The sequence below is a fragment of the Symphalangus syndactylus genome, chromosome 15 (genome assembly GCF_028878055.3).
Source record: "Symphalangus syndactylus isolate Jambi chromosome 15, NHGRI_mSymSyn1-v2.1_pri, whole genome shotgun sequence".
Classification (NCBI taxonomy): Eukaryota; Metazoa; Chordata; class Mammalia; order Primates; family Hylobatidae; genus Symphalangus; species Symphalangus syndactylus.
In genome coordinates this window covers 32,279,592-32,351,680 of record NC_072437.2, presented here as the reverse complement: position 1 = coordinate 32,351,680, position 72,089 = coordinate 32,279,592, and the positions used below count along the sequence as shown (strand labels likewise).

At 34.7% G+C, this 72,089-nt stretch overlaps 1 pseudogene; it reads right to left on the bottom strand.

The window, feature by feature from the left end:
- Nucleotides 1-34,993: 34,993 nt before the first annotated feature.
- Nucleotides 34,994-37,203, bottom strand: LOC129463725 (transcription factor Sp3-like; annotated as a pseudogene).
- Between the last annotated feature and the right edge of the window lie 34,886 nt (nucleotides 37,204-72,089).

Sequence of the window (72,089 nt, the reverse complement as noted above, 5' to 3'; positions counted from 1 at the left end):
TAGCTGGCCCATCATGAGATAAACTCAGGCAAATATTTCAATTATCATCTTAGTGAAAAATCCTCATTTTGGTTGGTGCACTATTGTGGTGTTTTGGGTCCCTAAGCATCAGCATCTCTTTGAGATAACATGTACATGCTTTTTTTTTTTTCAATGCTTTTCCACTGTGAAAATATCTGAAGTTTATTTGGAAAAGGCTATCTGCAATATTACTTTTGCAATTTCCACTGAGTTCTTTCTTAAGAAAATTCAGCCTTCTCTTTATTTAAAAGGGCCTATGGAATGGCTCTGGTTTCAAATTGGAAGAGGATCTGGGATTCCACTGTAGTCCTCAATTTAGGATTCTTTGGACCTGGCCATTAAAATTTTGCCTGCTCATGTACTTCAGTACTATGGAAACCATAAATAAGTTGTTACCAACTAACTTATTGTCTCTTGTGAGTGAAACAATTATGATTGTTCCATTTTTTTTTTCCTGTTCATTAGGGTAGCCGTATTAGTAAGGGTTCTCTAGAGAAGAAAACCAGTAAGAGATTATACACATATATATAGTGTGTGTGTGCATCTGTGTGTATGGATGTACTCAAGGAATTATGGAGACTAAGAAGTCATGTATTCTGCCATCTGTAACTTGGAGACCTGGGAAAGCTGGTGGTTTAGTTTGACTGCTTAAGAGCCAGAGACCCAATGGCGTAGTTTCCAGTTCAAGTCTGAAGGACTGAGAACTGAGAAGCAGAATCCCTGAGGTTTAGAGAAGATTGATGTCCTAGCTTAAAGAATCATGCAGAGTTTATTTGAACATATGCCCCATTTCTGGCCTCTTCAGGCCCTCCCCAGATTGAATGACGTCCACTCACATCAAAGAGGGCATGTCCTTTACTCAGTACATCAACTCACGTGTTAATCTATTCTGGAAACACACAGAGACAGGATGAAATAATGTTCAACCAGACATCTGGTTTCCCATGGCCAAGTCAAGTTGGCAGATAAGATTAACCATTATAAGTCCACCCTTTGTCAATTTGGCACCTATACATATCTCTTTATACCCTGCCTAATCTTCACATAAAGCCAAGAACAAGATCACAGTTCTTCCTAACATAATCAAAATATTCTTCATATAACAAAAAGGCACTAGTCCTTCCCCAGAAGAGGAGATAAATTTCCTGATTTTCTTTGATATCCATAACTTAAATTCTGTGATGTAAAATTAACAATATTTAATTACTGTGGCATAAAGTCAATACATCTTAAATCATCTGATAAAGGATTAAGAGAGGAAATAAAATACATATACATACACATCTACATATATACATACACACACATATTCATAACAAAATAAGGAAAAAGTACTCATGAGATTTAAAGTCCTCATTTCTCTAACTAGTCACATAGTCATACCTGGTGTTTTTAACTACTTTTTTCTGCTAAACATTCTGTATTCCCTTCTCCTTCAGCAACACTTTAGCTGGTCACAGTTCTTTACCTAGTGGGGTGACCAAAACTTCATTCTTGAGAGTCTGTGCCATTAGTCGTCCTGCCTGGATAATATTGCTCTAGTTTTCCATTGATGTTAATCATAAGGCAAGGTAATACTAATAGACACGATAAAAAAAAATCCTGCATTCCGGCCGGGTGTGGTGGCTCACGCCTGTAATCCCAGCACTTTAGGAGGCCGAGGCGGGTGGATCAGGAGGTCAGGAGATCGAGACCATCCTGACTAACACAGTGAAACTCCATCTCTACTAAAAATACAAAAAAAATCTTTGTAAATTTTGTAAGTTCCTGCATTCTGGCCGGGCGTAGTGGCGGGCGCCTATAGTCCCAGCTACTCAGGAGGCTGAGGCAGGAGAATGATGTGAACCCAGGAGGCGGAGCTTGCAGTGAGCCGAGATGTCGCCACTGCACTCCAGCCTGAGTGGCAGAGCAGGACTCCGTCTCAAAAATAAAAATAAAAAAAAAAAAAAAAAAAAAAAAATTCCTGTATTCCAGACATACACTTCTTTCCTCCTTTGTTCAGTAAGTCTAATTTACCATTGGCAGTGAGGATCAGTCACTTCAGTCAGCACCATAACTCCCTTCCTTGCCTGTTGATTCAGAGGCATGAAGAGCCCAAAGCGTCTACATATAGCCCTTGCTTTTAATTTAATGGAATTATTTTTGTGTTTCCTGGTGAAATCATTTCTCCCTTTGGAACTGAGACCTCTACTCCAGCAGAACATAAAATTGCACAAGAAGCAAAACTTTTGATAGTTGGTCACTGGGTAAAATACTGAGTAGTGCCACTCCCATTTCTAGCCCTCGTTTCATGGACCAGTGAATCTTGGCTATGGGGAAGAAAAGTACTATATGTTGGATGTAGATTTAGAGCATATAAGCCTTTTGGATAACTTTATCCTAGCCCTCCAAGATATTGCCAGCTAGCTCACATTGTAACTTAGTATTGAAAAGCCATGCCACTTTTCTATCAAATACTATCAGGATTGTGGGGAACATAGTAAAATGAATAAACTCAACAACCATGGGGTTATTTATGTTCCTTGATCACAGGCAATGCCTAAAATATGACGACCTGAGGATTTATGAAATACCATAATATATTATGTTTGTTTTGGCAGAAGCGTTAACATGAAGGGAAGGTAAGTCCATATTGAGAGTAAGTGTCTATTCTGATAAAAACAAAATGTTGCTTCTTCCATGATTAATTAGTCTAATGTAATCAGCCTGCCATGGAATGGTGCTATATCAGGAACTCAGTGTTGGTCTCTGCTGCTGGCAACCGGGGCACTCAGCAGTGGCTGCACCACATCAGCCTTAGTGAGTAGAAGTCCATGTTGCTTAGCCCACACGTAACTACCCTCCTTGCTACGATGATCACCATGTTCATGAGCTCACTGGGCGATGAGAGGGGTGGCTGGTGAAAGAGGATGACTGGTATCCACAGAGCAGGTCATTCTATCCATTTGATTATTAAAACTCCCTCTACTGAGGTCACCCTATAGAAAACGTAAATAATATATATTACCAATAGCATAAATATTTTTAAAAGATTATTAATATAGTCAAATATTACCAAAAACAAATGAAAGAAAACAAAATTATCACATTTTTAAGGAGTAGGAGACATGCATAAGATTGAGAGGAGGATTAAAATGATTTGTGAATGTATATATGAATCTTTAACAATCAATTTGAAATCCAGTGAAATTAAGAATTTCCATGGAGAATTCACTTACTGAAAGAGAATTCAAAACAAGCAACTTGAGCATAGATGTAGTCAAGGTATGAATTTAAATAGAATAAAAATAATCACATAAAAATGACTCAGGCTGAGAAGTCAAAGAGAGTATTTATCAAACCAAGAAGGATTGATTGTTTGGGAATTATTTGTTTCAGACTAAAGAAAAATAGTGGTATGTTTTCCACATCATTTGTTTAGGTGGAGAATTCTTTGTATCGAAAACAAAGGAAGCAAGCATAAAAATAGAAAATATAAAGATAATATGATGACCTGAGTATTTATGAAAAAACAAAATACAATTATTTTTAAAATTAGTCTTTGGGATTGTGTATGTGCACACATACATATGCACATAACTGTAATTAACATCCTATTCAATAAAATAAGAAAAAAATCAAATATATGAACACACACATATATGTGTGTGTGTGTGTGTGTGTGTGTGTGTATATATATATATATGGAAAAGAAACCATCAGTATTGGATACCTATGCGATACTCAACCTAGAAATTATCTTTAACTTGAGTTTTAAAGTTGGATATAGTATTAGTCTGTTCTTTCATTGCTATAAATAAATATTTGAGTCTGGGTAACTTATAAGAAAAGAGGTTTAATTGGCTCATGGTTCTGCAGGTTCTACAGGAAGCATGGCAGCATCTGCTTCTAGTGAGGCCTCAGGGAGCTTTTACTCACAATGTAAGGCAAAACAGGAGCAAGCATCTTACATGGCAGGAGCAGCAGCAAGAGACAGAAGGAGGTGGGAGGTGCTACACACTTTAAAACAACCAGATCTCATGAAAACTCACTCACTGTCTCAAGGACAGCCATCAAGGGATGGTGCTAAACCATTCATGAGAACCCTGTCCCCATGATCAAATCATCTTCCTTCAGGCCTCACCTCCAACACTAGGGATTAAAATTGAACATGAGATTTGGGTGGGAACACAGATCCAAACCATATCATATATATGTGTGTGTATATATATACACACACATATATATGATATGTATATATATTATATATGTATGTGATATATATGTATGCGATATATATATCATATGTATCACAGATATATGATATACATATATGATATGTATATATATACACACACAGACACATACACTGCATGGATATATGTATACATATTCATTGCCTTTTATAAATTTATATTTTGCATTGCATTTTGCTTTGCATTTTAGAATAATTCTAAGTTATTTAAATATTCTTGTTGCTATTATAAATATGTTTCTCATTATATTTTGTAATAGAAAAATCTTGGAATATAGATATTTAGATGACCAGTTTCAGAAATGCTATTTTCTCACTCTTGTCAATCAAAAGCACTGTAGGTCTGAACGTGATGTCTCATGTCTGTAATCCTACCACTTTGGGAGGTCAAGGCGGGAGAATCCCATGAACCCAGGAGTTCAAGGTTACAGTGAGTTATGATTGTGCCACTGCACTCCAGCCTGGGTAACAGAGTGAGACCCTGTCTCTAAAAAGAAAAAAGAAAAAAAAAAGCATGATATATTGTTGATTGATGTCTGGATGGCTTTCAGTGAATCATGCCTCTCAGTATTTAATTTGTAACATCAACTCTAATTTTGGCCATGTGACTTGCTTTCACCAAAACAAGTGCTCTAAAATGCTCATAGTACTACTACTATAGTAACCCAAACTTTAAAATGACCCAAATACACATCAACAGTAGAATGGATAAGTTGTGATATATTTTCATAATGGGATTCAATGAAAATGTAAATTACAACTACATGATTAGAAACATAATATTGAGCACAAAAGGGACACACAAAACTGTACATAGCATGTGGCTCTGTTTATGTAAAGCATAAACAAGGAAACAAAAGTCTAGTCTATGTCAGCAATATAAAGTTAACCCTTGGATGTAATGCCAGGTTCCTTCAATGCTAATTATGTCTTGTTTTTTATCTAGGTACTGGATGTGTTCAGTTTGAAACAATCAGGCTCTACATATATATGCTCATGTTTATATAAATATACTGCCTCAAAATGCAAAATACAAAAAAAGTCATCCTGTATCTTCTCCTAGAGTCTTTAAAAAGTCAGTTCACTGGGCAAAGAAGGAATGTGCTTGAGAATCTAGATGAAGACAATATTAATCAACCTTGTTTATTTATTTCCCCAAAGAGCTATATGCCTTCTATATTTAAGTATATAAAAGGTGGATTTAATCAGAGGAAACCATGAATGTTTTAATTAAGGGAAAGAAGGAGAATGCTATTATTTAAAAATAACAATATATCTCCAATGACTAAGTCACCAAAAATATGCAGATATTTTAATTATTAGATGATATTAAGAGCAAAAATTATAACTATTATACAACCCTTTTATAATAAATATTAATTTTGATAATAGACTTTAAAATATTGACAAATGTTTAGTTGAAAAAGTAACTATAATTTCATATATATGAATCACTAGATAATATATATTATTTGTTCCAAAATATCTAATCTGAATAAAACATATAAAGCTGTGCATAATGATTTTTTCATTAGGTATTTCCATTGATGCTGTTGTAATGTATGCCAATATTTTGATAGAAAGTCACCAAAACAACATTTAATTTGAGTAGATAACAAAAATGTTGAATGAGTCTCCTAATAAGAACCCAACTTTAGCAACAACACATTATCAGTCATAAAATATAAATAAGAATATTTTAAAGGGGATGCTAAAAGAAATATGAGAAAGTAAAAGTCACACTATTAAAAAGAGATTAAATATAATTTATATATGGAGTACCATGAAGTTTCATGGCATTTATCACATAACCAAGAATTCTGATTAAAATAGATTTTTTTTAGTATTTTGTATCAAGAAATAGCTACATTCCATATTAGCTTATAACAGATTCTGTGTAGATACAGAATCAAAGTGTCTGGGTTTTGTTTTTATGTATAAATGTTTTGGCAGCCCTTCAATGTGGGCTTTTCATTTTCTAAACCAAAGCTAAGGAGACAGTGAATTCTTTACTGTATAAAATTATGCTTTTGGAAACTACACTTTTCAGCTTCTCCTTCATTCATCAGTTAGCAATCCCTGATGACTTGGGGTGTGGTGATTAATATATTATTGAATTAGGCATCAATCCAGGAAGCAATGGAATGTGTGAACTGAATAAGACTGTACAATTATCTGGTTCAGTATTTTTTTATTATAAAATAGTTGTGAAAATATGTGGCCCAGAAAAATGAAATGACTGACCCAAATGAAAACTACTCAGGTATAAACACTGTCAGTATAAATAATAGAACTTTTAGATTCTTTTCTTGCATGTTTCAGTCTATGCATTCAGGATCCTATTGACAATATTTTCAGAGTATAGGTATTCTCCATTATCAAACTTGGGTAAACTGTTGACTTAACTTCTAATCCAATACATTTGTTTAATATAAATACAAACTAGAAATGTTTGTTATAATAAATGTTATTTATAGAAACAAATACCATGCGTGAAATTCCCAGATTCTAAACAGCAGCGAAGAATTTTATATGGAATCAGACCATTTTAAATAATGCTTTCAAACGAAAGAAGAAGACAATTAACTGACAGTAGATTTGTCTTTTTAAGTTGGATGTCATTTTAATATTGACTAGTTGATCAATCTTCCCCTTCTGAATGTTTCTATCAAGTTTTTTTCTTTCATGTTATAATTAGACCATTTTCTTCGACGTAGATAAAAAGCCTGTATTTTAATTTTATTCCCATCAATATTCTCTTTTTTCCCTTCCAGTATACAAAAGATAACACAAGAAATTTATAACTCAGATACTTCTGAGTGAACCCTGATCAGCTTTATCCAAAAGTATTTCACCTGAAGTAGGTCTTGTGTATCACCTTTCCCCAGAAATCAGAGATGGATGGTGGGGGGAGAAAACAGAATCAATTCTTTAAAAAAGAAAATTATGCTTATTTCATATCAATATTTCTTTGAGAAATAAACTGAAGACCAGCAGCATAAATATCTATTTGAATGCACCAGAGAGTAAACAGGGCAACCAAAGATTTCAGAAAAAAATAAAAGTCATTTGAGAGTAGGTGTCATCTTTGGTGATTTATTCTTTGAAATGTTTGCAGTTTGTTTGCTTGTTTGTTTCACTAATGGGAGACAGAACTGTAAGAATGCAAAGAGAAAATAGGGAAAATAAGAAGTTAGAAATCCTATATAATATTGCAACGGCGTTACGATGTGGGAGGACAAGAATGAGCATACAGTGCCTATCAATGAGGTAGAGTCTTAATAGAAAGCTCAGGCTAAACAGTTGAGGCTCTCAGTGAAATAGAATACTAGAAATGTGTGACCACTTAAGAACAAATGATAGGTAACATCAAACAAGCTCATTATCAAGTTTGAATAAAACGGCCTAAGTATATTGTAGAGAGTAAAAATAAATTTTCTCTGGAGAAAGAACATACCAGACAAAACCTTAAATTACCAGTTTTTCAAACACACCATCTAGTCTAAGCAATTGTTACTTGACACACCTAGAATTGGAAATTAATGAACAGAAAGTAATAAGTCATATGGACTACAGAAAAAGATGGACAGGTGGTCCAGATATTGAATTGATCACACAATGGAATAATCTGTATACAAAACCCACTAGACATGAGTTTACCTATATAACATGCACATGTACCCCTGAACCCCAAATAGCGCTTTAAAACAAAGAAAAAGAAGACCATGACACCAGTGTGGATGATATAAGAATGTCACACCACTACTGGGGGATCGTCTTTGACCACAAATTAAACAAGATACTACAGCACACATATTAGAACAGCTAAAATCCAGAACGCTGACACTTCAGGCTGACAAGGATGCAGAGCAACAGAAACTCTCGTTCATTGCTGGTGAGAACGCAATATGGTACAGCCACTTTGGAAGACAGTTTCATATTTTCTCATAAAACTAAACATACACTTACTACAGAATGCAGCAGTCAGCCAGGCGCGGTGGCTCACACCTGTAATCCCAGCACTTTGGGAGGCAGAGGTGGGTGGATCACAAGGTCAGAAGAGGGAGGCCATCCTGGCTAACAAGGTGAAACCCCATCTGTACTAAAAATACAAAAAAATTAGCCGGGCGTGGTAACGGGCGCCTGTAATCCCAGCTACTTTGGAGGCTGAGGCAGGAGAATCGCTTCAACCCAGGAGGCAGAGGTTGCAGTGAGCCAAGATGGTGCCACTGCACTCCAGCCTGGGGGACAGAGAGAGACTCTGTAGAAAAACAAATAAAAAAAAAGAAAATGCAGCAGTCATGCTCCTTAGCACTTACCCAGAGAAGTCAAAAACTTATGTCTACTTAAAAACTTGCACATAGAAGTTTATAGCACCTTTGTTCACAATTGCCAAACTTGGAAGAAAATATGTTTTTCTATTTTCAGTAGACGAATGGTACAAATGGACAGTGGAATATTATTTGGTGCTGAAAAGAATGAGCTAAAAGCCATGAAAAGACATGGAAGGAAATTAAATGTACATTACTAAGGGAAAGAAGCCAGTCTGAAAAGAGTACATAGTGTGATTCCAACTATATCACATCCTGGAAAAAGGACAGCAAAGCAGACAGTGAAAGATCAATGGTTGCAGATGTTGGGTTGCAGGTGCTGGTAGAGGGCGGAATAGGTGAATAAGAAGAGCATGGGGGATTTTTAGACCAAGAAAACTATTTTGTAGGATACTGTGATGGTGACATATGTCATTATGCATTTGTCAAAACCCACAGAATGTACATCTCCAAGAGTGAGTCCTAATGTGAACTACAGACTTTGGGTAATAATGATGTGTCAAGGTAGGCTCATCAATAGTAAAAAGTGTACCACTGTGGTATGGGTTATTGATAGTGGGGGAGGTTGTATTTGTCTATAAGGACAGGCGTTGTAACTTTACAAAATAAAGTTTAGCTATTAAAAGAAAAAAGAAATTATAGGATATAAACTTTCATAGACAATTTTTTAATACATAAATTTATTATGAATTTATTTTAAAACATAAATGAAAAGTAAAATGAGTAAAATAACAAATAGGTTGAACAGTAGACTAGGCATGCAGAAGAGAGAGTGAATTTGTAGATAAGTTCAAAACAAAAGGTGGAAAGTAAAAAGCAAAAATGAATATAAGTGGGAAAAGGGTCAAAGCAAAAATAGCATTTGTTGACCAGGCGCAGTGGCTCACACCTCTAATCCTAGCACTTTGGGAGGCCGAGGCGGGTGGATCCCTAGGTCAGGAGATCGTGACCTTCCTGGCTAACACAGTGAAACCCCATCTCTACTAAAAATACAAAAAATTAGCCGGGCATGGTGGTGGGCACCTGTAGTCCCAGCTAGTCGGGAGGCTGAGGCAGGAGAATGGCGTGAACCCTGGAGGCAGAGCTTGCAGTGAGCCGAGATGGCGCCACTGTACTCCAGCCTGGGCGACAGAGCGAGCGAGACTCCGTCTAAAAAAAAAAAAAAAATATAGCATTTGTTTAATTATTTTTGCCGTAGAAGAAAAGAAAGGAAGAATGATGCAGAGGCAATATTGAGAGGGATTTGGGGCAGGAATTTTTCAAAATTCATTAGAGTTATTAAAGAACAGTTTAAAACTAATAATTCCAAGAAGGAGGGATAGATTGTTGAAAAAAAAAAAAGCTAATAATTTCAAGAAAGAGGGGAGGGAAGGATCTTAAAAGGAGCCAGAGAAAACACATAGGTACCTTTAAAGGAGAAGCAGGAAGACTGGGAGCTGTCAACAGATATGTTGGAAAAAATAAGAGTGGAATAACATTTTAAAAGTATTGACAGAGAATATATCAAATGACAATTCATTATATAGAAAATAAATATATTTTCAAAGTGAAGGTAAAAAAATGTATTCCATTCAAACAATATTAGAATATGTTAACAGAAAAAAAATACTAATAAGTACTAGTAAATAAGAACCTATCCTAAGAAATCTGATACTGAACAAATAATAGAAAGGCAGAAATGATTGAAGACTAAGATAATGCTTAAAGATTTGGAAATATCTAAATGAATGCTAATTGGTGAAATAAAAATAATAATTATAGCTATTGTATTTAAAATATATACAGAATTACAATGCATGTCAACAGTGGCATACAGACAAAAGGATGCGGAATGCAGTTACTGTTTTAAGAGCTTAGCATTATCAAGGGAATAGTAAAGAATGTTATCAATATCAGTTTAAAAATGCATACTATCATCTCTTGAGTAATCACTAAAAAAGAATAAAGAACTTACAATGGAAATTACACACAGTTTTAATTACATGAACAAACCTGTAGGATTTATCTAAATCAAGTGTTTAGAAGCAAACAATTCATTATCACTTGATCTTTATTAGTCTTCTATATTGCTGTGTAATAAACTTACACAAAATTAGTGCTGTAAAAGCCATTTATTAGTTCGCAGTTCTCTATGTCAGAAGTCTAAGCACAGTGGCAGAACTCAGTGGCTCACGCCTGTAATCCCAGCACTTTGGGAGGCCAAGGCAGGCGATCACTTGAGGTCAGGAGTTCAAGACAAGCCTGGCCAACATGGCGAAACCCTGTCTCTACTAAAAATACAAAAGTTAGCCAGGCATGGTGGCGGGCGCCTGTAATCCCAGCTACAAAGGAGGCTGAGGCAGGATAATCGTTTGAACCCGGGAGGCACAGGTTGCAGTGAGCTGAGATTGCGCCACTGCCTGCACTCCGGCCTAGGCGACAGAGCAATACCTCGTCTCAAAAAAAAAAAAAAAAAAAAAACAAGTCTAAGCACAGCACGACTGGGTTATCTACGATAGGTTTCCCAAGGCTAAAATCAATGTATTGGCCAGGCCTGTGTTCTCTAGAGTTCAGTGTGTTCTTCCAGTGTCCCTGAGGTTGTTGGCAGAGCTCAGCTCCTTGTGGTTGCAGACTGAACTCCTGATTTTCTTGGGGCCACAAGACAATGGTCAGTCAGTCTTAGCTCCCAGAGGCTACTTCAGGTCCTTGCCATGTGAGGCCTCTTCCATTTTCAAAACCAGCAGTGGAGAATCTCACATCAAATCTCTCTCAGCATTCATATCTTTTTCTGGGAAAAATAGGGTACTCTTAAAATGATCACTGACTAGATCAGAGAGACTGAGGATAACCTCTCTGTCTTACATCAACTGACTTTGGACTTTACTTACAATTGCAAAATTCCTTCACAACAGCAGAAAATTAGTGTTTCACTGAATGCTTGGGAAAGGTGTGTATATACCAGGAAGCAAAGAATAAAAGTTAACTAAGCCCAAATTTTGAGGAAGACTTAGAATGTGAGAAAGTAGAAATTACTGATATTAGGAATAAAAAAGGAGAAAATAGTGACTGCAATTACTATTCAATGTTGACATTTTTCCAGAGATTTTAGCTATTTCAATAATACATTAAAGTAAATATAATTTATAAGAAGTTAAAAGTAACAAAACTGCTATGATTTGCAGGCATAATTTTGTACATAAAAAAGAAGAATTAAAAGTGAGATCAGCAACATCCATTGGTTAAAGTTCAATATACAGAAATCCATTGTATATAACAAACAATTCAAAAATTAAATTCAATTAAGTTGAAATGACAACATAAAATATAAAATGCTTGAAAATAAATCCAATAAAAATGTATAAGACTTCTACATGGAAAACTTATATTATTAAAACTATTAAAAGGGCAAAACAATTGAGAGATATATAAAAATTATGGATTATAAGACATCATATTATAATGTTAATTCTCTATGATTTGATCCATATATTGAATATAATCTCAATCCAAATCTCAATAGTTTTATGTATGTGAAAACTGAGAGGGTGAGTCCAAAATTTATTTAAGAATTAAAAGGCCTAGAAAATTTAACACAAAGAAATTAAGCAGGAGGAATTAAAGTTCCAGATAACAAGACCCATGAAAACCTACTTTAATTAACAAATCACTTTTTGCAGAAATATAAAAAAATAGGCCAACACAATATAATATAGGATCAATAACAAGCCCAGACATACAGAGTCTTGACTTAGAACAAATGGATATTGAACAGTCACGGGAATAAACAAGCCTTCAGTGAATACAGCCAGGTCAATAGGACCATGAGTGAAAATTAGTCTTATTTCCGTCAACCTCAGATGCAATATTATCTAGTTGTAAAATATAAAACATTAAAGTTTCTATAGGAAAACATGGAATATTGTCAGGACACTGGCATCATAAAACACTTAAATGGGGTACAAATGAACCTATCCTAAAAAAACAGATTGATAATGTGGGTTATCATAAAATTAAGAACATTTGATATTCATCAAAAGACACTCCCAAGTGTACCTGTGACATCTTGGTATATTAATAATATGGAATAAAACATAGCAGAGAAAATTTGTGCAGTAGCAGTTTATTTTTCACTGCTATATTTTATTCTTCATTACTAATATATTATACCTAACTATATGTATTTATTCATCTATTGGTGGATGGGTTTTTTCCTAATTTGAGACTTTTATAATTAATGCATATATGGAAATTCTTATAAATGTCATTTATTATATACAGATATGCATGCCTGCTGAGTATCTTTGAGGAGAATATTGCAGGAATATGCATATATACAAATTCAATAAATGTTGCCAAGAAGCTTGCCACAGTGTTTGTACCAATTTAGCCTCTTCTCAGCAATGTTACAAGACTTGTGTGTCTTCTGAGACAATTTTTTTCTGTTTAGCACATGTCCACAAATGACCATGAAAACACTGCAAGTATTGATTTTGGGATTACAGATAAATTTTACTACATAGGCAAATTCACTAATACAGAATTCATGAATAATGAGGTTAAACTACACATGCACACACACACACACATACAATATACATATATACGTATATTTTATACATGCAAATTCATATTTTCATATTGCTTATATGGAATTGTTTCTCAAACATGAACATTTCTGAACAAGCTTAACTGATACATTTACTTCTGAAATGGAGCATATTCCATCTATTGCTCATCAATTTCATCCCTGAAGAAGGGTAATGGAGTGCATATTCAATTACTTTGTCATCTCATTGAGACCAGAAGGGAAGAATTTGGGGCAGCTAAACAATCTTAACCAGCAGGGATTACTATAGTTCTGAATACTGTGCCAATTTACAGGCCACAAGTTTTATTTTTCTTATTCTAAAACTTAAGAAAAACAGAAAAATATTCTCCTTCAAAAAGATAATATTGCCGTTTTTATTTGCCTCTGTTGCTGATCATGACATGCTATAAATTCATGTTTTCTACCTGATAATTTCATGTCCATCACATAGAGTTCTAAAATCTTAATATCACAATCCTCCAATGAGAAGTGCTGGAACCAGCCTCAGACGTTTTACGTTTCCCTGTGTCTGCAATCACCTCTGTTTAAAAAGCTCTAAAAGCAAAACCTATGGCATTGAAAGTTTGTTCCCTTTTTTATTTTCTATGTAAGCAAAATTAGATTTGTTTTGTAAGCCAATGGTCTCAAAAAGATCAAAAAAAGATGATTTATTTTCTCAAAAATGTTCCCAAGTTTAATTATTAGTAATCAATAATGTTTCTGTATACTGTTAAGTTTACAAAGTAAATCTAAGAAATTTAGAAATGTGTTATATTCTAGTTGTCAATTTTTTAAAATTATGCTACCAAAACAATGGAGTAATTTCAAACAAATTCACTTATTTAATAGAGATTTATATTTCATTTCTCTATAAATGTACATTGAAAAACTGTCAAAGTTTATGTAAGTAATTGATATATCTACTTTATGAGAATTCAATATGAAGACCAATTATTTTAGGAACATTGTCTTCTTCAGAAGACTTATTATATTTTTGCTACCCTTGCAATTGTTTTGCTGACTGAAATCTCAGTTTATCATTTCTACAATAATATCTTAAACATAATTCTCCAAATGTCACATTACTATTTTTTGGAGAACTTTTCAGAAGAAAGAATTTGCCTAAAGTATAAAATTAATGATTTGAAAGTTTTGACCTAACATCTATTAATTCCTTGTCAATATTCAATGTATCTTACACCCAGAAGCATTTTTAAAATTATGAATTTGCCTTATATCACACATATTTAACTCTTTTTATTCATTTCTTTCAAATTCTTATTGGATAATAATGTCTTTTTCTTTTATATTTTACAATCAAGATTACACCAAAGCGTCTAATTTCTTTCCATTTCTATTCTGGGACACCTCATTGTCTTTGGCTCTCCTACTCTCAATTACACAGTCTCCCTGTCTCTGCTTACACAGACCTTTGGAGCAATCTATAGTCTGTGAAGTAGAACTGGAGTTTTTTGACCAATAATTATTTAAAGAAATCTACCAAGATAACTGACATTTGCCTATGTCCCTTCCATAACTGCATTATTGAACCTCCTATTTTTCATCTCCAGAAGAGAGTTGTTCCAGAGTGATGAAGCTCTCTCTATCATAGACTGACGGAACTCCATTCACACCTCGTATATTAGCATACGAAGTAATTTTCCAGAGTGGCCTTCTCTGACTTCCACACTGAATTGGTCCCCTTCAATATTTTCTCTGCATCACTTTATATTTTTCTTGAAATTGACACCAGTGAGAGTGAGTGTGGATATGCAAGAGAGAAACAGAGACAGAGAGAGATTACTTTTAATATCGATTTCCCTCACTTGACTATAAATCCCTAAAGGCACGGTTTTCTTTTCTATAGTGTATCCATGTCTATCACAGAGCTGAATTATACACAGTGTTCAAAGACAATTACTGAAAATAATTAATACAAACAATTGAACAAATGTTTTCTTTCTTTTTGAAGAACATATTCCGAAAACAAGCATGCCTAAACTCAAATATTATTGAGGAAATAATCTGTAACTCTTTTCTTTTGTACCCTAAAATTCTTCAAGTTTGGCAAAGATCTTTATAATTTAGTCACACGTATCTAATATTTTAACAATGTAAATGGTTTACAAATATTTATACCACAAATGCATTGGAGTATATTATTTGTACACATGCACGTGCCATTGGGATTTCATATTTTGTGCTCAAAAATGCCTGAATGCAGAACGTCCAGTTTGTCAGTGTTATATACACCCAAACTTCTACTTCTCTACCAAATAATTTACTAGGGCCAACTATTAATTAATTTGTTTTGATTTCAGTAATATGGACTTCACCAAAAAAAAAAGTTTATGAAATAATTCCAGATGTCCAAATATGCTACTCAGGATGCTCTAATTTGTAAGCTGCTTTTTCCCTCCCACAACCTCATCTGTGCCCACTGCCAGTGAATTTCCAAGCCACTACAGCAGAGGTCACAACAGCATCTATAGTTTCATATCCACAAGATTTTGAAAAAACACCCAGGCAGGGCAGGCACAACCACCTGTGGAATAAACAGAGTGTGTGCTTAGAGTCTCTGTGTGTGTGTGTGTGTGTGTGTGTGTGTCTGTGTACATGTGTGTGTCTGTGTATCTCTGTGTGTGTGGTGTGTGTGTCTAGCTTTGGATGATACAGTGAACGAATCAGGCAAATTCCACAGGGATCCAGGCCAAAGCCCCCAGCCAAATGTCAAAAGACACAATTAAATGGGAGTAGGAATAGCAGAAAAAGGCACTTCTGATGTCTTGTATGAGCTGGGATTAGGATTTAGTCTTGGCTTTCATCAAAAGCACATGATGGCCCCAATGTAGGATGCAAGGATGAAATGATATTCTGTGGCAGGAGATGCCTCATTCTGCCCAGGTCAGCTGGCCAAGGTCAGCTCTGCTCTGTTCTATTGGCTGAAGGACTGCTGCATATTTAAGCTGTATATCTTGGAGAAAGTTTATCATAACCCTCTCTTTATCTAAATTCCCTCTCCGCCTTATTGATGGCATGAAATTTTACCATGAACATATATTCCTCATTCCTCACTTTTTTAATTTTTCACTGGTGTCTTTCTGACTTAGCATTTCTTTCTCCATTTTGACTTACCTGATTGTTGAGTTTGGAAACGAAAAGGTGTGTGTTTGGCATAGAATATATTGGTTCACCCTTTGTGTCAATTTCACCTTGGTGACTCTCCCTCGCAAGGGCATTGTGTATGTCCAGCTGTGTCAGCAACCCTTTGAGAGAAGGGATGGAAATATTAGCCATCTCTATATCCAAAGCTATGACTCTAATCTGCTCAATTAGTATTAAAACTTATCTTCTCTCTTCTGTATCTTTTTCACGTGTTTGTTCTCTGATATTTGTGAATGACAGAAAGAAATTAAAGAGTGATAGTTACTGGCCATTCAGAACCCCATTGTGTAAAATCCAGGAGAAATAAAAAATAATGTGGCAGTAAAATCTATCTGGGATTTAAATAAAATATAAAGAGGGCTGCCCTTGAGCATAATATTAAACCATGAGTAGATATGCACTAGACAAAAAAGTAGGTGGGGAACACCAAAACTATGAGTAATAACAAAGTTATCTGTCATGTTCTGAGAACTGAAGTCAATTTATTCATAACAGATATCTGTTTCAAGATGATCAAAGAATGCAGTGGGAGATGCAGATACCTGATACCTGAAACACTGATATCATTAATATATTGTAAAATAATATATACCACATATTATAGTAACAAATATTGCAAGAGTGCTAGCCTTGTGGTATTATTAAATGAGGGCCTTTTTTTCATTATCCCTTCATTAGAACACATGGATTTCATGTCACTAAATAAAACTACACAGTTTTTATAATTACAAGGAGACATTATTTAGAAGGACTGAGATCTACTGGTATAGGAGGTATAAAGCAGAGGTTTTTTTAAAAAAAAAAACTGTTGGAGCTGAAATTATCTATAAAATAGTCTCTGTTGAGCATATAATAACGGAAGTCCTGAAGACAAAATTAGTCAGTTGGTGCTCATTGTTCTATATAGGTTGATCAAAACATTATGAAAATAGTACAGTTTTATTTAAGAAACAAAAGATGAAATCAAATCATAAGGCAAAGCCTGTTATTTTCAGCTGCTAAAAATATCACTTTCTTTTCAGGGTAAAGCCTAGCAATTTTTTTGTAGAAAGGACTTATAAATGTTATGTGAATAGGACCAGGGTCAAAAAGGGTCTGTAGCGTGTATATTTCATAAAATAACTTTAATATTGATTTGAGTGATGAGAATATACGTTATTTTAAGATGTTTGCTAGGTAAGAAGAAGAAAAGTTAGGCTAAAGTAGCCAGTCTAATATGCTTCTTAACAAATATCAATAAAACAAAATGAACAAGGAAAAGCAAGAAGCAACACAAGCACAATTTCAAAACTTAAACACTAAAAAAAATTAGAAATTAGATCTCAGAATAATAACATATAATCCCTAAGGAAAAATATCTTTATGTCAGTGTTGTTGGATATTAATACTGTATTAATAAGCACTCTTAGTTCACGCATGGAATTTATTTTTAAAACAAATCATAACAGATTTTTTGAAATGACTACTAAGTTAAATATAAATACAGAAATGCATTTTGTTTTTATTTGTATTGAATTAATTTTCTCTAGTTTTCTTTCATAATCTACACAACAAAGAAAAGTCTAACGTATTTATATTTAAAAAAATAATAAGACTGCAGAAATAATGGGCTAGTTATAGAATTGACCTGTGGAAATCTAGAATTCCACTACTTATTAAGATTAAGACAGAGGCACTTTGCAATGTGTCTCCATCTGTTGAGAATTCATTATGCAGGACATGATATTAATACTTGTACAAGTAATTTATTCAACTATTCCTATCTCCTTACACAAAGTTTTAAACATAATACAAAATATACTTATTCCTTCAGTCTAATTTACATATTCTTCTCATGTGTAACCTAATCTTCCCTATATCAAATTGATTATTTTATACTTGTCTATTACTCCCACTATATTGAAAGCTATATAGTCCAGAAAAAAAATGTTCTCTATTAGGCCAGGCATCATTGCCTACACCAGTAATCCCAGCACTTTGGGAGGCCAAGGCGAGGTGATTGTTTGAGCCCAGGAGTTTGAGACCAGTCTGGGCAACATGGCAAAACTCAGTTTCTATAAAAATTAGCTGGGCATGGTGGCATGCAACTGTGGTCCCAACTATACAAGAGGCTGAGGTGGGAGGATTGCTTGGCAGGTTGAGGCTGCAGTGAGCTGTAATCACACCACTGCCTCCAGCCTGGTCGACACAGCTAGATTCCATTTTAAAAAAATAATTCTCTATTAGGGTTTTATTTTTTAACACTCAGCCAAGAAAACTGCTGCTAGACAAATATGATTTAGTTTAATTAAAAGTTTGATTAATTTAAACTTGATTTTCAACTTCTGCTACTTGCAGTTAACTTGACTTTTTATTGTATAATAATGTATATAAAAATTATATCAATGTGCTACTGTCAGAAAATAGTCATTCGTATATCCAATTTTGTTACAATGCTGTTATATTATAAAATCTTGATTCACTATTATGTGGACAATTAAAGATAATAAATAAAATATTCATAAAGGTTAATAAAAGGATTAAAATAATTAAATATAGGCAAGTAAAATACTCCCAAATAAAGAATATAATTTTAGAAACACACTATTAACAGAAGAAAAGAATGCTACTCCAAATATATAATAATATTACTTTGAAATCAATTTATATTTTAATTGGATAGTTTTTACATTTTTACTCATATATTACTAGCTTGCTATAAATCACAAAACTGCATATCCATGTATAAAAATAAGTCAATATATTACAGAAAAATTTGTTATCCCCCTTCAAATAACACACCCATTCTTGAAAAACGTATAGATCTATAGCTATGTTTCTAAATATATGAGTAAAATTTAAAAAATTATATAATTAAAATAGAAATTGATTTCAAAGTAAAATTATATGTTTGGAGTAGCATTTTTTCTTCTGTTAATAATGTGTTTATGATTATAATCTATATATATCTATATCTATAGAGATTTATAGATATATACGTTTTTCAAGAATGGATGTGTTACTTGAAGGGGGAAATAAATTATATATAGATAGATATATCTATAGATACATCTATAAACCCACGATAGGGGCTAAAACCACAATGTTATTGTCATGTTAATGACATTATAGTAAGCTGGGTTAAGTTAAGGACACTTAGGTTCATCTATAAGTAGATGTATCTATAGATATCCATAGATAGGTGTATATGTATATATCTATATATGTATCTATATAGGTGTATCTGTAGATATCTATATCAATAAGATACAGATCTACATAGACCTATGTATCTATATAAGTATATATATACTTATACATAGATATACTTATGTGTATCTCTTATGTGTATATATATTGAGAGAGAGAGAATGTATATACATCATATGCATGTGTTTGATTGTGTGTATTTCATTTGCTCCCTTTTTTAAAAGTTGTACAATATGAACCCCAATTAAAATGTGAAAAGTAATGGTTGTATGATACAAATTCCAGACTAAATATTAAAAACAATGCAAAGACAAATAGATTGAAAGCTAATAAAAAATTTTAAAGGAATTTCTGATGACATAGGAAAAGAGATATGTAAGAATAAAAACATAAGGGACAAAACGATTTTTTAAGTATAACTAAATCCAATTATATGAATAAATACAGTAAATATCACTGTTATAGTCTACTTAGTCCCTAGTTTACCTAGGTCCAAGTTCTTGTCCCACAACCAAGAAAAATACAGCACGTGGACACTGGAGAGTGAGTAGAGTAGGATTTATTAAGCAAAAGGAAAATTCTCAGCAAATAGAAGGGGCCTGAAGGCAGGTTGCCAGAAATGGGACTGATTTCTGGGTCTTTTATATGGCAAAAGCCAGTTAGTTTTCTGTGGGTTTTGCCAGAATGAGAGGGACAAATTCCCTCCTTGGGGTGTTGTATTTGTGCAAGCCAGGAGTTGGCCAGAATGATTACATCTTGGTTATTTTGCCTAAGCAAAACCCATGGTGGGGGCTAAAACCACAATGTTATTGTCATGTTAATGACATAATAAGCTGGGTTAATTTAAGGACATTTAGGTTCATTTATTGTGCCTGTGGCTAAGTTGGGACAATCTCTTCTGAGGAACGTCCTGGCACAAGAGGAAGGTAGGTACTGTAGGTACTGTCCCATGGTTGTTCCTGTGAACATTGCCCATCTCTGTCTTTTCCCGAGACCCTCCTTCTCAATCTACCTAACCAGCCCCCAATTGCCTCCTGTCTCATTACTACATTATACACTGGAATAAAAAGTTTGATGTTATCTGAATGGATAAAATAGTGAAACTCAACTATACGCTGTCAATGAAAGATGCTATTTAATATAAAGAGACATTTGAAAAATAACTAGTTAGAAAAAGATAAAACATGCAAACAATAAATATTAGAAAGGTAGAGTAGAATATTAATATCAAAAAAGTATTATCAGAAATAAAGAAGGACATTTTACAATGATACCAAAGTAAATTTAAGAAAAAGACAACTATAAATGAGTATGCTCCTAATAATAATGTTTCAAAATATATTAAGCAAAAATTGACTGAAAAACTAGTTAGTCATCAAGTCAAAGAGAAACTGCAAAAAAGTAGAGGTAGATGATTTGAGTGATAAATAGAACTATATTGAAATAAATGCTAATTGAAATATAACATAAAAATTGTGGTATGCAACAAGAGAATTGTATAAAGGAAAAAGTACAGCTTTAAATGCCTGTTTTAGAAATAATGATATATCTAAATTTCGATGATCCTAGCTTTCACTTTAAAAGGTATGAAAAGAAACAGCAAAGTAAGTTAAAGAAAGGTAAAGTATAACATAAAAGGGAAAATCAACAAAATATTTAAAAAAGCAAATAATCTATAAACAACAAAAACAATTTTTATAGTAATTAACTAAAAAATAAATAGAAAGCAAACAACATAATTATCAATATTGGAAATGAAAGAAGGGTTATCATTACAGATTCTACAGAAGTTTAAAGTGATAGAATATTATGAATAAATTTATGATAGCAATCTAGCAAATTAGATGACATACATACTTTTAAAAATATATAATTTATCAAAAACCATGCAAGAAGAAAAAAACAATCTCTATACAAATAGTCCTCAGCTTATGATGTTGCTACTTATCCATAAACCCATTCTAAATTATAAATATCACAAGTTGAAAATGTATTTAATATTCCTAACCTACTGTACTAGTCTCTTCTCATGTTGCTATGAATAAATACCAAAGACTGGGTAATTTATAAAGGAAGGAGGTTTAGTTGACTCACACTTCTGCATGGCTGGGGAGGCCTCAGGAAACTTACAGTCATGGTAGAAGGAGAAACAAACATGTCCTTCTTCACATGGCAGGAGAGAAGTGCAGAGTGAAGAGGGGAAAGGCCCCTTATAAAACTATCAGATCTCATGAGAACTCACTCACTAGCACTAGAACAGCATGGGAGAAACACCTCGATAATCTAATCACCTCCCACAAGGTTCCTCCCCTAACACATGGTGATTACAATTCAGATTACAAATTCAAAATGAGATTTGGGTAGGGACACAGAGCCAGACTGTATCAATCACCTACCAAACATCATAGCTTAGCCTAGCCTACCTTAACATGGTTAGAACACTTATACTAGCCTACAGATGGGTAAAATTATCTACCACAAAACCTATCTTATAATAAAGTGCTGAATATCTTATGTAACTTATTAAATACTATACTGAAAGTGAAAAACAGGATGGTCATATAGGAGGTAAAGTACAATTTCTACTAAATGCATATTGCTTTCTCACCATCAAAAAGTTGAGAAATCAGAAGTCATACCCTTGTAAGTCATGGACCATCTGTATAGCCACACGTATGCATAAATGTGCACACCCATAAGCACACCATTCCTACAAATATACACATTATATAAATTAAATTTGTTATCAAAATTTTTTTCTAAAAAAAATTACTTCAGAACTACATGGCTTTCTACTTAAATTCTGTCAGACCATTAATAGAGAATTGTCATAATTCTTATACAACTCCTTTTAGAAAATACAGAAATAATATCTTATATAAAACTTTTCAGGAAATAGAAGAATAACTTTGTAACTTGTGTTATTAGTTCATCATAACCCTAGTAACAAAATCTGATAGAGACAACAATGCAGAGCAATGTCACTTGTGAATACAGATTCAGAAATACTGAACAGGATATTAGCAAATCAAACCCAGATACACATAAAAAGAACCCTATATTAAAACATAGTAAGGTTTTTCTTAGAAATTCGGATCAACTCGACAAACGAAATGGAATCAGAGCATTTCACCATGATACCAAAATAAAGTATAACCCATACAATCATTTTAATAGATGCATGCAAATAATTTGAAAACAATATCATCCATTCATGATTTTTGAAAATATCAGCAAGCTAGGAATAGAAGAGAACTTTCTTTATCTAGCAAGATCTATGAACAATTTATAGCACATAGTCAACAATAAACGGTTCACTTCTTTCCCTCTCAGATCAAGCACAAGATATTGGCAGGCTCTCACCAATTCTGTTCAGGTTTGTTCTGCAGTTTCTAGTCAGGAACATAAAAATAAAAATAATAAATAAATAAAGTATGTAAACATCAAAGAGGAAGAAGGAAAACTCTCTGTATTTGCAAATAACATGATTCCATCCATACAAAATCTTAAAAAATTTGCAAAACAGTTATAGAACTAATAAGTTAATTGGACAAAATAATGGACTATGAGATTCATATACAGGCCTAAATTTCATAGTTACTTACTAGCAGAAAACAATTGAAAATAAAAATAAAAATCAATTACAATAACATCAAGTATCACTTTAAAATACTTAGAAATTAATTTAACAAAATATGGCCAGGATCACCACACTGAAAACTATAAAATGTTGATGCAAGAAACAAAGACAGTCTTAAAAATGAAGATATATACAATGATCATGGATTGAAAGATCCAATATTGTTAAATAGTTAATTTTACAAATGTAATCTAATAACTCAATGTTATCCTAATAATATGATTTAGAAAGTAACATCTGGCCAGGTAGGGTGGCTCATGCCTGTAATCCCAGCACTTTGGGAGGCCAAGGCATGTGGATCACTTGAGGTCAGGAGTTCAAGACCAGCCTGGCCAACATGGTGAAACCCCATCTCTGCCAAAATACAGAAATATATATCTATATATATATATAGATATATAGATATATATAGATACATAGATATATAGATATATAGATTATATATAGATATATAGATATATATAGATATATAGATATATACATATATACATATATAGATATAGATATATAGATAGATATAGATAGATAAAATACAGATATATATGTAAAATATATATAAATACAGATAAAATACAGATATATACATAGATATACATACATGTGTATATATACATATATACATACATGTGTATATATACATATATACATACATGTGTATATATACATATATACATACATGTGTATATATACATATATACATACATGTGTATATATACATATATACATACATGTGTATATATACATATATACATACATGTGTATATATACATATATACATACATGTGTATATATACATATATACATACATGTGTATATATACGTATATACATACATGTGTATATATACATATATACACATATACACATACATGCATATACATATATACACATACATGCATATACATATATGTACACATACATGTATATACATATATACACATATACATTATACACATATGTGTATAATGTATATACATACACATGTGTGTATATATATAATATATGTATATACACATGTGTGTGTGTATATATATATATATATATATATATATATATAAAATATAGCCAGGCATGGTGGTATACACCTATAACCCCAGCTACTGGGGAAGCTGAGGCAGGAGAATCACTTGAACCCGGTAGGTGGAGGTTGCATTAGCCAAGATCACACCACTGTACTCCAGCCTGGGCAACAGAGTAAGACTCTCTCAAAAAAAAAAAAAAAAAACTGACATCTAAATAAATAAGTGAATAATAAAGTCCTAATAAGTAAGTGAATAAATAAGGCCCTAACAGTCAACTTAAAGCCCAGTTGTTACAGGTAGCTAGATAGGCATGAGCAGGGTAAGAGAGGGCTCTCCCCCGACTCAGTAGGAATGTCAGGTGATTGTTTGACAATTATCACACTGCCTGTCTAAAAATGATAATTCAGCAGCCCACCCAGAGTGCCAGGGAGAGGCTGTCTCCTGATAATTAACAGCTATTAACATTAAAAGTATTAATAGAATGCAGATGCCAGGGAGAAGAAACTGAGCATGTGCACTAAGAGACAAAATGGTGAAATATGAGCTTCTGGGTACACTTCACCAAAAAAAGGGAAGAAAACCTCAAATGGATATGCATAAACATCCTAAACACACTGAGCGCGCTCATTTCCCAAGGCTAAGGAAGTCACTGCGCATGCGGGAAGCCCACCATAAGGGAAGAATCATGGGAAACAGGCAAGCCTATAAAGCCCCATGATCAATGTTAAACACCCTTTTGTTTCTCTCTTTGACCTTCAGGCGCCCTCTTGGATATCTTCCAAGTGATGTCTCCTTTCTTTCCTGTTCTGAAGCCTTTTTAAATAAACTTCCACTCCTGCTATGAAACTCGTCTTGGTCTCTTTTTCTGCTTAATGCACCTCAGTCAAACTCTTCCTTCTGAGGAGACAAGGACTAAAGTTTGCTGCAGACCCATGCAGATATGCCGCTGGTAACTCAGAGTAACTCTGATCTCTCCCACAGGTAACACAGTCATATATAGTTTTTAAATTTTAATATTTTAATTCTGGATATCTAGAAGCTAATTATGTTGTTACCCCTTCTTCAAGTCAATGTTTTCTTATTTCTTTGACACATGGCTCATTACTTTTAAAAGCCAAAGGTGTATGGAAATTGTAAACCAAAAATGAAGTTCTAAGCGCCCCCACCCCACCCCAACCATCTGAATGGACTTTCTCCTCTTGGCCAGGGCACTCTTTTAAAATCTAACCTGAGAGACTTTGAGGTCATGAGAGGAAGTGGGGGGTCAGATATGCCTCATTACACCTCTCCAGCACTAACATCAACACAGACCTTTAAGAAGCATTAACAAACATTTACAATCTATTCTCTCTGAAGCCTGCTCTCTGGAGGTGTCATCTGCATGATTAAAATTTCTCTATAATCTCTTATCTTAACACAGACATTTCTTTCTATTAATCCCATGTCTTTTGATAAACTCAACCAATTGTCAACCAGAAAATTTTTAGAACTGCTTGTAAGCTGGAGTACCTATAAGCCCACTTCAAGTTGTCCCACCTTTCTGGACTTAACCAATGTATCCCTTGTATGTATTTGATTGAAGTCTCATGTGTCCCTAAAATGTATAAAACCAAGCTGCACCCAGACCACCTTGGGCACACATTCTCAGAGTCTCCTGAGGGCGGTGTCACAGGCCATGATCACTCACATTTCACTCAGAATAAATCTTTTCAAATATTTTACAGAGTTTGTCTCTTCATCGACAAATCAAAATTGTGACCTTGAAACAAATAAAAATGTTCCTCTTGGTTGATTTAATTACTTTCAGAATGACAGGTAAATTTTCACTACTACAAAATTTTCCTTTTATTTTTGTATATTGTAGATAAAGTAGTATTTCTATCACTCAGATATCCCTCAACACTAGACTATATTAGAGTGCATTTAAATTGTAACAGTTTTCCAAATGTTTTGCCTGTGTATAAGGGAAAATACTTGATCTTATTATTTCATGTGATTCTGATGAGTAATTTAGTATCACTCTAGTATTAAAACAAAGGATCTTATTTTGACCATTGCATGCAAAAAGTACTCATTTAATTGGTTATTTTCAAGATATCATAATTTATTTAACCTATTACAAAGTAGTAATGAAAGAAGAGTAAATACTGAAATGATATTTAGCCATGGAATTCAGAAGCGTGATTACCGCTTGAACAGGAGTAAAACTAAGGAAAAAACAGACACCAAAGATGCTAAAATAAATAATATTACTTTACTATTTAACATGGCATTGTTTCTCAGTCCAACCCAGAACTGTAGGAACTCAGTCAGCACCATCAGAAAGGCTCTCTAATCCCAGTGGGCTTGGCTGGTCTAAAACCACAGCAGACACTGGGGCCTTCTTTGCCAACCTTTGCCCTCCCACTCTCCATTGCCAACCTTTGCCCTCCCGCTCTCCGTTGCCAGTGCTCAAATGTGAGTCTCTGATGCAACAAAAGGCCAAATCAAAGCAAACTTGCCAACATCAGAAGAAAAAAAGGTAAGAGAATCAGCAGCTGACTGATTATTTTTATCGATTCCTAGGGCACAAGAACCCATTAAAGGTTGCTTCTTGTTTCTTGTGTTCTCATTCTAGAGTAGTAGCTATAACGAGAGTAGTGGGCCCCATTGCATTTAACAGGACAAAATGAAGAAAAAAAGGTTAGGGAGCTGATTCGAGTTTATTCTGGCTGAAAAGTCCGAAATAAACCTTTCTATAACAAAAGTTTTAGGCAGAAAAATAAACAGCACAGTTGTTTTCATGTTTATTATTTGGATGGTTGGTTCTGATACTTCTTCTCTATCAAAAGTTTTCCCACTGAAGAATTAGCCAATTATTGTTTTTGCACGTAAGCAACACTCCTTACATGTGAACATAGTGTCTTTTATTTTTCACAGCTTGGGTTGATTAAGTCATTAGTTGTTAAAAAGAGACAATAGAAACACTACATTAATGTGTCAATACATATAAAACTAGTTTGGAGTTTCACTGTTAATCCAGAATTATGTGCTAATAATTCAGTAAGTAAACTAATCAATTACAAGATTGTATACAACAGGATTTGTGCATTAAAATGTATTCATGAAAAAAATACATGTTCCTTATGAAGGGGAAAAAAACGCTTTTACTGTATGTGCAATCATTAGTGCGATATGTTGTAAATAAGTCTATACTAAACTCTGAAGGCCCAATTTTCTCCTTTGGCCTTGATTAAACTTTGTTATTATTTTAATTTTCTGTGGTATCATCAAGGTGAAATTATTTGCCTATATTTCTTGACCACTACTATGAACTTGCTAATGCTTCAATTCTTTATAAATTATGAATGTGCTAATTAAAGCTGAAATCCTTTGAGGTATTCAAGATACAATGTATTGATTGACTTTGACCTGCACCACAGGATACGGTCAGAATCCAATAATGAGTATTATACAGGAATCATTCCTGCTATCTGATGATCGGATACCAAAGGGAAAAAACAAATAGAAAAATCAAGACAATGCAGAGAAAACTGAGACACTTGCACTGCTACAGTATTTCAGCCATATCACTATTGACATTTATGAAAACAATCGGCTCATACAGGAAGTGAGCAAACCATAGAAACCAGCCTGTTATGATTTCGAGGATTACTTTAAGATTGCTGCATACAAAAATACTATGGTTTCCATTCTATATCAGGCTATTAAGCTTTTACTTCTTAAACTTTTTACATTAAATTTTGCAATATTTTCTCCATTATTATCTGTATTCGTTAACAAGTTTTTAATAGATTGGCATGGAGTCTTATATTAAAGCAGATTAAAATTATAATTAAAACTATTTCTTTAATCATAATGAAAGACAGCAGAGGAAGGGGTGCAGTCAAGAGAAATATTAGAAGTAGGAACAGAACAATTATTGAAAATTAGTTTAACAGAACCTGCAATAAGCTGCTTGTTGCATTTTTATGCACAATTATATGCAAAAGCTCTATGGAACTATTATGATCATCTGAGATATATTAAGACTTCAGGGGTTTAAACTGGATATTCTCTCACCTCTATTCAATAACACACGTTTTTGCCTATAATTTGCATATAAGTTATGTGGAATAAAAATTAAGTATTCAATAATAAATGCCCTTGCATTTGCACTTATTTGTTTGCTTTAAATTAATAAGAATCAGCTTAATACTCATTTAAAATTAGAATATTCTACCATTGTGCAGAATTTGAAATTATACGTCCATAACTACTAAATTAGAGTAGGGGTAGTAACAGCAGAACATGAATGAAAAACTCTCAAATCAGACTTCCTCAGTTTTCATCTTAACTCTGGCACTTACTAGCTCTGTGGGTTTGGGAAAGTTATATGACCTTTTTTAAAAATCGTTTTTATGACCTCTTTTAAAAATCGTTTTACATATTGTTACAAAGGTGACACTATTAGTGTCTAATTCTTAGAGTTGTTATGAAGATTATATAATATTAGCCAACCAGGATGTCATTATCAAATAGCTGCGGCAGCAGCAGCAGCATTGCCTTCACAATTTTCTATGCTTTCCTTTGTTTAGCATTAAATATGTGCTGAGCATGTCCCTTTTGCTACCTAGTTAATTCTCTCCCAAACCCTCTAAACTGGGTCAGGAATAGAACATAGATGACTACAATAACCCGGCACCTGGATGAAGAGGACAGGGGAAGTAATATAGAATGTTGGAAAAGTTTCAAAGTTGAATCTTCTGTAAAGCAAGCAGGCATTAGCTTCAGGGGATTCCTGTCATGCTGGCCCAATTTTGTCAAAATTTCTTTCTTTTCAGTAAAGCCAGTAATCTGTATTTGGGATTAAAATCTACTTCTGCTTAATGTTAGAAAAAAATTAAATAATTTAAGACACTTATGAGGCCAACATCATCGGACACATTTTTGTTGGCTACCTGTTTGCTGCCTCATAAATGGGCGTTAGTACTCAATTTTTCAGTGGAGCAAGAGGAAACACAGAACTTGCCTAAAGTCAAGAAGCATGTAAGTGCTTGAGCTAGTATTTTAGAGAAATATCATCTAATTCCATATTCCCTTTTAACTATGTTGCATGGCCTCATATCTTAATGTATGATCTCTAGGTAAATATGCAGGATTTATATCCACTTAACTACATTATCACCTTCACCACATCTCAGAGGATGTTGCTCTCAAACAATAAAAATTAGCTTTAAAACTTTAAGTGTATTTTTCTCACATTATTAATTTCAATAGCATGAGGTATCACTTAGTATGATTCCATGTTTGCTGCATACGTAGAAAATCATCCTTCCTATTTCACCTTCCTGCGCAAGTACCACATCCCATCTCTATTCAGGACCAGTTATGTAATGTGTAGTGCACAGTGCAAAAGCAAAACGTGGGGCTCCTTGTTCAAATCCAACAAGAATGTCAAGATAGTGACAGCAGAGCTTTAAATCAAGCATGCGGCGCTGCTGAGCATGGAACCCAGGGCAACTGCACAGGCTGGACGCTTTTGAGGCCATCTTTGCCTCAGTGACACACACGGTGAGATGGCCTCTCCTAATTGAGCAAGTCCCCAGATGATCTCAATATGGGGTTCAGGACTTTCTAAACTTGAGATTCAAATCTAAGTATTTCTGCAGACCTCTTTAGACATCCCAAACCCTTGCAATATTATTGTCCCCTTTTATTTTTTTTTGATTATATAAACTCTGCCTTTAATGAGCACAGTCTAGTGAGCACATTATATTATTAAATCTTAGGTTTATACATACACATATGTTAATGTATCCCAAATAAAAATATAATGATAATTTCTAAATGAAGCTCTCAGATAACAAATGCATTTATAAACCTTATTGGCTTTAGATATTTAAAAATAATATCTGCATGCTGTAACATTTTAAGAACACAGACGCTTATAAAACAATTAACATAGAAGCCTTCTTTTCCTCAATCTCACTCCTCAGGTGGCTACAGGTTATAACTGTTTGGTGTGTGCTCTTCCTAAATTTTTGTTTTCCTGTAAAACATAAAAACAAGGAAGATATGTGGTAGATATATTTGTAAGCCATCATCTCATTCTTTCAAATGACTTCCTATTATTCCATATCATGGATGACTTCCTATTATCCCATGTCGTGGATATACTAGAATTTATTTAGCAATTCCTTATTGGTGGGCACTTAGGCTACTGTCAGGTTGTGTGTGTTTTGTACTACATTTTAAACTGATTCTGAGTAAGTAAGAACTTGTTGTAGCAGGGATACTAGCAATATAAATGATACAGAAGCAATGTTCAGTACTTGACCATTGAAGCTTTTGATGGAGAGACAGTATGATCAAAGGTGTATGTTAGAATAATGCAAGGTGGAAGCTGAATTGGAATGTGACTCTAAGCAGAGAAGACCAGTAGGCTATTTCTACAATCATCTAGATATGAGAATCTGAAGATTTTAATAGGGGCTATGATAGTAAGAAAGGAGATAAAAGATTCTAGAATTACCATTCATATTCCATTAACTGGGAGAAATTGGTAGTGACAAAGATGTCATTAATTCCTAAATACAACTAAATCAAATCTAACGTCAGCTTTTGATTTTCTAATGGTGGGACACAGAAGAGAGCTGGGACATGCTTCTGGTTAGTGGATGAATGCTGATCATTCACTTTGGGAATGGGTCAAGCCTTGGGAGTATTTGTGACTTGGGGTGGAGGCAGGAGGCTGAGAGTTCTGATTTCTCTGCTTACATCAAAGGCAGCTCTTCTGCTTCCTGGGTTCTTGCTTCTCCGCTTGACAGTTGGCCAGTAAATGCTCTCAGCTGGAGAGGTAAAGGGGTCCCAGCTCGCTGCTCAGCCTCAACCACGTAAATTCAGCCTCAAATAACCAAAATGTAAGCCTTTTTGGGAAATAGAACTGACAGGAGATGATGGCTGATTAGATATAGGAATAAAGAAGAGTTAAAGACGGCTATGAGATTTCAAACCTGAATGAATGGGATAACATTAATTGAAAGAACTTGGCAAAGGGATAATTTTTTTTTCTTTTTAGTTGAATCAGGAGAGAAAGGAATGTATTTAAATTTTTAAAATGCAAGATAGAGAACATACAATTAGAAACTGAAAATTTTGTCCTGGAACTCTATAGAGAATTCAGTTGGAGTCATCATCACGTGGCTAAGGTTTGGCCCTATGAAAGACAGAATTTGTCAAGAAAGTTAGAGAAAGCACCGTGGTGAACAGCAGCATTTGATGATGGGAAGAACAGAGAGTGGTCTTAGAGTTATCCTAGAAGCCAGAAGAGGAGGGTGCAATTTCAGAAAAGTGAGGTTCACATCATTAAATACCACGCATGGACTGGGAGGACACATGCCAAGAAGGACTTGCCAGATCTGCTAACTGAGGAGAGTTAGGTGCCCACTGGGCCAGGGCCAGGGCCAGGGCCAGGGCCAGATGGCAGCCTGGGGCAAGTCTGCGTGGGGAACACACAAATCCATGACTCTGGCTTAGGCAGAGCAGGCAAGAAGGAAAATGAATAAGAGGAGAGAAAGGGAGAGTAGGAATTCCTGCACCCATGTTTAGGGGATTCTCCTTTCCTTTCCAGGTTTCAGTATCACTCTGAACCACAAGGGGACGTTGTCTTTTTGTTCTTTCCCATCATCAGTAAAGAACTCCAATTTTCCATTTTTGATATAGAACTAAAATTTGTTACACATTATGATGGGGATAAAAATGTTCATTCCTTCAACTGAAGGAATTTTCCTTCTGACTGTATTTAAGTTTTTGGTTCTCTCATCCTTAGGCTGTTTATAGCAAGGAAAACCTGGAATGACCTAAATGTCCAACAACTGGCTGACTGCTTAATTAGATATGTTCAATAATTCAACATTAGTTTCATTTTCTCCTTGCTATCTAAATACTCTCTTTTCAGGTGTAATGAATCATAAAATTTGACAAGAGGAACTTCATGCGGGCTGATAATTAACTTAGGTTTACACTCTCTGTTATCAGAGAAGTCCTCACCTAAAGAGTACACTTCTTTCTCGAGGATTTGGCAGTAAGGTTAGCATATTTTTCTTTATTTAGAACAGTATCAATAAGAAACATTGTACAGGCATTCTGTTTCCACCTCCCCTCAAGGTCCTGACCAACTCTCCCACCTTGCACAGATGCACCACCTCAAAAGCCTGTATCCAGATCCATTCTAATGCTCAGGCTCTTTACTGAATATGAAGCCCCGTCTGCTATTGCCCAATCCAGTGTAATCAACCCACATCTGCACAACAGGCTAAGGTCAATTCCAGATTGGAGACATCTGGTCGTCTCATCCTCTGAAAAGTCATTATTTTGATGACAGATGTTTTTGCATTCTGTTGAATCTTGTGCCTTAAACTTTGCACCTTAGTGGTCTCATCTTGTCCAAGCCCTGATTCCTCTATTCTGATCTTAGTTTACATTTATTTTTACCTAGGGATTTTGGCAAAAGACATATGTGAGTTGCAAATTACACTCAGGTTATACACAAATCTCTCAGTAGTTATGGCTAATTTAATCATTTAACAGTGTTATCTACTCTCTTTCATATTTCAAACATCTAAAAGCATGACACATCTAAAGATTAAATATGAGACTCAAATGATGGGTGTAACATACAGAACTGATGTACAGAAATGTATACATAACTAAGTGTATATGAGTATCTACAAATTTTTTTAAATCCTTGGATTTAATTTATTCACTTATATAATTATAAAAACTGGTAGGCAGATCACAAGGTCAGGAGATCAAGACCATCCTGGACAACATGGTGAAACCCCGTCTCCACTAAAATACAAAAAATTAGCTGGGCATGGTGGTGTGCACCTGTAGTCCCAGCTACTCAGGAGGCTGAGGCTGGGGAATTGCTTGAACCCAGGAGGTGGAGTTTGCAGTGAGCTGAGATTGCACCCTTGCACTCCAGCCTGGTGATAGAGCAAGACTCCACTTAAAAAAAAAAACTATATTTCTCAAATAGCGTGAGTTTACTCTCAATGAAAAAAGTCACCAGAATTTATTTGTACACTATAATACTTCAAATGAGATTTTAAAAAATCACTATCAGTTTCAGTGGGGAAATTATATACTGTAGAATAATACCATTCTGTCAATAAAACTTTTAAATTTTTGATACCCAACCTAGTTTCATTTCATTGGATCTTTTATCCACTACTGGAACACTAAAAAAAGAAAATATATAAGGTATTTTTGAATGTATGGCATGAAAATTCAAGAAGCAGCAATAGCCATTAATGCTTAGATTCAATAGGGTATTCCATAAAGTATATTTCTACAACAATATAAAATTGTCCTGCCTTTTTCTAATATAGTGAATGTCTGGTGTAGTTTTTGCAAATTGCCTTGGCCTATATAAAACGTACTTATTGCTGAATACCAGAAAAGTACACAATTAAAATAAATATTGGACTCCGTATCCCTCTGTTATTTTTTTTCAAAAGAAAAAAGAATAAAATAATAGTTTTGTTAACTACCACACTGTTATAATACACTTTAAACATGCATTAAGGTAGCCTTTAAATCTGAGATGGTCTTCAGAATAACAAATGAATGGAATTCCAAATTTTTGCAATAGGTGAACTGCTGCAGTTATAGGTATACATTTAAGAAAATTGTATAGCTCTTCCAAGACCAGCAATGTAACTTTATTTTGTACATTTTATTAATTGAAAATATACACTAATTTAAAAATAAAAAGAAAATACAGCATAATAAAAAATACGTTCTCAATTAAATGTACTGGATACATATAAATCTTAAGGGAAGAAGCAAAAAAGGAAAATGATTGATATTTAAGTGCAGACTGACTACCTGGACAGAAGAAAAAAAAAAAGAAGACTTAAAAAAATGATAAAACCTTTAGTTTTTCTATGACTAATATCTGTATGGTTGGAGTATCATCACTATGGAAGTTACGTTTGCATACGTTATACTTTACTGGTAATTTACATGATGGCTTTTAAGGCGCTGGCAGACATATGGTTTTTGAAAACAAGATTGGATAAAAATCACTGCTAAGGTGCAATACCCCTTATTGCTTTGGTCTTCCAATATTCAAGAAAAGGGATAATTCACTATAACATTTTCTTACCATCCGAATGCCTCAAGCTATACATTTTAAACTTTCTTAAACATTGGTTATGTTGCCCAATTTTGTTATTGAAATAATATTAACAAGACATTGTTTTGGCAAATTAAATCTTAAACATGGCCTTTCAACAGGATTTAAAAGGTGACTATCCCTAGAGTTCCATGTTAAAATATAGTTTTCAAAATCTTACCAGAGTAATGCTTACTATTTGTACATAGTTAACCTAATTAAAATAATTAGCTTTAAAATGACAAACTGATAAGCTAAGTAAAACTTACACTATGTAACATTTGTCTGGACACTTGATTTGTCAGTTATGCATAATAAAAATTCCAGTCATCAAGAAAATTACAAAACTTTTATCATAACATGATTTCTTTCACCCACCAGCTTTATCTCACAATAGATAAATACTAACGTTCTCATTTTTACACCAAACCACACAGGATTGACGCATTTAGTTAGACTACCATTCACATTGTTAAATTCAATTTTCTCTTTATATAACATGGTAAAATTTCATTTCTTCTAGATTCCAAAAGTATCTACAAAACCCATGCAATTTTACCATTTTAATATACTATGGAATATCATACAAAATAAGGCATTTCACTGTCGCATATAACCAAGTTACTGTCAATCCCAAAATTTTTGCACATCAATACAAAGATATCTAAGAACTTAGGAACAATATTCTTCTCAGTACTGTATAAAAATAACCACAATGAATATGTATTTGTGTAATACGTACTCCATTGTCTCATTTCCAGAAACTGTGACAAGCTGTAAAGGTATTTCAGTGTTGGTAAGGATATCTTGATTGCTGGTGGCAAAGGTATTAACAGTTCCTATTCCTGAAACAGAAGCTTGCAAATTGAATATTTGCAAGGATAAGTGTTGCTCCTCCTGCAGTAATCAAAGTATCATCTCGCACAGCTTCCACAGATACCAGCACTGCACAGCTAGAGTGAATACCTTTTTTATTCTGCTGCGTTTTCTTATGTTTGACAAGATGGCCACTTCTCACAAAGCATTTGGAACATTCTGAACAAACAAATTTCTTCTCACCTGTATGTGTTCTTCTGTGCCTCTGTAATTCATCACGTCGAGTAAATCTTTTACCCCAATACATCCAGTTACAATCAAAAGGGCGTTCTCCAGAATGCCAGTGCAGATGAGTTCTCAGATGTGAGGCCTTCCCGTAGACTTTACCAAACCCTGGTATAAAACAAATGTGTTGCTTCTTTTTCCCAAGATTGGTACCTCTCCTACAACCTTCTTTACAGTTGGGGCAGGTGCAAGCTACCCTCTGAAGTCCTTTTCCTTCTTGATGTTGTTGGTCCCCTTCTTCATCTGCCACGTGTACATCTTAACTGTGGTCACAACACAGTTGTGCCACTCTTCAGGATCAAGTTCTTCTTCCTTGATCCTAGTATCTACAGGACTGTCAGCATTCTCTCCTGGATGTAGCTGTATACCAGTAGAATCTATAGAGTTTATTGTAACTGTAGATTTGACAACTGACCAGTGCTTAGACTAACTGGAGTTGAAGTGAAGGCCCCACCTGCCACAAATTGACCAAGAGTGAGTGTTTGAACAGGCATCAAAGTTAGTTGTTGGGCAGCAGTTATCTGTATTTGCAAATTCTGCAAGTTCTGGACCCCTTGTATTTGAAAGGTTAGCCAAGTTATCTGTCCAGAAGGGGTCACTGTCTGTGCCTGAATTAAAAAGTTTCCAGGATTTAGTTGCAACTGAAGATTTTGCGAAGCCTGTTGTGATGTATTTTGACCACTGGCTTGCACACTATGGATTGTCTGTGGTGTAATACCTTGCACAATTTGGGCTTCACTGGTTGGCGGCAGAGACTCTTGAAGTTGTAGATGTTGTACAACCGGCTGTGCTGGAGAAACCTGAATATTCTGTGTCTGTGTCTCTTCAGAAACAGGTAACTGGATATAATTTCCCTGAAGATGTTTAGAATGAACTTGCCCACTAGAAGTAGTCAAGCTATTTGTGTTTTGTTGTAATATACCTATACTATGTATCCTAACAGCCAACTGTGATGAAGATGTTGGCACAAATAAATCTGTGTCAGTATTAGTTTAATTAGTATCAGGAGAAACTCTCTCACCAGTCTTTTCTGAATTGTCTGAACTATCCGTACCTTGTCCTGTGTTTATCGAATGTCCATAGGCATTAATGCCTGCAGTCATTGTCTGAGAACTGCCCGAGAGTCCCAAAGAATCTAGATCGACACTATTAATTTGTACAAACGTAATATTTCCTGGCAGACCAAGAGGCACATTAGCAACTACTTGGGTTGGGCCAGCAAAAGATGAACCACCAATTGCAACTCCCTGAACCTGGACTTGACCAGTACGTGGTAGGAGATTCTGGATGTTAGCAGGTTTTCCAGAGGCAAGTAAGGTTTGATTAGAGCCAGGAATGACCTGAATTTGACTGTCTTTTTGATTTATACCCCCATTATCTGAAGAGCCTGTGTAACCAATTTGAACCTGCTGACCATCTGTTGATGGGACTATGTACCATTTGATGAATCTGATCCTGGTGCGTCTGAAAATGTTTGCTGATCCTGCAGATTCTGAAGGGGGAGAACATAGTGCCCACTTGAAATAGCAGCACTTGGAATCTGTACTAGATTACCAGCATCATATTTATAGTTGTAGGTATGGCTGACAAAACCTCCCATCGGTTTGGTGCTCCTCCTAACTGTGCAGAAGCCAAAGCACCTGTCGCTCCAGCAACGGCGGGGGCCCCGGCTCCGGTGGCCACCACCTCCTTGTCGTCGCCAGGCGATGGTGGCCCTATCTTGCTGCAGGTAGCGTCCAGCAGAGCAGGCGGTGACTGCTGAGTGTCCTACCCACGCGGGCGGGTTCACAGAGGGAGACAAGGGGAGCGGTGGCGGTTAGCGCTGGGCCGCCGCTCACACAGGAAGTGCGACTGGGTGCCCGCCGGCTGCGCCCCAGCAAACGCCGACCCGCGCTCTCCGCCTCCTCGTCCCGCCGCCGGCCCCGCCTGGCGTCCCCCGCTCGCAGACACCCCTGCTCCCCTGTCCGCGGGCAGGTGGGCGCCGGCTACCCATCCCCGGGAGGACGCCTCTGTTGTTTTCAATTAATTTAACAAACCAATATGGAAGAGAGAAAGAAAAATTACGTAAATGATTAATCATGAAGTAATAGTAAACATTTGGGGATATTTATAAAATTGAACGGCCGGGCACGGTGGCTCACGCCTGTAATCCCAGCACTTTGGGAGGTCGAGGAGGGCGGATCACGAGGTCAAGAGTTCGAGACCGCCCTGGCCAACACTGTGAACCCTCGTCTCTAGTAAAAATACAAAAATTAGCCGAACGTGGTGGCGGGCGCCTGTAATCCCAGCTACTCGGGAGGCTGAGGCAGGAGACTCGCTTGAACCCGGGAGGCAGAGTTTGCAGTGAGCCGAGATGGAGCCACTGCACTCCAGCCTGGCGACAGAACAAGACTTCGTCTTAAAAAAAAAAAAAAAAAAAAAAAGCATTGTATCATTTTTAAACTAAAACTAAGGCAAATGATAGCTTTAATTTTCTCAAACATTAAAATTGCTAATGTGAGTTTTGGGGAAGAATGTGTATATATTCTTTTTATATATTTATTTATTTTATGTATATAATTAGTTGTAACATATATTAAATATTTTAAATTATTGTCAAAATAAATTAGTCAATGTATAATGGCCTATAGAGGAAAATAAGTAATCATCGAACAATTTCTTAAAAAGTAATCCATTATTCATTACACTCTGAAGGTCATTTTTTAGAGTGAAATAAAAAAGAAGAAGTTGCCGGGCACGGTGGCTCACGCTTGTAATCCCAGCACTTTGGGAGGCCGAGGCGGGTGGATCACGAGGTCAGGAGATCGAGACCACGGTGAAACCCCGTCTCTACTAAAAATACAAAAAGTTAGCCGGGCGTGGTGGCGGGAGCCTGTAATCCCAGCTACTCGGAGAGGCTGAGGCAGGAGAATGGCGTGAACCCGGGAGGCGGAGCTTGCAGTGAGCCGAGATTGCGCCACTGCACTCCGGCCTGGGCAACAGAGCGAGACTCAGTCTCAAAAAAACAAAAACAAAAAAAAAAAAAAAAAGAAGAAGTTGAACCCATGTAATTCTTTTATACAGGAACTATAAATTAAATTTGTTGACAAATTTGAGAAGATAATGTTTTCTGAAATATATTATTTATTTTCATTGAGAAATTAAATATATATAATTTCACTATAGCATCTTCTTTGAGGAAATTGTTTTTTGTTTTTTGTTTTTTGTGATGGAGTCTCACTCTGTCGCCCAGGCTGGAGTGCAGTGGCGCAATCTTGGCTCACTGCAACCTCCACCTCCCGGATTCATGCCATTCTCCTGCCTCAGCCTCCCGAGTAGCTGGGACTACAGGCGCCCGCCACCACGCCTGGCTAATTTTTTTTGTATTTTTAGTAGAGACGGGGTTTCACCGTGTTGGCCAGGATGGTCTCAATCTCCTGACCTTGTGATCCGCCTGCCTTGGCCTCCCAAAGTGCTGGGATTACAGGCGTGAGCCACCGCGCCTGGCGGGGAAATTGGTTTTTTAGTTGTTGTTTTAATTTGGAGAGTGGTAAAGATTATCATACCTTAAATATAAATTTTTTTTTCACATTTGGCTCATATTAAACATTTCTATTAAGCTAAAATTGAGTATGAATTGGTTGTTAAGTAGATAATATAAAAATGGATAAAAAGATACAATTTGCCTCTCAGCTAACTGACATTCAGGCTTTTACATGTAAATTTTCTCATCAGGGTTAGACAAGGATCTCAACGTTGCCTGGTACTCAGAAATTCTTGCAAGCCATTGTGGGTTTGAGGTATTACTATGGAGTACTAGGAATAAGCAAAGATATTAAAACTACTACCAAAGAAGAGTGGTCACTCAGCATTTCTTTTTGAAATAGATTTATAGTTCTGAATAATAAGTAGAGAAGAGTGAAAGATAAGAATTCTTTGTAACTTGATACCTTGCAATAGCGTAAGTGAACTACTCATACAAGCCTCAGTTTTTCCTTTCATACATTACTATCATATCACAAAAATAGGATAGGAGGCAGCTCAAGAGTTTGACGAGGTGTGAACTTGCCTTTCTAATTGTTTTCATAGATATCACATGAGAGGCAGTATCTCACAACATGGGATTTCAGCCAGACAGATGTGTTCAAAGCACCACTAGTAGGTAGTAACCACCTACTAGTTGCTGGAAAATATTGCCAAAGTTATTCTACATGCCTGTCGTTTTCCAACTTATAAAATTAGGATACTTATATGTTAGGCGAAAGGCTAAGCTGCTGTACCAAAAAAAAAAAAAAAAAAAAGGCAGAGATTAAATCAAAATGTATTTCTCTTGCATGTATCATTTCATCTGATATTGATCAAATTATTAATCAGAATCAGTGTATCTTGAAAATGTCAGTAATTTGTTTCCATAAATAATAAAAAGTAGAGGACAGGGAGGAATGGAGGAAAAAAGAAAGATGATACAGTAGACAAAAGAAATATTTATCTGCATGTTTCAAGATAGTAAGATAAATGCTGCTTAGTATTTTGTTTGGCAAAACAATAATGGCTATGATTCAACCATATTTTATGCATTCTTCCGGTAAGCTATGCTATTTGCCCAGTTACTGGAGATTGTCGATGATCACATTCTTACAGAACTTCACTTAATGAAAATAACAAGGCAGGTTATCATGAACATAAGCTGTCCCAACTTGTTAGTAGCATTGAAACTATGCATAATGTTCTTTATGAAAATTTAGATTTTAATGGAAAATTAGAGGAATAACAAACAAGGAAAGCATTTATTAAAGTGAGAGTTAATTAACATTATTAAATATTAATTAATATAACATTAATTATATTAAACATTTTAACTTGCAGGTTGAACACTTAGAGCAAAAAAGCATAGAGGAAAAGCTTACACACATACAAAGACACAAATACACACGGAGATAGTCAATATCTTTAATTAAACACAAACCACATTTTTAGATCTCTTATATTAATATAAATATATGAAACTAATGTTCGTGCACTGCTCTTTTCAGATAATAGATTAGCATTTTGAAATATTTTAAAGTGATTGAAATGATCATTTATTTTATATATTAATGCCATTATTATTTAATTGGATTGAAATGATATTTTCTGAATTGATACACTATCCTTAATATGCAATGGAAATACTTTTAAAAGATTAGTTGAAAATATGAGTTGAAAAGCATGTATTCTATATTTACATAGAACTCCACCAAACCATAAATGAACAGTCAACGAATAGATGTTTCTGCATACTTACTATGTGCTTAGAATTACATTTTTTTACATTTTTTAAAATGTAAAAAAAATTTACATAAAATAACATTCTAAATTTTTTCAGAATATACATTTTGTTTTAATGCTTGCAATGTAATTTTTATCTAGTAGATGATTTATCTTTCCACAAATATTTCACAAAACCTACTTTTCAGAGTTTGTGTGGAGAACCAGCTGCTATGTGCACTACTTTATTTTTATTTATTCATTTATTTTTTTGAGACAGGTTCTCACTCTGTTGCCCAGGCTGGAGCACAGTGGTGCAATCATGGCTCACTGCAGACTCAACTTCCCAGGCTCAAATATCCTCCCACCTCAACCTCCCAAGGAGCTGGGACTACAGGGGAACAGCACCACTCCTGGCTTTTTTTTTTGTAGAGATGAGGTTTCGCCATGTTGCCCAGGCTGGTCTCTAACTCCTGAGCTCAAATGATCCACCCACTTTGGCCTCCCAAATGCTGGAATTACAGGCATGAGCCACTATGCCTTGCCTGTGTGCACTATTTTAAATTTAAAAATTGACACAAAAGAGAATATTTTGTATTAACAGTTAACAAGATAAAATGCAAATGGATTTTTGTTTTACAATATAATTGGCCCAAATTAGTAATATTAAAGTAAAAAAATGTTTTTGCAGTGCTATCACATCTTTTGTTTTAATGCATCTGTATATTCCACAAGCACAGAGCTGATCTAAAATACAATATTGTATATGCTACTACATGGGTATTCATCTCAATTTCTCCTTCCTTACAATGCGTAATTCTCAAAGTCAATAGCTGAAATATCAACTGGTGGTACAAACTTGTGAGTTTTGATGATACAAGTTTATTGTTAAAAAATAGGTATTGGTGAGTGATGTGATTTGGATCTATGTCCTTGCCAAATTTCATGTTGAAAATGTAATCTGCAGTGTTGGAGGTGGGGCCTTGTGGGAGGTGTTTGGATTATGGAGGTGTATCCCTCATGAATGGCTAACCTCCACCCCCTTCGTGATGAGTGAGTTCACCTGAGATCCAGTTGCTTAAAAGTGTGTGTCACCTCCCTCACAACTCCCTCTTGCTCCTGCCTTTGCCAAGTGATGTGTAAGCTCCAACTCTGCTTTCTTCCATGAGTAAAACCTTCCTGAGGCCTCCCCAGAACCCAAGCAGATGTCAGTGTCATGCTTCCTGTGCAACCTGCAAAACTGTGGGCCAGTTAAAACTCTTTGTTTATAAATTACCCAGCCTCAGATATTTCTTTACAGCAATGCAAGAACAGCCTAACACAATGAGTTAGAAAGAAATAACACCAGAGATATGATCTTAAGGATGAAAAGAACCAAACTAACATAGACATACAAACACATGCGTGTGTTGTGATGCATAGTAAATTTACATAGAGAGTGTGCAAAGTATAATGACAAAAATAAGATTTTTCCATTGTACCAGGAAAAAAACTAACTTGGGGTAGCGGTTAAAGAAAGTTGAGCTAACAATTGTTCCAATACTTTTTGAAAAATGTAATATACTTTTTAACAATGTAATATAAATGTAAAAAATATCTCCACAGACAAATCCACATATACAATAAACTTTGCAAATGATTTTTGGGAGACCACAATTCCCATTAAATTGATCTATAAGACCTCCAAGTGTCCATATGCCAGTTAAGCACAAATACCCATCATGAATTGTTTTCAATAAACAGTTTTGCATTTAAACTAGTTGAATTTATAATTTATTAAACAAAGTAGAATAGATATACATATGAAACTGGAAAACATAAAATAATATTTTATTGTATTAGTCCATTTTCATGCTCCTGATAAAGACATACCCAAGACTGGGAAATTTACAAATGAAAGTTTATTGGACTTACAGTTCCACGTGGCTGGGGAAGCCTCACAATCATGGGAGAAGACAAGGAGGAGCAAATCATATCTTACATGGATGGCAGCAGGTAAAGAGAGAGATTGGGCAGGAAAACTTCTGTTTTTATAACCATCAGATCTTGTAAGTCTCATTCACTATCATAAGACCAGTGCAGGAAAGACCTGCCCTCATAATTCAATCATTTCCCACTGGGTTCCTCCCACAGTAAGTGGGAAATATGGGAGTTACAATTAAGGTGATATATGGGTGGGGACACAGCCAAACCATATCATCTAGGTAAGGAATTATCAGATCTATGTATTACTTGTCAAATGTCTATAAATACTGTTGTCATTAACAAAAATAATATAAAATGTTAATTGATAAAAACTTTGGGAACATATCATTTTTTTTTTAATTTTTTATTTATTTATTTTTTAATTTTTATTATACTTTAGGGTTTTAGGGTACATGTGCACAATGTGCAGGTTTGTTACATATGTATCCATGTGCCATGTTGATTTCCTGCACCCATTAACTCGTCATTTAGCATTAGGCGTATCTCCTAATGCTATCCCTCCCCCCTCCCCCAACCCCACAACAGTCCCCGGAGTGTGGTGTTCCCCTTCCTGTATCCATGAGTTCTCATTGTTCAATTCCCACCTATGAGTGAGAACATGCGGTGTTTGGTTTTTTGTCCTTGCGATAGTTTACTGAGAATGATGTTTTCCAATTTCATCCATGTCCCTACAAAGGACATGAACTCATCAGTTTTTATGGCTGCATAGTATTCCATGGTGTATATGTGCCACATTTTCTTAATCCAGTCTATTGTTGGACATTTGGGTTGGTTCCAACTCTTTGCTATTGTGAATAGTGCCGCAATAAACATACGTGTGCATGTGTCTTTATAGCAGCATGATTTATAGTCCTTTGGGTATATACCCAGTAATGGGATGGCTGGGTCAAATGGTATTTCTAGTTCTAGATCCCTGAGGAATCACCACACTGACTTCCACAATGGTTGAACTAGTTTACAGTCCCACCAACAGTGTAAAAGTGTTCCTATTTCTCCACATCCTCTCCAGCACCTGTTGTTTCCTGATTTTTTAATGATGGCCATTCTAACTGGTGTGAGATGGTATCTCACTGTGGTTTTGATTTGCATTTCTCTGATGGCCAGTGATGAGGAGCATTTCTTCATGTGTTTTTTGGCTGCATAAATGTCTTCTTTTGAGAAGTGTCTGTTCATGTCCTCTGCCCACTTTTTGATGGGGTTGTTTGTTTTTTTCTTGTAAATTTGTTTGAGTTCATTGTAGATTCTGGATATTAGCCCTTTGTCAGATGAGTAGGTTGCAGAAATTTTCTCCCATTGTGTAGGTTGCCTGTTCACTCTGATGATAGTTTCTTTTGCTGTGCAGAAGCTCTTTAGTTTAATGAGATCCCATTTGTCGATTTTGGCTTTTGTTGCCATTGCTTTTGGTGTTTTAGACATGAAGTCCTTGCCCACGCCTATGTCCTGAATGGTATTGCCTAGGTTTTCTTGTAGGATTTTAATGGTTTTAGGTCTAACATATAAGTCTTTAATCCATCTTGAATTAATTTTTGTATAAGGTGTAAGGAAGGGATCCAGTTGCAGCTTTCTACATATGGCTAGCCAGTTTTCCCAGCACCATTTATTAAATAGGGAATCCTTTCCCCATTTCTTGTTTTTGTCAGGTTTGTCAAAGATCAGATAGTTGTAGCTATGCGGCATCATTTCTGAGGGCTCTGTTCTGTCAAGGAGAACTACAAACCACTGCTCAATGAAATAAAAGAGGATACAAACAAATGGAAGAACATTCCATGCTCATGGGTTGGAAGAATCAATATCGTGAAAATGGCCATACTGGCCAAGGTAATTTATAGATTCAATGCCATCCCCATCAAGCTACCAATGACTTTCTTCACAGAATTGGAAAGAACTACTTTAAAGTTCATATGGAACCAAAAAAGAGCCCGCATCGCCTAGTCAATCCTAAGCCAAAAGAACAAAGCTGGAGGCATCACGCTACCTGACTTTAAACTATACTACAAGGCTACAGTAACCAAAACAGCATGGTACTGGTACCACAACAGAGACATAGATCAATGGAACATATCATTTTTATGTATGTTAAAACTTATGGGCCAGGCGCGGTGGCTCACGCTTGTAATCCCAGCACTTTGGGAGGCCGAGGCGGGCGGATCACGAGGTCAGGAGATCGAGACCACGGTGAAACCCCGTCTCTATTAAAAATACAAAAAAAAATTAGCCGGGCGTGGTGGTGGGCGCCTGTAGTCCCAGCTACTCAGAGAGGCTGAGGCAGGAGAATGGCGTGAACCCGGGAGGCGGAGCTTGCAGTGAGCCGAGATTGCGCCACTGCACTCCTGCCTGGGTGACAGAGCTAGACTCCGTCTCAAAAAAAAAAAAAAAAAAAATGAAATTCTACACCAAAAAATAAAACACTTGAAATTAAAAAACAAAAAAATCACTGGGCATGCCTAGTAGTAGAATGGACATGACTGAAGAAAGTTAACTTCCAGATAAGTCAACAGAAAACATCCAATATAAAGAAAACGGAGAAACGTGATTGAAGAAAAATAAGCAACAGAACCTCAAAGATGGATGAAATAATTTCAAAATATCTAACATCCATGGAATTTGAGTTTCAGAGGGGAAGAAAGAGAATGGGGCAGAAAAAAAACACATGTAAGGAATAATAGCTGAAATTTTTCCATATTTAGTGAGGGACTTACATTTATAGATTCAAGAACCTTAGGGAATCTGAAACAGGGTAAATTCAGAGGTAAGTATGGTCAGGTGTATGATAGCCCACAGGCTTCAAACTAAAGCTTAAGAGTTTATCTTGAAAGAAACAAGATAAAAATAAATAATGTGATTTCCCTGGACTCTTCCCATGCCTTCCTCAAGCTAGCAATATAAACATTTTTTCTCGATATTTAACGTTCAAAGTAAATGAAATTTAAAAAGAATAACTTCACAAATGCTATGAAGCTACCGTATACACCCGCTTTTACTCAGGAAAGGATTCAGAGGATACAAATTGAATGGAAGAATATTATTATATGATATTTCTGTGGATTAGGGGAAAATTCTAGCTTTTCCCATTCTTTAAAACTCAAAATATTGAAGAAGGGAGAGATGAGAGCATTTTCTATATTCAATGTAATTCCTGGCATAGATTATTAAATTATGAAAGATGGGACTTTAGCAAGTAGTTACTGAAATGCATATGAGGGTAGAAATATGTCTTTGGGATTTGGAAAGACTGAGAGATTGAGAATACAGCTCTAAGTAATTCAAAAGAAGGATTTTAAGCTTTTGCAGTATTGTCATTTTCTGTGAGATAAAACAGGGGTGATTGGAGGTGATGAAAAAAAGAATATAGACATAGTCATTTGGGAGACAGACTTTTATTGTTACTGCATTTCACTAATATTATTAAAATTATTTTAATAATATTTCCTTCTAATTATCATTCTCCCCTAGTGACAAGCAGCTTAAAGTAAGGTAAAGTTGGGTTAAATCTCGAATAATAAGTTTTTACACATTTTTAAAGTAATTTATGTTTTACTATTACTTGCTATTTCACAACATAGCATCATTGTTATAGTTCTATATTTATTCTAAGTAGTGGTAGAACTTTTTTTGGTAAACCTACAATATAATACTCAGGCATAAGTTTAACTTATATTTAATTTCAATAATTATAATAATTAGTAACTTTAATATTTATAAAATGAACTAGTAAATGTTCAGGTCCATATTTAAAATTTTTAATTTTGGGATTTTTGTTTAAAACATAAAATAGACTTATCTCTCATGCTGATATTTCAGAGTTTTGTTTTGTTTTGTTTTGTTTTTGAGACGGAGTCCTGCTCTGTAGCCCCAGGCTGGAGTGCCGTGGGGAGATCTCTGCTCACTGCAAGCTCCGCCTCCTGGGTTCACTATATTCGCCTGCCTCAGCCTCCTGCGTAGCTGTGACTACAGGCACCCGCCACCACGCCCGGCTAATTTTTTTGTATTTTTAGTAAAGATGGGGTTTCACTGTTTTAGCCAGGATGGCCTCGATCTCCTGATCTCGTGATCCGCCCGCCTCGGCTTCCCAAAGTGCTAGGATTACAAGCGTGAGTCACTGCCCATGGCCGATATTTCAGTTTTATTATCAGTTGTCTTTGATTTGAATAATTTAATCGATTTTCAATTATTTAGATTTAACATGAAACTTCAGCTTTATTTTTCTTCTAAAATTATGTAAGTATACTAAATTTTCCTGCACTTCTGTGACATGTTATCAATATTTCTTCATTTAACTTTATAAATAGAATAGCTGGTCCAATGGTCAGTTATCATATTGATCAATTTTGTTGTATTTTAGAACTTTAATCCATTAATTGCATAGCCAATTTGCCACCCACACAAGACTTAGATTTTATGCTATTATATTTGATCCATTACTATATTGCCAATGTAATAAAACTGGGTTGAATTCTACTTTTTTGGATATGTACATATAACTTTCAATTAAGTCAAGCCAATATTTATAATATCAAACAGCATTGCCAGATCTAAACTTTGCTCATTGAATTTGCCCTAATAAAATACTAAGTGAAATGTGGTAACATTAAAACTGATTTCATGGTGACCAGGAATAAACATTCTTTTTTAAAAAAGTATGCAAACACATACACACACATATAATTTATTATATACATTTAAATATTATATATAATTATATGTAAACCTTTTAGAACATAAAGCATGTTCTACTTAAACCATTTTTTTTTTTTTTTTTAACGTGGTTTGGCATGGCCCAGTTCACAGAGCTTCTTGGACCTGGGCATCATTGCAATATCAGATGTGATTTAAAGCCTCAAAACAACATTGTGAGCTTAGAAATACATGCCTTGAAGATTAAATACTATTATACTTAATTTTATTTTACATTTGGGGTAATTAATTATTCAAATTGAATGTAGTCTAAGCAAATGTTTTTTGAATGCTTCTGAATTTAAAGCAGTCACAAAGATTTCTCAGGGAACAATTTTAAATTTTCAGAATAAAACTTCCCAAATCACTGCTGAACATTACCTATGGTTCAATTACAAGAAGAACATATATAAAGCTAAAATCAAGCCTAGGAAGGAAAGAGAAGATCCAAATTATTCCAATGTTACATTCTTTTCTTCTCTAGCATGTTATTCTGAAGTTGTAGGTGGCCGCTGTAGATTATACACACATTCCAATGGCCTACTCTAAAGGTTAGAGCGGGGAAAAAAGCATCCAGTAACTCAGGAGCTTGCCTATTGTTACTTTCGAAGTCCACTGCTACAATTCAGAGAGGTCCTTAGAGAATAAGAACTTTCTCTGACAGCATTTTTGCCCGGTATCAAATTCATTTTGAGGAAAAATTGCCACTCTGCAGTTGATCAGGGGTCACAGGTGGAAACAGAGACCACAGAGCATCATGATCATTCCCCACAGGTGAAGGTCCAGCTTGAGTGCAAATGGCAATGGTAACAAGACAAAGAGCTTCCCACTAAAATTCCATCAGGAAAGCTATTACAGTGTTTGGCTTTATGGATTCTGTCTAAGAGAAATGACTTTAGCTGCTGCATACTGCTAGCTGTAACCCCTGCCAAGTTCTGTATAGGGGCCAGTAGAACAGCTTGTTGAAATTTCAGGAGAGGCTGACTTAGGGGAAAAAAGAATAGTAGTATCATGTAATGTTCATCTAAGCTGCATCATGACTTTCAGAGAATCCAATATAGTCTGTATTTATTTCCCAGTATCAAACCAATCTGAGAAATACCCAACTGTATAGTTCTCCCAGGCATATGGCTTGATATAGCTTCACCATCTTGTAAAACCTGCCTAGTAAGTAAATATTTAAATTTAAAAAGAAATGGTTTTAACTGGGATAAGTTGTGAGGATTTTCCCCCCATTTAATTAGCAGTTATTCTTTCAGAGAAAATAGAAAGTAGTCGCTTAGGCTCTTTGTGTGAAATTTGGAGGAAAAGTTCCTTGTTAATTTGAAATAGATACAAAAGCATTGCAAGTTCTATCAGAATTGAACATAAAGGGATTAATATTTAAGTATTCCTTAAGGAAATCAATAAAGTAACAGCTGAGTATAAATTTACAAGGAAGAAGTAAGCCATCAGTCATATAGATAATTTATGATCTCAAACACAAGATGTTGACTGTTTAAAATGGGCATTTATCCAAATATCCATTTTTGAAATACTGTTCTTGAAACTTTTTTAGGCCATTATAGAAGAGGCAGTTTAAATTTTGTTAAGATTATCAGAGAATACATGACTATGTAGCTCAGTGAATTAAATAAATTAAATAAAATGTATTTTCTGAAACTTACTACGTCTTTGTCCTTGATTTTATCTTCAAATTGCAAACCTTTATGAAGTGAACACAATTAAATCTCATGCTGTACTATAGAAAAGTAATATAATTCTATTCCATTTTACCAAGAAGCCCAAATACTCTTATTTTACAGGCTTGTATTATATTAGTCAACATAATCAAAAGTAGGAAAATAAATTATACATCTTCTTTAAAAAGTCCTGATAATAGCTCACCATCTTCTCAAGAAAGTTTTGAGGCCAGTTAAAAAAAAAAGTATAAAAATCCAAATACCCTTTACTACTGCTATGGAGTTCTTTAAATAAAAGTAGCAAATATACATTTAATTAACACTGTATGATTTAAAGCACTCTATAAGGAAAGCTGTTCACCAAAGCTAAACTTCTTTCTTTATATTTGAAACAACAGACAAAGATATTAACATGTTTCTAGGAGATAATGAAATAGATCTTTTTGTTGTTGTAAGAATATATCAATTCATGTGTCTTTTGACATTATAAGAGAAAATATAAAAAGAAAAAATCTTCATTATCTATATTTCAGTTATATGTTATTGATATTTATATCAATTGAGGCTTATGCTATAAAAATTCAGATTGTAGCTTTACATTCCATCAGACTGAAATGGAGCAGGTATTGCAGAAAGCTGGGGCAGATATTAGTTCACTGGCTTTCAATGCACTTTAAGAGAATAATGTACCAATAATAATAACTGCTGGGTACTTGACATAGGAATTAAAATTATATTTTCCAAATTATTTAAAAAGTGAAATATAAAAAAGTACATTAAGGACAACTGCAATTAGGCTTTTACTTAAGAAAGAATTGGCTCTGTAACCTTCCTGTAGTTAGATATGTCTTTCAGGTCTCTCTGGGTCAGAAATGAATCTATAGCTTTGTGTGACAGTTGATCCATGGTAATCTTTCACATTTTTTTGTATCAAGGGGAAATAAAAAATAAATTAAGGAGTATTAGGGCTATGTGGCCAAATCTATGCCTCCAGCTTACCTGATAGAACAAATGATGGACATTTGATTCAGAGTCAAGATGTAAAATTCCTCATTCTTTAGTATTTGTACTGAGACACAGCAATGACTGCTGATAGAAAATGACTATTCAAGGGAAACAATGATTATGTAAAGTCAGGATGGGGACAATATTGGGCAATATACAAGGCTAATGAAGATAGAAAAAAGAAAATAAGAGAAACCACTTAGACACTGAAAGTTGGAGTCACTCAGTTCCTACTTTCCAGTTCTAATCTCTGAGACCTGTACTTTGAAGTTCAGGAGATGAGTTTTCATATACATCAAATCTTTCTTTTTTTAAGAAAGATTTCAGTGGGTTTCCATTTATATCAACCAACATACCCAACCAGAATATTCTTTAATATATTTTTCTAATTTTATAAATTAAATTATTTTAGTTAATAAATCACAATACCATTTCAACTAAATCTGAACATGAAAATTACAAAAATCTTGGACACACAATAAAAAAGTTTAGTTCTTTGCAGGTTAACAGTTGAGCCCATTGTTTTATATTTTAAAAGTTCTCCCACTGAAAAAGTGTCTGGAGGGTAAAAGAAAAATACTGACTTTATTAGTTGAATGTGTAACTAAGATAATGTTTAAAAATAAGCTTATCATATTGTCTTAGTAAGCTCCTGCAGCTATAACAAAGTAACTATAGACTGGGTGGCTTATGAACAACAGAAATTTATTTCTTACATTCTAGAGGCTGGAAGTTGGAGATCAGGGCACCAGCATGGTCATGATCTAGTAAGGACCTTCTTCCAAGATGCCAGCTGGTGCATTCTTGTTGTGTCCTCACAAGGCCAAAAAAACAAAACAACAACAAAAAAACAAACAAAAAAAAAGAGCTAGAGAGAACCCTGGGCCCTGTTGTATAAGAACTACTAATCCCATTCATGAGAGTTCCATACTCATCATCTAATTACCTCCCAAATGCCCTACCTCCTAATACCATCACAGCAGGAGTTAGGATTTCAACCAATGAATTTGGCAGAAACCTATTTAGTCCATTGTGGGTTATTCTTGACTTTACAAAAACTCAGCCATTTTGTCCATTTATTAGTTGACTAATGATAGTGACAGGAGACAGACAAATTCCTAGGCAGACAGGGACGGGTCCAGAAACTTGACCTTCAGGCCAAAGATGAAAGCCTGAAAGCCAAGCTGCTAGTTTCAGATAAAGTCCATGACCAGAGTGAGAACTTTCATACTTGTCTTAATCACTCTCTTTCAGTTGGTTCCTTCTGAATGATGCCTTTTAACCAGTTAAATGATGCCTTATCCAAGCCCACCCATGGACCAATCAGCACACATTCCCCCGTCCCAAGCCCATCAAAATCCTGGACTCAGCCTCACAGACGACAATCCACTTTTGGGCCTCCTCTCGCTGCTGAGAGCTTTCTTTCTGTCACTCAATAAAATTCTACTCTGCCTTACTCACTCTCTGGTGCCCACGTACCTTATTCCTACTGGTTGCAGGACAAGAACCTGGAACTTGCCAAACTGCAAGAGTAAAAGAGCTGTAATGCTCTCACTCACTGAGCTGCAGGCGGTGGGAGTAAAAGAGCTGTAACACTCTTGTCCACTCGCCAAGCTACAGGAGTGAAGAAACTGCTGGGCACCAGTCCCTCCCACTTGCCGAATTATGGAAACGAAAAAGCCTCAACACTAACATTCTATGCTTAGCAGACTATGGATACTTTGTGGAAAACAGATCACATCAAAATGAAGACATTTTATTGAATTTAGCATTTAGATTTTAAAGAAAACCTAAGACTATAATCTACCTTGCAATTCCTTTAATTATTGACTCTATCATGAATAATATGACTTAATTAGAGTGTGCATTTTAAACTTCCTCTGAATTTCTTCTTAGCAAAGAATTTTAGTGCAAAATACACACTAAATGCCAACTGTTGTATGAAACAGCAAAGACAACCAACAACAAATATAAAATACTTCCATATCTATAATTAATGATAAATGAGACCAAAAAATTCCAGGCAAATTGTGAAGACACTGCTGCTTGTGAAAGCCTTACTCCTTTAATGTTCCTCTCTTTTTCTGTCTCCATCTTTTGTGTATGTGAAGAAAGAATCTAAATGAATCTGGTAGAAGGAAAATTTGCGCGAATATTCTAGTCAACTTCTCATCTTTCTTTGAGAATATTTGTATTTAAACCTTTTCATCTAGATTTGAGTAAAGAACAATGCTGCATTGCTAAGTGGGAAGGCCATGATTAGTTAGTGCCATTTCAAGTCAAGAAAGATATTCTCCACGGTCATCTACAAAGTTAAGCCAACCTCAGTCCTCCACCCACATCCACATTTATCCTTCTTTTTGTGTACTCATCCTCTGGTTTCTAAGTATTTTGCTACTAATTGTCTCTATCCTTCTCTCTGGATTACCCATTAACTACTAACCTGCTGTGCCTGCAAGTACAAGGAGCAGGAAGTACCTGAGGTTGGGACTTTGCCAAACCACAAATTTGCTCAGCTATTTCTTATTTTCTGTCCTATTTCCTTCACCACCTTATCAGTTTTGCCTCCAGCAGTTTCTTAAGAAGTCCTTTAAAGGCAAATTCTTATTTGGGACATGCTTTTGGAGAACTCAACCTAAGAGGCTTCTTCATTTCACAAGCAATCATGGGCACATGCATGCATGCATACACACACATAGCAGTACAATGTGATATAGCTTGAATATGTGCCCCTGCCAAATCTCATGTTGCATTGTAATTTCTAATGTTGGAGGTGGGACCTGGAGGGAGGTGTTTGGGTCATGAGGGCAGATTTCCCATGGCTTGGTGCTGTACTCGTGATAGTGAGTTCTTTCAAGATCTGGTTGTTTAAAAGAGTGTGGCATCTTCCCCTCCCTTGATTCCACTCTCGATGTATGAGATGCCAGCTCCCCATTCACCTTTTGCCATGACTGTAAGCAGCTGAAGGCCTCACCAGAAGCTGAGTACATGCCGGAGCTATGCTACCTGTGTAGCCTTCAGAACTGTGATGCAATTAAACCATTTTTTTAAAAATAAATTACCCAGCTTTAGATATTTCTTCATAGCAATGCATAGCAGAGTCTAATACACAATTCTAAGAGTAAGTACAGCAATATACTTATGACAAAACCATTTTCTGAAATTTTTTATTTATTTATTTTAGCAATAATTATTTCCAGGTGAAGCAATATTTCCAAGGCACTTTTACTAGTATTATTTCATTTGATTTAAGAAAAAGGAAAGAAAATATGTTAATTTAAAGATTAGAAACCTCAGATATTAGCTGGTTGTAGGACTAGTTCATTTGACTCTACATTTTACGGCCTGAGACTAGGCCTTAAGAATTGAAAATTCAGTAAGTATAGTTATGACTGGTAAATAGAAAAGTGAATGTGTCTTTCCTTATTGACAACGGAGCTAGTGCAAAATTTAGTAAATGATAAGCACTATATAGATGGAATAATTAGAAGAGAGAGTTAGATTTTGTTTGTTTGCTTTTTTGGTTTGGTTTGTTATTTGTAAGACATCTTTTTAAATACATGTGGTTATGGATCAAATTCTGTCCCCTCAAAATTCACATGCTGAAGACCTAAGCCCCAATACAATTGTATTTGGAGACAGAACTATTAAACAGATAATTATTAAGTTGGTGCAAACATAACTGTGGTTTTGTCATTACCTTTAATGGCCAAAACCACAATTATTTTGCACCAACCTAATAGGTTTAAGTGGTGTCATAAGGGTGAAATTCTAAATTAATATCACTGATATCACTCTAAGACGATCAAGAAACACCAGGGCTGCTCTCACACAGAGGAAAGGCATCGTAAGAACACAGCAAGCAGGCGGACATATGCAAGCCAAGAAAAGAGATCCTAAGAGAAACCTAACCTGAAGACAGTTGTGATCTTGGATACTCAGCATCCAGAACTGTGATAAAATAAATGTCTGTTGTCTAAGCCACCTGATCTGTGGTATTTTGTTATAACAGGTTTAGCAGACTAATATGCACTGAAGCACCTCAAAAAGATTTGGTTCATAGAATATTGGATTTGGAGCACTCTGCTAATTATTAAAGCTTGCAGATTGCTAATTATTAAAGCTTGCAGATTGCTAATTATTAAAGCTTGCAGATTAATATAATATAATCAGTTGAATAACAGGGAAGAGTTTATATAAGCTGATTTCATAGGTCTAGCATGAGATCTAGGAACCTGTATGTTATTTATACAGCCAAGATGAATTAGCATCAGGAAGCACTGTATTAGCCTCTCTTTGCCACAGCCCTAGTCCTCTATTTCTTTCTTGCTTTCTGAACAAAGTGCAAGCTTCTGTTACTAAGTCATCACTTCCATTCTATCCCTTTTAAACTTTATGGAAATTTATGCTTTAGACCAAGGTAGTTCAGTAGAAATATTAAACAAGAAACAATTATAATTTAGCACACTATAGTGGCCATATTTAAAAGAAGCACAAATAAACATGCAAAATTAATTTTATAATATAGTTTAAGTAGTAAATAAATATAACATTTTTCTTTTAATTTACTTATCTACCTATTTTTATTTTTTAATTGACAAATATTATGCCTATGTATGGGGTACAATGTGATGTTTGGATCTATGTATACACTGTAGAAAGATTCACTTATGACAACTTGCATATCTATCACTCCATCAAATTATTTGTATGTGGTGAGAAAGTTAAAAATATATTCTTTTTGCAATTTTGAAATATACAAACTATTATTATTAATGGTGATCACCATGCAGTGCAATAGATCAGTAGAACTTATTCCTCCAGTATAACTGAAACTTTGCCCCCTTTGAACAACATATCCCCTTTCCCCATTTCTTCCCCTGCCCCACCCCAACCTCTGGTAACCATCTTTCTACTCTTTGGTTTTATGAGGTTGACTTTATTTAGATCCCACATATAAGTAAAATCATATGGTATTTGTCTTTCTGTGCCTGGCATATTTCATTTAATTTAATGTCTTTCAGTTTTATCTATATTGTCGTGAATGACAGATTTTCTTACATTTTAAGACTATATAGAATTTTATCATGTGTATGTATATATATATATATATATCATTTTTTTCATTCATTTATTCATTGCTGGACATGAATACATGAAAGAAATGAAGGACACTCTGGTGGGTTCCATGTATTCGTGTTGTGAATAATGCTAAAATAAACATGAGAGTACATATACATATATATATATATATATATATATATATATTTTTTTTTTTTTTTTTTTTTTTTTTTTTTTTTTGAGAAAGGGTCTCACTCACTCTTTTGCCCAGGCTGGAGAGCAGTGGCATGATCACAGCTCACAGCAACCTCAAACTCCTGGGCTCAAGTGATCTTCCTACAACAGCTTCTCAAGCATCTGGGACTCCAGTCACGCACCGCCACACTTGGCTAGAGAGTGCAGATTTCTCTTCAACATACTGACTTCAGTTCATTTGAATATATATCCAGAAGTGGGATTGCTGAATCATATAGTAATTCTATTTCTAGTTTTTTGAAGAACTTCTATGCTATTTTCCAAAATAAATTAATTTTCATTCTCACCAACAGTATACAAAAGTTCTCTTTCTCCACATCCTCACCAATGTGTCACTATTCCTTTTTTATCATAGCCATTCTAACAGGTATGAGGCAATATTTCATTTTGTTTTAATTTACATTTGCTTTATGATTAGAAGTGTTGAGGATTTTTCAAATATCCATTGGCTATTCATATCTCCTCTTTTGAGAAATGTCTGTTCAAATCCTTTGCCCATTTTTAATAGGGTTATTTGTTTTCTTTCTACTGAGTTGAAATTTCTTATACATTTTGGATATTAGCTCATTAACAGAATCATGGTTTGTCAATATTTTCTCCCTATCTGTAGGTTGTCTCTTCAGTCTTTTGTTTCCTTTTCTGTGCGGAAGCTTTTTGGTTTGATGCACTCTTATTTGTTTATTTTTGCTTTTGTTGCCTGTACTTTTGGAGTTCTATTCAAGAAATCAACGCCCAGACCAATGTTGTGAACTTTTCCTCTATGTTTCCTACCAGCTTTAAAGTTTCAAGTATTACATTTAAGTGTTTTCTTAGTCAATTTGTGTTGCTATAAAGGAATATCTGAAACTGGGTAATTTATAAACAAAAGATGTTTATTTGGCTCATAGTTCTGCAGGCTGTACAAGAAGAATGGCACCAGCATCTGCTCCTGGTGAGAATTTCAGGCTGCTTCCACTTGGCAGAAGGCAAAGGGGAGCCAAAGTGTGCAGAGTTCTTATGGTAAAAGAGCTGGCAAGAGAGCAAGGGCAGAGCTGCCAGGCTTTTTTTAACAACAAGCTCTCACAGGAACTAAAAGATCAAGAACTCATTCATTATCAAGAGGACTGCACCAAGCCATTCATGAGGGATCCATCTCCGTGACCCAAATACTTTCCATTAGGTCCCACCTCCAAAATTGGGGATCAAATTTCTTTTTAAAAATGATTTGTGTTAGTGAAGGCAACATGCTATTAAAAAAAATAAAATGTACCATCTTTGCCATTTTTAAGTGTACAGTTCAGTGTTAATAAGTCAAATTTCAATATGAGGTTTAAGGAGGATAAACATTCAAACTATCACAAGTATTTTATCCATTTTTATTTGATTTTTGTCTATGGCATAAGATAAATGTCCCGGCTGGGCAAGGTGGCTCTCGCCTGTAATCCCAGCACTTTGGGAGGCCAAGGTAGACAGCAGATCCAATGAGGTTAGGAGTTCAAGACCAGCCTGGCCAACATGGTGAAACCCTGCCTCCACTAAACACACACACACACACACACACACACACACACACAAATTACGTGAGCATGGTTGTGGGTGCCTGTAATCCCAGCTACTCAGGAGGCTGAGGTAGGAGAATCTCTTGAATCTGGGAGGTGGAGATTGAAATGAACCAAGATCACACCACTGCACTGCAGCATGGGTAACAAAGTGAGAGTTTGTCTCAAAAAAAAAAAAAAAAGATAAAGGTCCAATTATTTTTCCTGTGCATATCCAGTTTTCCCAACATCACTTATTGAAGAGACTGTCATTTTGCCAGTCAGTGTTTCTGATATCTTTGTTGAAAATCAATTGATAGAAGATACCTAGGTTTATTTCTGGGCTTTCTATTCCATTTCATTGGTTGATGTGTCTCTTGTTAATGCTAGTACCATGCTGTTTCTATTACATTAGCTTTATAATATATTTTGACATCAGCGAATGTGATACCTCCAGCTTTCTTCTTTTTGCTCAAGATTGCATTTGCTACTTGGGGTCTTTTCTGGTTTCATACAAACTGTAGGATTGTTTTTTCTATTATTGTGTAAAATTACATTGGATTTTTTTAGGGACCACAGTTAATCTATAGATCATTTTGGCTTATATGAACATTCAGCAATATTAATTATTTTATTAACTATTCAGGTCTCTGTTCTTCACATCAGCTTCTTCATGTGTCACTGAAACTGGTTTCTCTCAGGGCAAGCAACTCAAGAAAATTTAAGAGTGCCAAAGACAGAATCCACAGTCTTTTGATAATCTAATCTTAAGAGTGACACTCATCATTTCTGCCTTATTTTATTTGTTAGACAGAGGCATAGAATCCAGGGCTCTCAAAGGCATGAATACTAGGAGGCAATGATCATAGGGCTGTGTTAGAAGCTACCTACCATAGTCATCCCTCTAACTCCAAATGACACATTCCTTCCACAAAGAAACTATACACTCCTCTACTTCAGGTCCCCCAAAACCTCTTCTCGTTATACCATCATCTCAAAGCTCAGAATCTTTCCATCCATCAGATCCCAGTGTGAATAATTTGCCTCTATTCTAGTTCCTGAATTATAACACGGTAAATACAGATCCTTTTAGTCTGTACTTGTAAAACTAAGGAGTACATTACCTGCCTCTAGACATCAAAAATATAGTGGTGAGACAGGCTGGCTTCCTGCATGTAGCATTATGGGGTCCAAAGACCTTTCCTTATTCCACACTGACTGTTATTCTTCAGCCCGAACTGGGAATGTACCTGAATATGTAGTACTTTTAAGCACTAAGTTTCTTGAACATGAGCTTGGGATTCCACCCATTATACAAAATCCTGCTTCCCCATCCTCCAAATCTCTTCAAGGTAAACCATTCTCAAGTTTCATGTTTTGAGAAGATCCTGAGGCACAAGATTCCACCTGTAATCATTTTGAGGTATTTGAAAAAAAGTAGAATTGCACTTACACACTTAGCTAGTTTGCTTGCCTCTCTTTCTTTCTTTCTCTTTCTTTCTTTCTTTTTTCTTTCTTTCTGTCTTTCTTTTTTTTTGAGACAGGGTCTCTTTCAGGCTAGAGAGCTGTGGTGCAATCATAGCTCACAGCAGTCTCAACTTCTGGGCTGAAGAGATCCTCCCATCTTAGCCTCCCCAGTAGCTAGGGCTACAGGTATGCATCACAACATCTGGCTAATTTAAAAGAAAAAAGAATTTGTAGAGACAGTATCTTGTTTTGTTGCCCAGGCTGGTCTGGTACTCCTGGCCTCAAGCAATCCTCTTGCCTCGGCCTCCCAAAGTGCTGAGATTACAGACATAAGCTGCCACACCTAGATGTAGATTTCTTTTTAAACCACATACTCCTGGCAATATTCTGGATTTGATCTTTGTTCTAAAGCCATTACTTAATTTTAGCATAATTCGTTCTCTGAGGAGGATAGAATTCTCAAAACCATTAAGTTCTGGCTCCTTTTTGTTTCAGTTCCTTTCTTCATTTTATCTCCTTCCACACAGATATATCTGTACTTCACGACCTTTATTTTATCTTGAGTACATATTATGAAGCATAAAATAGATAAGAAATCCTGAAATAAGTAGTTAGGTAAATCAAGGGTTTCTGAAAACATGGCCAATAACATCAACTTTTGGCTTTGATTAGTCATGCTCCTTTACTTGGAGCTAGTGAGTTATCTTCTTACTACTTCCTTCTCTCCCTTGCCCTGTCAGAGTAAATCAACTCTCTCCAATCTATAAGGCATAGTGGGATTCAAGGGTAAATATCGTAAAACAGATTGTCAAGAATGCCGTTAATTTAGGCAAAGTTATTTATTTCAACTTTTAACAACCAGCTGGACTCATAAAGCACAAAATCAAATACAGATTTGTAGAACTGTTGAGCTATTAATATTGAGTGGTTTTGCCTGAAGTCCAGCAGGAAAGGTAGTGTTAGCATAGCCATGTTGGGTTCAGGGCAGCTAGCCAGTCAGCTACCTGACAACAATCTATACATCACTTGGATAATTTACATATAGTATGCCAGTAAATTTAGGTTTTCATAAATTCTAATTATAGGAAAATTAAATAATGCTCCTTCAACCAAATAGACTATGCCTTATAGTGCAAATTAAACCAACATTTTCAGCAAGCGAAAGCTTATTTCTGCTAAGTAATTTTTCAACTTGCACATGTAATAACAAGGTACACTGTGTACCAGCCAGTCTATAGTGAACTGAATTCAGCAGAATGTGTGAAGCTGATTACCAAGGATAAATTACTAATATTGTCTGGGCTTCCAGCATTTTGACATGCCTACCTAGAAGCTGTGTGGTCTGTATTATCACAATATAAAAATGAAAAGAGAATAAGAACTAAGAAAGAGTGATAAACATCTTAAATTGCCATAAATCAGCCCTAGAGCATACTGTTTTAAAATGACTGTTCATTTATTTCCACATAGATTTTATCTTCTGTGTGAATGCATTTGACACTTTCTAGTTACCAGTAAAAGAAAATAGAGAAATTAAAAATAAACAGAAAATCAGTTACTTTCGCTATGCATGGTTATTATCTTGTACTCAACATCAAGAAATAAAATAATTATTAATAGAAAATCAGTTTTATTTCTAGACATTGAGTTCTCTAAGTTTTAAATTTGAAAACTATAAATACACAGAGTTCTAAATTTTGTACTGTATGTATTATTTTAAATTGCATTGTTTCCTGGAAACCATTATCCCTTGCTCCTATTTTTTCTGGTGCTATGTGGCCAGCTCGTTAGCAACATTTACTTTAAAAATTCAGAATAATGCTTTAAATTTGTTTAAATCCATTATATCTAGCACTTCATTTTATTTTGCAGAAAAGGAAGCCTTTTAAAAGTGGATGGCATATGTGAGGCAAGTTCAGGCAGGACAGTCATAATTGGTCTTGTTTAAGACCACATAACACAAATGAATTTATAGGCCTGTTGGGCAGAATGAAGCAAGGAGGAACTGGTTTTATTGGGGACATTTTTGGAAGAAGATCAAGCTCGCCTTAAACTAGATAGAGCACTGACATGAAGGCTTTTGAACTCGTGAATAGTATTGAATTTGTTCTTCCAGGGACACTTCCAATTTATCATGTTTCTCATCTGGAGCTGAGTGACTAGCATATTAATCCAGATGAAAGAATCATTCCTACATGGAGCAGGAAAGCTGGTGGCAGAAAGGGATACTTGTGTTTGCCGTATTTAAAAACTGCGAAAAGTAGAGGACACTTGGATGTGCATAGAGAGATAATATATTATTTTTCACTGGGATTCTGAAAAAGAAACTTGGATAGCACCGTTACTAGCCAATCCTTGCAGCTAATTAATCTAGAGATCTGGTGGCAATTAAAAAAAACTACAAAGACAAAAGAATGGCAGTACAGAAGCATAAACATTGCTCACTTGATTGTTTGGTTATCGTTTTTTTTTTTAATCCTCTAGAGTTCTGTTTGGAAGAAACCTTGAGTGATATACTGGATAAGCACATATTCAATTTAGGATTGTATTACTAAGAAAAGAAGATGAATGGAAAAAGAACCAGAAGTTTCAAATATAGAAAATGTACACTAAAGAAGAGAGTGTCCATTCAGAAATGTCTAATATTTAGAAGTGACAAGCCTAAAATGTTCAAAATATGCAGAAAACGGAACACTTAAATGCCACATTCAAAAAGAAAAAAAGGTTTACATAATAGCTTCTTGTGTCAAGGTACTGCAACTTAGTATAAAAACTAACCTTTAAAATTGTTCTTAAAATATTTTCTTGTTATTAAGTAGTAACAGTTCATTTTCAGAGAATTAAAAATTAATCTCATGATAGAAGAGTTTTCTCAGTTAAATTTTAATTTCACAGGTTGTGGAGTTTAGACAGTTGTCATGCTTCAGGCAACAGCCTATCAAAGCCAAAACTATTAACCCTTACTCAGTTCAGGTTATATGAACTTTTGGGACATCTCCCAACACAGCTCTATTAAATTATCTATTAGTTTCCTATTGGCAGTGGAAACGTAGCGCTTGAGAAAACTTAGAAAATCAGAGATCCTAGTTCTCAGTTTAACAGACTTACAACTCTACCGCCATCTCAGAGAAAGAGCAAGGAAGCAAGGCCTCTGTTTTGATGGGTTAATGTCTCCTGAGGGATATCAAAATCCCACTCCACAGTTTCTTTTAACTATTAAGAGTTAGATTAGACCCATTCACAGTAGATCAGAATCCACAGGCCATAAATGAATGTAAATATTCCTTTGAGATTGATTGTACACTTGGAAAGCATGACAGGAAAAAATACATCACTTTGGCAATTAATAATGATTTATTATTAAAAATTATTAAACATACTAATAAAGCTTCTAAAACCATGCCACGACATATAATACTCTTTTTAAAAATGAAATAAAAATTTAAAAGTCATCTCTGAAGATCAGCTAACATTAAAATAAGTAAAGAAATTAATTAGTTAAAAAACACTAGAATTTGATGAAAGTTAGTCAAAAGCAAAATCATGAAGTAACATATTGATCACATTTGATAAGATTTCACTTTTGGTAATGTTGGACTATGTTCTTTTTGAAAACCCCACTAAACTGAGGACAATAGGCTTAAATGAATAAAATGTGTCTCTTTGTGTGTATGCACTTTTTAAAAGTTATTGGAAAGGATACCAAGGCAGAGAGAACTGGCAGGGCTCAGATTTAGAAGTGAAGGTATAACAATAGTAAGGAACCGAGAAATCATTGCATTTTTCACTCTATAGTACTATGTATTTAAAAAATTGTTTTATAAAAATTCATTTGGCTTTTATCAATTTCAAAGAACTAAGAAAATTAAAAAATAAAAAAACCTGACGTTCACAGGATTTAAGAAAAGTAAGGAATTGGTAAGAATCCATGATTTTGGTTAGAACCTTAAAGGGGTAAAGCCTACTAATAAAGTGAACTGTAAATAACCTAGCTTAAAACACTCAATCATTTATTGATTTAAAGCAAGCTCATCCAACCTGCAGCCTGCGGGCCACATGTGGATCAGGAAGCCTTTGAATGTGGCCCAACACAAATCTGTAAACTTTCTTAAAGCACTTATGAGATTTTTTTTTGCAACTTTTTTTTAAGCTCATAAACTGTCATTAGTGTTAGTGTATTTTATATGTGGCCCAAGACAATTCTTCTTCCAATGTGGCCCAGGAAAGCCAAAAGACTGAACACCCCTGAAGTGAACGAACTGGAGCCCAGCTTCCTGCCCAAAACAAAAATCCTTTCTGAAGGGAGATGGCATTATTCAGAGTTTTAAAATATCTTCATAATGTGTCAGATTGTATATCTGGTACTGCTTTAAAAATAAGGAGAATTGTGTAATGACAAGGTATAATTGAAAAAGAAACAAGAACACATACCAAACAATAGAAGATATACATGTAAAAGCAGATAATACAGGTATTAAATATAAATATTTGGCAGGCGCCGTGGCTCACGCCTGTAATCCCAGCATTTTGGGAGATCGAGGCGGCAGGATCATGAGATCAAGAGATGGAGACCATCCAGCCTAACATGGTGAAACCCTGTCTCTACTAAAAATACAAAAAATTAGCCAGGTGCGGTGGCACTCACCTCTATTCCCAGCTACTGTGGAGGGTGAGACAGGAGAATCGCTTGAATTCGGGAGATGGAGGTTGCAGTGAGCTGAGATCGCGCCACTGCACTCAAGCATGGACAACAGAGTGAGACTCCATCTCAAAAAAAATATTTATATATATATAAAATATATAAAAATCATTATATTTCTAATTGATAGGGTCAAAAAATTAACTGTTAGGGGAGTATTTTGGAAAGATGACAATTAGAGTGAAGAATCACATAAATTTTGGAACTGAAAAATATAATAAGCAAATGAAGAAAAAATAAAAACTGGAATAAGAGATTAAACAATGGAAGAGATGATTAGTGACTTGGAAGATAGGCTGGAAGGAATATTCACAATGAAGCTTGCATGTTCAAAACTGGTGTATACTACAGTTAAATTTAAAATATCTGTAACTGCGTTGCCATAATGAAACCTGAGAGACAATGGGACAGTGTCTCGACTTTTTGAAACAAAAAGAGTAGCTGAAAATATTTTAAAATACACTGAAGATAATCGAGAATCAAGAGTAACCATAAATCCGAAACAAATTAAAGAAAAAAATCACACCTTGGCATATCAAATTATAAGCACACAAAAACAAAGAGAATATAAAGTGTTAAGATTAGCCAAATAGAAAACATATAATGCCTTCACAGGATCAATGGTCTACCTACGGCCTGTAATAAGAACAACGTCTGATCTGATCTCTCAGCAGAAACAATGGAAGCTGGAAGACCATATAATGAAAATTTTTCAATGCTGAATGAAAATAACCACTAACAGAATGCAATATATTGAGAAAATATGCTTAAAAAGACAAGGAGATGAAATAAATAAAAGACATTTCCACACAGATAAGAGCAATAACTTTTTCTTCAATAGATCTATGCTGAAGGAAATTTCAAAGCGTTTTTTTATTTTTTAATCAGAAGGAAAATAATCCAGGTAGAATTTTAGGTGTGAGATAAAGGGATGTAGAGCAAGAGGAAATATAAATGTGTGGGTATATCTAAATAAAAATTGTATCAGTGACAACAAAAACGTGTAATAATTGAAACAATAATATGTTTTGGGTTATAACACACAGAAAATATGTGTTAGAAGAAGTACCTAAGTTGAGGGGTTGTAAAAAAAAAAAAATAGAGAAGTGGCAAAAGTACTAATTATATTTTAATATATAAAGCAAGTAAATAGTATCAATTAAATAGTCATGAAACAAAAAACTATGAAGGATAGATGGAATAAAAAATAATGAAATCAGGAAAGGTAAGAAATAAAAGTACACAGGACATAAAGAAATAAATATACTGAAATAATAGATTTGAATATAAATATGTCAGAAATACAAATCATGCATAAGTATTAAGTATTCAAGGACAAAGGCTTTCATCTTACATTAAAAATTTTCACTTACAAGAAACATATTTTACATGCAAGAATGTCAAAAATTTTATTGATAAATTGAAAAGTATGGCACACCCACACTGACTAAAGTTGATGTAGATATCATAATATATGAGAAAGCTTTAAAGCAAGAAATATTGCTAGAAAAAATCATTTAATAAAATACATCTAATAAATGTGCAAAACCTTTGTAGTATACTTACACAAAATACAGAATCTAATTCCTTTATTAAGAAAAATACATAGATTTTCTACATTAATTATTTGAAAGACACAATACTATAAAGACATCAATCTTCCTCAAATTGACCTAGAGTGTCAATTTAATCTCAAAGAAAATCTGAATATATCAACGAATATACACATTGTTTCTGAAACATAGAATGCAAAGTATAAGCCAGCCAGCAAGAGCCATGAGAGTTATGAAGAACAACAGTTGGAAATTTTATTCTAATTTTCAAATAAAAGGGTTTTTTTTTCTCAAATAAAAGTTAAAGATAGAATATTAATAAAAGTCCAAGGAAATATAGCAATGGAACAATAAAGATATTTGAGATGTAGTTCCTCACATAAATGAACAACTGATTTATGACAAAAATTACATTACAGGACATTGAAAAAATGAATGATAGAATGGAAACTAATGAATTCAATTCAATGGTTAGAGTGAATAGAAATAGTAAATGGAAATATTTTGGCTTTGTTAAATGGGAGAATACAGTTAGGCCGAGTTTTTACAAGTGTTTAGGGGTACTCAACATAGGAGAAAAGTGGCAGTTACGCCATTTTCAAGAACATGGAGAAGTTGGAACCTGTGGAATATTCTGGCTTTGCAGCAGGTGATGAGATGAGAATAAAATACAGAGAGACAAATGAATGTGTCCTAATATGGTAAGGGATATACACTGTATCATAGAGTAAGAAATACTAACACATTTTAAGAAAGTGATTTTTTTCACATTAAGGTTTTAATTTTAAAATGTTAGTAAGATCATTAATTCTGCAATGTGCTATGTGAAATTTTACCTGCTGATATAAGAAGAGAGGAAGGGGACAAGAAACTTCTGCCCATTTTTCACATTTGCCTTGGCAGTAACGTAGCAGGACTTTGATGTTTCTCCACATTCCAATTGAAATAAGCACTATGGCAAACACTATCATGCAGAAAAAAAAAAGAGGGGTGGCTAATCTTTATTACCACTAACGATTGTTGGAGAGATTGGTGTACGTGGCCACCAATTTGAAAATCAATGCGAATTGTACTCATTACCCATCTTAAAGCCTACCTGCACCATAGTTCATGCTTTACTATTTTAACTAATTATTTTCTTCAAGTTGTGAATTACTGTACAGTTAACATCTCAGTAACTGTATTTATCACTTTGCTATGTGACACCTTCCATAGAAATAAAAGGCAGATTTAAGAGAGCACATCAACCACAAAGAACATTAAATCATTTTAGCTGAGCGCTTTAAAGGAAAAAAAATAATTCCACATTTTCTGAAATACCTCATGTTTTTAGATATATTTTCACTTTTCAGAAAAATAACATGCTCCTGAAATTTTGGGTATTAACAGGTAGGACTAGAGAATCCTGAATGCCAAATAATTTGCTGTGAATCCTGACAATCTGGCACCATTTTGTCAATAAGATATAAAACGAAACGAAGAAAGGTATAAACACATGGTTGAGTGGACCTATTTATCCTGCTATTACAATAATTCAGACTAAACCCGTTAGCAGGCATCCCTTGGTAGCAACAGATTTAAGGCCACTCATTTTATAATCAGCCCTTATAAAAATGCAAAACTCACTCAGCAGGAACAGGAGTCTGGAACAAGAATATCATCAGCAGGAAATATCTCTGAGAAGAGTATTTGATTCAACACAGGATTTGAAGTTGAAAACACACTTACCCACTTAAGAAAGAGCTGATGCATAACAAGAATATTTTCCCTGTGATCTCTATTTTTCACTCCTCTTTTTTCTGCCCTGGCTCTCTTTACTCTTCTTTGATGATTTCCCCCTGATTCTCACCCCTGTGTCTTATCTCTTGTCCTCTCAAAAAGACTGAAATTGGCAGGCTTACTGGGGAAGACATAATCTACCTTAGGTTGCCATTTAAAAGCTACAAAATTCCAGGGTTTAAATTGTATACAGAAAAGCAATCACACACATCAACTGGAAACCACCCCTCCCTGTAGTGAATAAACCAATGTAAACAGCATGCTCCACTTACTTGATCGGCAAGGGCTGTGAAGGCAGAGGCGATGCTGAAATTGCCTGTTTTGTGTCCCTTGAAATGGTGCTTGCTCCTATATAGAAAAATATTTTATGTATATATTCTTTGGTGTAGAAGCTTAGAGAATTGTTAAGCGCTTTCTCACCCTCAAAACAATACTAATTGTTAAAGGATAGAGAAGCAAACTGAATGTCTGAAAGTTTCAGTGCTTTTTTTTCACATCATGAGAGCTACTCAACCTAATTGGAAATATTGAACTTCATTGTAAACAGACCACATTGGGATAATCATTAACTTGATTTCAAAGTAATTCAGTAAATTATATAGTCCTTATTTATTATACAACTACATGAGTAGACTATATAACACAAATAAGTTTCTTTTCATGTCCTATCGTGTAACCAACAAAGAGCTACAGAGATTTTTTCCCAGATTTAGAGAGTCCGTTTCACATTATCTGCCTTAAAATGCAGTATTTGAAATACAGGTCCATGAGAATAGTGAAAATTATTAGTTTCTGCTTTAAGGAAGCATTTTTATTGAATTATAGTATGTATATGTTTGTTTGAAGTGTAAAATATATGCAAAATAATGCACAAGTAAACTGTAATTGGAAAACTTCAGAAGTATTTTATGTAAACAGAAAGATCAAGAATATTTCCAAACATAACAGAAGCCCAGCTCCTCAGTTATTAAGGCTTCGGAGCTAGTTAATAAACTGATTTGTTACCACACATTAGTTTTGGCTACATTTAACACAACGTAAGCTGAATTAGAGCAATTTGAGTGTGCTTTTGTGTTTCATTCACCTTTATCATTTGCATGATTCATCCAATTGTTATGTATAGCATCAGTATATTAATTCCCATTTCTTTCTACAATTCATTGCAAGAACACACCACAACAGGCCAGGCACGGTGGCTCATGCCTGTAATCTGAGCACTTTGGGAGGCTGAGGTGGGTGGATTACCTGAGGTGAGGAGTACAAGACCAGCCTGGCCAACATGGTGAAACCTCGTGTCTACTTAAAATACAAAAATTAGCTGGGCGTGGTTGCAGGCGCCTGTAATCCCAGCTAATTGGGAGGCTGAGGCAGGAGAATTGCTTGAACCTGGGAGGTGGGAGTTGCAGTGAGCTGAGATTGTGCCTTTGTATTCCAGCCTGGGTGACAAGAGTGAAACTCTGCCTCAGAAAAAAAAAAAAAAAAAGAAAAGAAAACAAAGAAAGAAAAGAAAGAAAAAAAAGAATACACTACAACATATTAATGTAGCCTTAATGGCCATTTGGTCTTTGTTTCCGCTAATGGTTATGAGAAGCATATAGTAAGGTGGTTATGAACATATTTCTATATATCTTTGTTTTCCTAATACTTTTTTCTGTTTAACTTTTGTAGCATCGTAAGTTACTTATTTATAGTAATGATTTTCAGTCTTTCTTCTTTTCTGTGATAGGCATTCAAGACAAAAATTTTCCTCTAATAATTAATTAACAAATTTTAAAACACTGGATTTTCTTTATTTTTCAATTCAAAATATTATCTCTCCTATTGCGGTTTCTTTGCCACTTAGTATATTTTGAAGTATATTGCTTTACTCTAATCATTGATGATTTTTTATGTTGTTTGCCTGTTTTGATGAACAGGCTAATTCCACTGTGGATGGATATTTTCTAATCGATTACCATATTTCGTAATTTGCTGAGATTTACTTTCTATGCCCTGTCATGCTCATACTTTTTTAAAAAAGCAATTAGTGGGTATATAATAGATGTATACATTTATGGCATGCATGAGATATTTTGATACAGAAATACAACATGAAATAATAGCACTAGTGTAAATGGGGAATCCATTCCCTCAAGCATTTATCCTTTCCTTGTGTTACAAACAATCCAATTATACTCTTTTAGTTTTAAAATGTACAATAAGTTATTGTTGACTATAGTTGCCCTGTTGTGTTCTGAAATACTAGATCCTAATCATTGTATCTAACTACATTTTTGTGCCCATAAACCATACCCATCCCTCCCACTCCCACCAACCACCCTTCCCAGCATCTGGTAATCATCCTTCTACTCTATATCCATGAGTTCAATTGTTTTGATTTTTACATCCCACAAATAAGTGAGAACATGTGAAGTTTGTCTTTCTGTGTCTGCTTTATTTCACTTAACATAATGACTTCCAGTTCCATCCATGTTTTTGCAAAAGACGGGATATCATTTTTTTTATGGCTGAATAGTAAAAAATGTATATATGTACCACATTTTCTTTATCCATTTGTCTGTTGATGGACATTTAGGTTGCTTCCAAACCTTGGCTGTTGTGAACAGTGCTGTAATACACGTGGGAGTATAGATCTCTCTTCCATATACTGATTGTCTTTCTTTTGGGTATGTACCTAACAGTGAGATTGCTGTATTATATAGTTGTTCTAGTTTTAGTTTTTTTGAAGACAATCGTTTTCTAAATTGTTCTCCATAGTGGTTATACTAACATTCTCACCAACAGTGTATGAAGTTCCCCTTTTCTCCACATTTCACCAGCATTTGTTATTGCCTGTATTTTGAGCGAAAGCCATTTTAACTGGGATGACATGATAGCTCATTGTAGTCTTGATTTGCATTTCTCTGATTATCAATGATGTCGAATACCTTTTCATATACCTGTATGCCACTGGTATGTCTTCCTTTGAGAAATGTCTATTCAGAACTTTTGCCTATTACTAAATTGGATTATTTGCCTATTTCTAATTGGATTTTTTTCCTATTGAGTTGTGTGTGCTCTTTATATATTCTGGTTACTAATCTCTTGTCAGATGAATAGTTAGCAAATATTTTCTCCTGTTCTGTAGGTTGTCTCTTTACATTAATGATTGTGTCATTTGCTGTGCAGAAGCTTTTAAACTTGATGTATCCCACTTGTCTATTTTTGCTTAGGTTGCCTGTGTCTGTGGGGAATTTTTGCCCAGACCAATGTCCTGGAGAGTTTCCCATCATTTTGTTTTAGTAGTTTTATAGCTTGAGGTCTTAGGTTTAAGCTTTAATCCATTTGATTTTATTGTTTTACATGACAAGAGATAGGGATCTAGTTTCATTATTCTTCATGTGGATATCCAGTTTTCACAGCACCACTTATTAAAGAGACTGTCCTTTCCCCAGTGTAGGTTTTTGTCACCTTTATTGAAAATTAATTCCCTATAGATATCTGTATTTATTTCTGGGCTCTCTATTCTGTTCCATTGGTCTACATATCTGTTTTTATGCCAGTACCATGCTATTTTGATTACTAAAGCTCTGTAGTATAATTTGAGGTCAGATATTGTGATTGCTACAGTTTTGTTCTTTTTGCCTAGGATAGCTTTGGCCATTCTGGGTCTTTTTTGCTTGCATATACATTTAATTTTTTGTTCTATTTCTGTGAAGTATGTCATTGCTATTTTGATAGGAATTGCATTGATTCTGTAGATTGTTTTTGGTCTTATGGACATTTTAACAATATTGATTCTTCCAATCCATGAACATGGAATATCTTTTCATTTTTTGGTATGTTCTTCAATTTCTTGCATCAATATTTTATAGTTTTTATTGTAGAGATCTTTTACATCTTTGGTTGTTAATTCCCATATATTTAATTTTATTTGTAGCTATTGCAAATAGCTGTTTGCTGTTGGCATCAAAAAATTCTACTAAATTTTGTATGTTAATTTTGGACTTTGCAATTTTACTGAATTTGTTTATCAGTTCTAACAGTTTGTTGGTATAGTCTTTAGTTGTTTTCAAATATAAGATTGTATCATCTACATAAAAGGATAATTTGAATTCTACATTTCCAACCGGGATCCTCTTTATTTCTTTCTCTTATCTGATTACTCTAGCTAGGACTTCCTCATACTGATATTTATAAATTGTCTAGGTAAACTTGAAACAGTGTATACTTTTTCATTTGCTGTAGTGTTGACTTTGTGTCAATCAGGAAAATTTATTGATTGAATCTAACAGTTGTTATTAATTGAATCATTCAGATCTATATTTCCATTGATCTTTTGTCAGCTTGATCAATCGACGATTGACAGAGATACTTAAATTTTGCCAATGTGGTTGTAAATACATGTATTTCTATTTTTATTTTTGCTAAACTTTGTTTCATATATATTGAAGTTATCAGTACAATTTTCTGGTTGAATTACTTTTTTTTATCATTATGAAATATCCCTCTATGTTTCTAGCCTTGGTCAGTGTGCCACATATGATATTTAAAAAGATATTTCAGCTTTCTTTTCTTTAGTGTTTAATGATATTAATTACACTTTTTAGTTTTCTTCTATTCCAAGGTCTCCTTTATAAAGTGTATATAATTAATCTCTTCAAAAAAATGACAGTATTTCATTTTTTGCAACATAACATTAGTAGTTTGGATTCAATCTTCCACCTTGCTATTTAGCATCTATTTTGTTTATCTCCTTCTTTTCTTTACTTTTGTTCCTCTTTTATTCTTTATTTTCATTGCCATTAATTTAACTTTTTTGTATCACACTAATAAAATTGACTTTTTGGTATAGAGTTCTATACATTTTACAAATCAATAGATTTGTGTAACGACTGCCACAATTAGAATAGAGAACAATTTTATTACTCCACAAACCACCCCCATGTCTCATGTCACCCTTTTATAGTAACACCCCTCCTCATCCCTAATCCCCAGAAATAGCCACTGCTCTTTTCTCGATCACCCTGGTTTTATCTTCTGGGGAAGATTGAGAATGTCACACATATGGAATCATACAAATTATAACCCTTTTCTACTGACATATTTTACGCTGTCTAATATCTTTATGATGCATTTAAGTTATTGTGTGTATCAACCATTCATTCCTTATTATTGCTGAACAGTATTGCATTAAATGTATTGGATTAAATGGATGACCACGTTTGTTTTTGATTTGTTTCCAGTTTGGTGAGATTATGAAGAAATGTTTTCTTTTAAATATTTTAGTATAGGTTGTTGATTAACATAAATTTGTGTTTCTCTAGGGTAAACAATCAGGAGTGGAAGTTTTAGACTAGACGGTAATTTTAATTATATATTTAATTTGTAAGGAAATGTCAAACTGTTTTATGAGTAGTTGCACATTTTTATGTTCATGCCAGCAATACATGAGAAATTCAGTTGCACCACACTGTTGCCATAATTTAGCATGGTCATTATTTTGATTTTAGCCATGCTGATAGATATGTAGTAGTATCTCATGATTTTAATTTGCATATGTCATATGACTAATGTTGAAAAATCTTTTACACACTTATTTACTATACATGTACTTTCTTTAATGAAGCTTCTGTTTCTTTTGCCCATTTTCAGTTTTGTTGTTTTTTTCTCTTACTGCAGAGACTGCAGTATTCTTTATATACAGTATGCATTCCATTTCTTGTTACAACTTGATCTAAAATATTTTTCTCCTATTCTGAGTCTTATCTTTTC